The sequence below is a fragment of the Abramis brama genome (genome assembly GCF_963993115.1).
Source record: "Abramis brama genome assembly, chromosome: 2".
In the NCBI taxonomy this organism is placed as follows: Eukaryota; Metazoa; Chordata; class Actinopteri; order Cypriniformes; family Leuciscidae; genus Abramis; species Abramis brama.
In genome coordinates, this window is record NC_139964.1 from 63,205,247 (window position 1) to 63,277,335 (window position 72,089).

Genomic DNA, 72,089 nt, shown 5'->3' on the forward strand with positions numbered 1-72,089 from the left:
GACCCTCAAAAAGGTACATATATGTACCTTGAGGTCCAATAATAAGCCCTATAGGGTACATTAGTGTAGATTGTACCTTGGGGGACAGATATGAACTCCTACTGTATTTCTACCCTATTTCTGACAGCGTACAGTGATTATAATATAGTTTATTAAGTAATATGTGCATTTTATTTCATGTACACACACACACACACACACACACGTCTATATATATATATATAGTATATATATAGTATATATACATAATATGCATTTATATATATATATTATATATATATATATATATATATATATAAAGGGAGAGAGAGAGAGAGAGAGAGAGAGATTAGCAGGAGGCATCTAGAGACGGTGTACGAGAAAAACATGGGGAAAAAAACTGAAAAGCAGAACAAATATTCCGTGGAATCTCCTATTCAGTGGTAAGAAGCTCCAGCTCGGAGCGCCTGGAGTCACGCCAACAGGAACAGGTTCTAGGTGAACTGAATCCCGCCAGCTGTTGCCTGGTCGTGACCATGGCAACTGCTGCACAATATTTGTATTAGGATGTGTGGGGGGACATCTGATACAGACAGTGCAGACCAGCTCGCTGCAGCTGTCCCAAGAAAAACAACTTTCCCTGTCTCTCTTCAATTACTTCTTTCTTACTTCTGGGGATACAAACGCGCTTGGGTCGAGCTGGGTCATCTTTAGGACAAAATAGTAACATAAAATAGTGAAATAAGCCGATAATGGAATAATATTTCAGCCGTGTGTTGTTAAGCGTACATGCCCTAATTATGCCAAGCGAACAGACCGTAACGTCTGTAAACATTTACACTGTTTAGAAGACGCCACCTGGTTAACCTTTGCCACAAACCTCCCACTCGCCAGGCATTGTGGTATTGACAAAGAGGACAAATGAATATTGTTTGACCTCATTGTGTGATGTGTCTAGGGCTGTATAACAACTTAGCGGTGCGGTATATGTTAGCAGAAACAATGAATCATTGGTGGAGGCCAAATCCACAGTCGAAACCACAATCCTGTAGCTCATTCAACATGGTTTCTTTGTTTGTAAGCAGTGTAATGGCTACAGTTTGGTTGGTTCAGCAGATGCGGTATATGCAAAAAGAGTTAATATATGTTTATGCTCTTTTGGTTTTTACCCATTGCACTTTATACGTAAAGTTTACTGTTATTCATTAAAGGTCCCAAATTGAATGGGAAAAGTACCGACTGCACTTTTTGGGGGAATACAATGAGACCTAAATATTCACACTTTCAGGGCATGAACCTTCATATACTTAAATTAATTGAGTAGTTCACTTTGGGGTAAAAACACTGGTATTTGCCTGTATATAACAATGCATTAAATGGCTTCATTAATAATTCTACACACAATTATTATACATTATAATATTTAACACATGAAACCTGTTACTATTTAAATGTAAGGCCTAATCATGAATATGTAATTATTGTAATGCATTAGATAACATATGCATTAAAAATGTCAAATGTATTAGAAGTCATGATGAATTTGTTATAAGCTTTCATATATAATAATACACTTATAAGTCATTATAAATATGTAAGCTATATGAGTCGCATGAAAAATGAATTGCAAAGAATGCAAGTATTAATTATTGATGATTTTCAATGCAGACATCTATAGAGAACATGGTAGCTTATAGTCAGTGATGTGAATGATGAATCAGAAACATTCATTATTTCTTTATTTAATAGCTGCTATGTTGTATTTCAGTGTATGGACCCCTCTTTCTGAGACAGTGCTCCAGTGGTCAGCTTTTTAATGGCCAACATCCACTTTCATTTCCCAGAAAGTTTATGAATTGCTTTTTTATCGGGTGTGATATTTCACAAACACACATGAAAACCCTTCCGTTTACCCCATTTATTGACTCACACTTCACCACAACTCAGTTTGCGACTTTATAGAGAGACAAAAAAGACTGTGTGAGTAGTGTGAAAGTAAATACTGACCAATGGCGGCTTTTTGTGTAGTTATTCTCTTATACTGTCTCAGAAAACCAGGAAATGTTTTCATTTCATTCGGTGTTACAGCACTTGCATCTATTTTCTTATTTTTAATACTCGCTCTGTCTTAGATTGCATGGTGATAATGATCATGCAACTTTAGATGTATAGCGTTATTTCAAATGAAGACTTGATATATCTGTTAAAAAATCCAGTTTTAATAAAACTCTTGAACATAAAGTGCCAACACAAAGTAGCAGTGTTGGGGGTAACGCATTACAAGTAACACAAGTAACTTAATCAGATTTTTTTCAAGTAACTAGTAAAGTAAGCGTTATTTCAAATGAAGACTTGATATCTGTTTAAAAATGTCCAGAGTTTTAATAAAAGTCTTTGGGGTAAAAACGTTACAAGTTACGTAATCAGATAACTTTTTCAAGCAACTAGTGAAGTAACTCATTCCTTTTAAATTTACAACAAAATATCTGAGTTACCTTTTCATATAAGTAACGCAAGGGCCTTTACATTTGCCAAAAATAGAACTATCTATCTATCTATCTATCTATCTATCTATCTATCTATCTATCTATCTATCTATCTATCTATCTATCTATCTATCTATCTATCTATCTATCTATCTGTTATAATAATTCAAATATTGTCTTTGTCTTTGTTTTTTTTATTTTATGAACATCAATCAGTTTTACACTCTTCTGAATTTAACTTATTTTTTAAGGTTTGAAATAACACAGGAAACTTAAAAGTTGCATGCTGATCATTGGCTTGTAACAATATTTATGAGGCAGAACATAACACGAGGCAAAGACTCGCTTGTACCGCCGGTGGTGTTGGTGGCTAAACCCTTCACAACCCACCTCTGTGTTTTCTTAATAAACACGGTCTGAACAGGGGAACTTTTATCTTTACACTTATAGGACCATTAATAATTTGACAAGTAAGGCTATTTTTGTCCTTTCCTGAGCATAATTATGGTACCAAATGAACACCAATTATACAGTGGTGCTAAACTACCCAAAATCAACTTGGGCTTCATTTCCTCAACTCAATTTTCCACTTATCAGAGGGCTAAGGTGAAAGAGCGAGACTCGTTTGGACCAACATTAGAGTCTCCAATCCATACAGTGTGATGTTTAACAGAAGTGTGGCGATGATATGAAGTATGCATAATACTTCCAGGAGAAAACAAGCTGCTTAACATCTCAACACTTTGAGATGCTAGAGATTAGTTAGCATATCTGAGTGGGAAGTGTCTACAAAGGCAGATAGACAGATATAGTAAATATATGTAATAAAGTGGACTGTGATTCAAGAAGAATCAAGAGAACCGAATTACAAAGGTGAAGACACCCTAGAGCTCTGCTGACAAACTTATAGGACCATAAGGAATGGTCCTAAAATATAAGTTTTTATTTGTGCTAAAATTCGCTTTTGACATTTAATGGAAACAGAAATATGTTAAGGTAAGATTTCCTTGCAGGTTAGCTAAGATCATGGTGAAACAACAGTTTAAAGATAATCTTGCAAGTAAGTTAAAGTCGACATATAATTAGCTATATGAAGGCATCCTTTTTAATAGCACACACATTTGAAGTAAAATGATGCATAAATCACTGATTTTTGCAGATAATGAAATGTGATGTGACCAGTATTTCTTTCATATGTTTCGCCTGCAGATATACTGGATGTTATACTCCATTGAATCTTTGAGTGACAGTTTGTATTTACATGTGCTAATAACAGTTGTACCACAAATCTGTTCCGTGTCGTAATAAAATAGCTGCCCTGTGCTGGTAATACAAAGAACATATAGTATCATAGAGGAATTATATGCAAATTATGTAATTATGCAAAGGTGTGCAAACACAGTTGATTATGCTTCCAAACCTGTGAACCATGTGTGCGAGACACGAATGCAAAAGGCAGTTACTTGGGGCCAAGTTTAATCAAATTAATTTAGTAAAATAAATTAAATTTAAATAAATTTATTTATAAATGTAAATGCAACATGTAAGTAAAAAAAATAAATAAATATATATAAAAATAAATAAATATAATAAAATAAAATAATAAGACTGGGCTGATTCCAATCAATGATACATGACTTTTGTTATTGTTCATTTTGTCCAGTTACAGTTCAGCTGAAACACAACTGCATGCTCCAAAACATTTTTGTGCAACTTCCCCTTAGGTCTACTCCACCGCCACATGTTTGAGCCGGGGGGCCAGCGATCCCACAGGTGCTGCTTAAAAACTTGGCGGAGCACAATGTGGCGAGTGTCCCAGTCAAACTGGAAAGACGATGATAAGGACCACCTGCTCTCCAGGCTGACTGGTCATAGAGGGGTCTCTGTGACCCTTCATACACTGAGACACGCACAGCCTGTTGTCATCGAGCTACATACACTCCAGCTTCCTCCAAGAAAATGCATTGTTTGGTAAGAGAGTTGAGCTGGGGCCTGTACCATGATGGTGGTTGAACAAACTCAGGGTTACAGGATTAGTTTTGAGTTGACAAAACCAAACCAATCTAACCAGGCTTTGTTGGTACCATGATGCTGATCATCAACTTTCTCTGTCAACTCCTGAGTTTAGGAGTTTAGGTGTGACATCAGTAGCAAAGAGCCAATCACATGCTGAGAAAGAGTGAAACTGCGATTCATGTGATTTACTTCTCTCTTCTGCAGAATATTACGAGATTGAATAAATATTAAGAATTTAAACAAATTTACACAGCAAGAAGAAAATAGCTGTCTATGAAAGAGGACAACTAAAAGAAAAAGTCTTGCTATATCCAGTGCAAGTTAAAGTTGTGAAGTTAGTTTATAGAGTTGATGAAGGTATAGAGAGAATTTAACATTTAAGCTCATATGTAGGCTAGTCATTTTATAGCTGTATCTATTGATTCTAAAGCGTATTTATATTACCTTTATATATTTATTCATTTAAACTGTGCGTAATAATAATTGATAAACTAAAATTGTACATGTGTGATCGATTAAGGGTGTAACATAAATAACATCTATATCAAACAAAATTATTATTCTTAATAAGCATTACTAAAAACCAGACGATTTTGACTTTAAAAATCAATTGCTATGTAGTGACCTTTAATTTGGAGTAGAAACAGGTGGAGTGACTTTATCGCATCAGACATGTGACACTTTGCTTACAGCTGATTGGTCCAAGTTCGGTTTGCAACATCTAACCTGGAACATTACCTGACCCGGACCAGGTTAGCACTGGAGCACGAGTTACTATGGCGATGAACACGGCTAAAAGCCAAACCACTTTCATGGTGCCTAAAACCCATGGTTGGCGCAAACTAAGTTGAAACATACCTGGCTAGCCACCTAAACCGGCTTCAAGGTACAGGCCCCAGGACCTAAAATGAAATTCCACATATTGATGGGTGGGAATACCTAATCTTGAGTGTTATAAAACCATGTAAATGCTTACTGCAGGGTTGTTTTGAGAAAGAAGTTGTTATTGTTTTATTGTAATATATTATTATTCAAACAATAACATAGACATATATATATATTTATATATATATATATATGTATATATATATATACAGTATATATATATATATATATATATATATATATATATATATATATATATATATATATATATATATATATATATAGAAGAGTTAAGATATGACAATGTTGATGTATTTAGTATTGGTGGAATAGATCTGCTAAGTACAGAGACTTGCTACTACCAGTACATACACCGACACACTGCTGTGAGCAAGTAAGACATACTGGTGCTGTACTTTACCCTTAGTAGATCTATACAGGTGGAGCTGGGGAAGGTGGGAGGGTTTCAGAGGAACTGGAACCAATCAGCTTGTGCCTTGTAGTTACTGTAACAATATAAAATATAATTGCCAGCAGATTGCGTTCAGTGCTCAAAGTTGCCTGGTACGCACCGGTATATATATATATATATATATATATTTCCTTTTTCTTTCACTCTATAGTTTGCATGTTTGTTGAAGCTCCAGGTTCAACCCTACACCCGAGGAATTCCATTCTCAACTTCCTCCCTCTGCCTTCCCGCGGTTTCTGGCCCGTCTTCCTCCCCCATCTACAGCTGCTGTCTGTAATTAAGGCGCATGTGAGATTTTCAAACCTTTTTGATAAAAAAAATTATAAAACAGTAATTTTGTGAAACATTATTACAATTTAAAATAACTGTTTTCTATTTTAATATATTTTAAAATATAATTTATTCCAGTGATGCAAAGCTGAATTTTCAGTATCATTACTCCAGTCTTCAGTGTCACATGATCCTTCAGAAATCATTCTAATATGCCGATTAGCTGCTCAAGAAATATTGCTGATTAATGCTGAAAACAGTTGTGCCGCTTGTTATTTTTGTGGAAACAATGGTAGATTTTCTTTTTTTCAGGATTATTTGATGAATAGAAAGTTCAAAAGAACAGAATTTATTTGGAATCTATATGTTTTGTAACATTATAATCAATTTAATACTGAATAATGCTGAATAAAGGTACTGATTTCTTTAAAAAAACAAGCAAACAAAAAAACACCCCAAACTTTTGAATGTTACCATGTACTTTATTTTTTCAATAAAAAACCCATATAGATCAACTATTCTTGCCTATATTAGTGATTCCCACATTCAATCACTTGTAAGTCTTTGTGGAACACGAGATTATAAACCCTCTAGTTTTGTTGTTTCTTGAGAAACCCAAAGCATTTTAAGAATGGGCTCTGGTACAACATATGCTTTTGGTGAGAAAGGCTTCAGCATATGTAGTGCCGAGGTCAAAAGGTCAATGGCCCTTAATGAAGAAAAGCTTGTAGTGTCTAATTTGAAAACACAACCACATACTTATCAGATGATCAATGGAAGATATTTCACCACGTCAAAGACTTGGGTCAAGCAAGACATCGGTCACAAGTTGTTTCTGATCAAATCTGCCTGTTTAGCTCAAAGGTTAGTTACACACCAGCGATGACCTTAGAGTGCTCATCACACTGGGGTTGGAATAAGGTTAACAGCAGGATTTTTCTTTGTTGTATTCACCTAAACAATGCCATTCCCTTGGGCTACACAAGCCTAGGACAATAGACAAGGGAAATGCCCTAAAAAAGGGCTAAAGGGTTATCAGTTTTATAACAGCATCTCCACCAAAGTCAAGATAAAAGAAGCATATTGTTCAGATTAATTACTTCCAAAGAGATTAATGGCAGGGAAATAGGCTATAAAGTTGAAATAACTTTAAGAGTCTGTAATAACCATTAGATTTAGCAGTTTATTGTATTTATTTATTTTGCCATGAACATTTTTAATGCTTTTTTGACACTCACAGACCCTGGAGGGAAATATTCATCACAGTTATTTTGCTTTTTTACTTTAAAAAAACTCCTTTTAGAAACACAGAATTCCCACTATAATGCTTATTAAAGTGTGATTTTCTCATTCGGAAGTTTCAATTGTAGATTTTCTATAATAAGTGCGGTAACTGCGTGTGTCGTATTCACGCATGTTAAGCACATGTGAATGAGTTCAGTGCAAAAATATGCCAACGGCTGGTTGCAATAAATAATGTGTGAACTGTGATTTGCGTTCAGACTTGCATCTGTCACGTGCTACGCAGAGGGCCTCATCTGTGCAGCAAATGAACATGGAACATATGTGTTAACCAGATGTGCATTTCAGAAAAAAAAAGAAAAAAAAAGTTGTTTGGAATATTACTGTCAAGACTCCATTTGTACATTGTTCGTCCAAGTCAATTTTACGAAAATTGGAGTTCATAAGCCTGCAGATATACCACAAAATAAATGATTTGCACAATAATAATCTCCCAAACCTTTGCTTTATCTCCATGATTACAGCATCTCTGAACAGGGAAAGCCATGGAACAATATTGCATAAAAGCTGGCCATCTTTGGTGCACATTTGGATAGAAATATCATTCCAGCTTTTAAACTCTCTAATATGGATCTCCACTCCCTGAGTAACAATCCCAAGTAAATGATATTGACTCCACGTGGTGAAGCCATTTGCCCCGAACCTAGACACAGCATGTCTTCTGTGTCCAAGGACACAATGTGTTTATACAGAAGGGGTAGCGTAATGTACACACACATACTACAGCCTTGAAGTGACATTTGTTTGTACAGCCTGACTCCGCCGAGTTATTTTCCATAATGCAAATGAATTGGTGTGATAAAGGTACTCTTCTTAGGTTGAGAAAGCAACGTGCAAACATGCGTGCCGCAACAGTTGGTGTGCAGTTTGCATAGGATATGCAAAAACGGCTGGGGTGGTGATAATAATCATCCTGGAAAGATGGAAAAGATGACAGCATACAATAACGGGTTGTAGTTTGCTATCATTTTCAGTCGTCAGAAACCAAAACTGCGGTCTCCATGCATATACCATGCAAATCAAATTATATGTAAACAAGACACATCACTGCATAGTATTTATAGACATAGCACTTGCTTTTTATATATTTTCAATGTATTTCCAAGTGCAAAACTCACAAAAAGTGCAATTCTGGGTAGTTGCCAGGGTGTTGCTCAGTGGTTTCTGGGTGTTCAGAGTGATTGCAATGGCATTATTCTAAGTAGTTGTGGTATTGTTCTAATTAGTTGTCAGGGTGTTGCTATGTCATTTCTAAGGTGTACTAAGTTGTTTTTAGAGTGTTTTGTTATTAGAGCTTTAAAAATATTGTCATGAATTGGTAACTGCGATACTGCCTTAAACGCCACTAACCAGAAATGTACTTTTGATGATTCAAACCATTGCATGTTTTTTTTGTTTTTTTTTCATTTGACTTCTCTCTCTTCTCTGTTAAGCTGGTTCTATAATGCTGCAATGCAGCAACAGACAGCGGGATCCCAAAATGGATTCATCCAGAGAGAAATCAGGGGGAAAAGAGAGAGGTTGCCTTCTGCCAGTACCGGACACAAAGCTAGGATTGTTTGTCCGCTGTCTGTCTGTTGGATCTAACAATGTACCATTCTGTACCATGTTAGAACTTAATTTATTCCAACTCTTTGCCCTGACCTGTAATCTCCCCTCCTTCTCGTCAAACCCGGTTCCTCTCTCAACCCATCTGACCCATCCATGCCTCATTTGCTCACTCTTCAGCATCCTCGAAAAGGTCCCCCAACACACCCTCCCCTGATTGAGGCCCCTGGCTCGATCCCTGGCGGACAGACCCTGGCTCTATTCCCTCTCCGTGCACCGCATCCATTCCCTCCTGAAAAAAACATTGAGAGAAAACAACCATCAAGTGTGTGTGTGTGTGTGTGTGTGTGTATGTGCATTCGGGGGGAGGGGGTTGCAGTGCAGAGGGAGGAAACAGAGCCGGCTTTGTCAACGCCAACGGCAAAAGTTCTGGAAGCACTTTCAATCATTTACACCATACCCAGCACTCCAATGCATTAATGCGATCAACATCAAGTCTGTTGTGGGCATTTTGTCCTCCCTCGCTCTGTCTTTCTCCCACTCTCTCTTGCTTTTTTCCATTCGTTTTCTTTTTTGCTCTACAACACTCCCCTAGAGTGAATAGGACGCTTGCTAACATTCCAAGCATGCACTCCCCCCTCAACCGCCCCTCCTAACCCAAAAAAACACAAGGCAACGACAGTGGGTATTGAAACGGGAAAAGAAGCCAAAGCAGCAGAGGAGAAAAAAGGAGCTTGGCACTGCATGCTGACGCTGGTTCTTAATAAGTAACTTCCTAAGCATGGAGAGGTTTGAACGGCTGCTGGGGAGGGGGGGAGGGCAGGGTGGAAGAGAACAGGGCCTCCGTTTGCATAAGTCCCACTGTACCGCAGGTCTGGGCTTACGCCTTTCAGAACCACTCAGAGGATTTAGATGAGGAATTAGCCTTCGTGTTATGCACCATCGCTGTAATGTACTGTATGAAGGCAGAGTTCTTTAACGTTTGAACCTGATGTTTCTGTTCGCCTAGTTATCTTGCAACTATTTTTTGCAGCCATATGTATATCTTTAAATCAAAAGTGGTTCTTACAAAAATGTATTATAGTATGCATAGTTGGCGTAGTTAATGCAATTATATTTATTAATGAACAACTAAAAAACAAAACAAACAGTAGATTTAAATTTAGCTGATCCCCCCAAAAAACAATGTATGGCAAAACATTTAGAAAGTTTCATTCATTTGTCAAGGCATTTATTTTTTATTTTTTTATTTTTTTAAATCAATTTAAAACTTGCAGCTATGATGCTAAGGTGGTTGCTGACTTGCTGCTAATTAGTTGCTATAGGGTGTTCTGAGTGTTTTTGTGTGCATTTCTAAGTGGATGCTAGGGTGTTCTGGAATATTGCTAAGAGGTTGCTTATTGACAGTCAAAAGAGCTCACCCTTAAGTTCAATACTTAGGGTTAGGAGTTTATTGAAATCCCAGATCCTAATGAATGAGCAATAGAGTGCAACAATGTCCACCCACTTTTTCATTGGTGTTGCTTCCAGAAGAATTTTTTTCCATTCATTTCTCTCATAGGGATTTTAAAAAAAAGTCTTCGTAAAGCGCTGTAAGCCATTAACCAAACCAACCAGCTACGACATGAATCATAACATTACAAACTTTGAAAAGTATTTGAAAATTGGACAAAAATACAAAGGTACAAGACTGTGTACTCAACGGCTTAAGTGAGGGAAAGAACTACAATCCCATGAAGCACTGCAAACAGCATAATCGAGTTAAAAATGGAGAAATATAAATCTATGCATTTAAAAATGTTGATATATATAAATAATATATATAAACAATGTATTTCAAGTTTATTGCAAAATGTTTATGTATTAAAATATTTTGAGAGCGTAGGAAGACCAACTCGATTATGTCATTCGCAGTGCTTCATGGGAGTGGGAGGGTGAGATCTTTTGGCGTGTTGTGCCTCTCTGATATTTGAAATGTTCTGTACTGAATCATGGATAATGTAGTTTTTCACCACAAATTCCGCTGTTATACAGTTATTTTCAAACTAATTTACTTTTACTTACTTACTATTGGGGCTGACGGCTAACAGAAGCAAATACTATCAATTGGCAACCTCGTAGCTCACAGTAAGATTGCCTTTAAAGGTTTAAAATTTATCATTAAAAATCAATTTCCCTATGAAAAAAATTTTTTTTTTACTCCCGGAACCTGACTGTTGCACTCTATAGTAATAGGGATGCTTGCATTAGCAAACACCACTAATTATTTCTATTAGTAACAAATTTCTAATAGCAATGTTGTGGACATTATTATAAGATGCTCCCAAATGCCACCAATGGGCTCTACAGTCCTTCTAAAAATCAGCTTTATTCTCTACATTGCAACATGTCCCCCGCCCACCTTTTGTAACAAGCTCCGCCCATCGCCAGACCAACACTTGGCAGCATTGCCACTTGGCAGAGTCTCATCTCTGCCACCCATCGCTCCCCTCTCCCTATCCCTTTCCTCCTCCTCTGAAGCAATGGGCACCAACAATCTGTGGCATTGTGAGAATGAAGCGGCCGGTTTGTTCCAGCATCTGGTGTCCCCGTTTTAGGGCAGCCGCTTCAGAACGTCCAAAAAAGTGCAGGGAGTTGAAGAGGAGAGAAAAGGTTTGCTCTGGTCCGGTTTCTTAACAATTCTGAATGCCTTTTGTCCTGTAAAGATGGTTCAGCAGACGTTCTGCTTTCTAAGGACCTTGTGTGGGCTCACAGCATCGAGAAATATCAAGTTAACTGCACTGACAGCAATAAACATTTGTCACAAAGAGGTGATTCTCAATAGTCCTCCAGCATTATGTTTTTTTTTATTTATTTTATTTTTTAATCTGATGACAGAGTGATTGGAAATCTTTAAATCAGTTAATTATCTAGGCAAGAATCAATATTATTGTTCATACTATTGGAAAAAAAACAAGACAATACAACATTATTTTATACGTTTTTGACAAACTTGGCTTTTCTTGAATGGATTTCTTTGAATTTTTGTAAATTTGTCATTGTAATTTTGCCTTCTTGCAGTCTAAATTTTTAATTCTGTTTGTTCCATCAATTCAAATTCAATTTAAATTCAGGATTTGACCTGGAACTTTAAAGGCCCTCTCAATTAAATTCTGAATGGTTCATAACCCTGCAAGCAACTGCATGGCAATGCACCCGAAAACCCCCACAGAACATATTAGCAACCATCTAGCAATGTTCTGGCAACTACAACACCCTTGAAACTGCATAGCAAATGCTAAAAACACCTTAGCAACCACCAAGAATGCCTTAGTAACCACTTAGCAAGCCCTGGCAACCACCCCCAACTCTGTTGCATTGACTTTTTCGGGTGACTTTTGCACGGCTAAGCACTGCTTGCAGTTTCTCAATTTAAAAAGATACAGATCTTGTTTTCTTTAAAATATGCAACATAGCAATAATGCCTGCAGAGATTGCTGACTATCACAAATAAAGTTTGCACTGTAACAAGTGAAACAGCAAAACATGGAACCTCTCACACAGAGTAATGTTTCCACCCTGCATAGAAAAACCACAATGAGGTTGGACTTCTGCAAATCGGCGGCCCACTATAGTTTCCTATGTGCCGTATTCATTTTACTTTCATAAAGGCCAATAAGAGCTCAGCCAACAGTCTCTGAGGTGCACATTGCCATGAATAGGCTATTAGTGTGGACAGGAAGGGGAAGCTTTAAACCATGGGGGGCCAACACATGGTTTCCACCCAAGTCTGAATGGGCTTGGATTGTAAATAATTGCATACAGTTTCCATATGAATGCCTGTCCCTCACGGGGCCTGCAAGCATGAGCAGATGATGAAAATGTTGTTCTTTAAGTTTAATCATAGACATTCACTTGCTTTGTGGCAATGCTAAACAGACAGGACCACCAGGCGTTATGATTTCATTCCCAGAGACTGTAAGATGTTGTCTTGGTTGAATCACGCTTTACCCAGCAATACACCATGTCAGTCAACATTCTGCAAACGAAGTAAAAAAAAAGAGAGAAAAAGGGGTTTGTAATGACATGAGGGTGAGTAGATGAGTTTTAATTTTTGGGTGAGCAATTCCTTGAAAATTAATCCTCAAATGGCTCTATATCTTCATTTGGCCAGCTTGTTATTCTAATCTCCACTTGACATACAGTAGTGTGTTTTTTTTTCTTCTGGGAGCTATCCGGCAGTAACACGAGAACTCTTAATATGTTCAAAAACACCTGAAACGGAGAGATAATCACTCCTGGAACAGCTCTTCATTATTTGTCTCTCTACCCCTGTAACTAAAGAAATATTTATCCTCTGAGAAGTAATTAAGTACCAGAGTACCTGGGAGGTTTTCTCTCTCTATCTCTCCATCTCTGACTCTCTCTCTTTGTTCCGCTCTCTCTTCCTTCTCTTTAATTTTCTGTTAAGTCTTCATTCATCCCCCTCACATCCCAGACAGGTGACAACCCAAGGCTGCCTGTGATCCAATTCTTCCCCTTCAGCCGTTTCAGGGAGGAGGAGCGCACTCCAAAGCATGCAGGCTCTGGGATTCCAGGGATGTTATTTACAAAGCCTTCCTCCTTTTCCACGCACCAAATGTCATGTCTTCTCCTCCTTAGGAGCCCTCAGGCAGGCCTCCACTGCTAGGGCCGCTTTCTAAGGAGTCCTTTCTTCTGGGTCATAGTGTCCAGGTGACCACAGGATGTTGTTGAGAGGTTTTCCAGCCTGAGCACATGGGGCTGTCTCGCCACAGGGACTTCCTATTTTGGCTGCAGCTGCCCGTTAGCAGCAGCCACATCATGGAACTCCAGACCATGTGTGTCAATGAGAAGAAACACTGAACACTTACCACTTGTTGGCTGAATTAGCTGCAAGTCTATTGATTGTAGCATAGTGTAAAAACAACAGCAATCAAAGAGAGTCCTGTTAAAAGCCCAAAACTAATGCTGACAGGCACCATTTGTCGGGGAAAGAACCACACTTATGCACTTGAAATAATGTCTTGCCATTTGTGTAACTATATTTGCGCAGTAAACCTTACCGTCTGACCCTACCTTCCATATTAATCAAGCTGGAATGCCAAGCGAAAGGAATTCTGTTTGGATTGGCCTCTCTCCAGAAACGTCCATGCTTCTGTTCCCGATGTGCAGATAATATTGTAAGCCGGGACTTATTTCTTAACAACCAGTGTTAATTGTAGTCTATCACTACCGAGATAATGCAACCATGCTTTTCAAACTAACCATGTTTGTTCTCTAAGATATTACATTTTCTTTCCCAAATTGAAACCCAGTCACAAAACATGATCATGGCTACTCACAAAGAGTCCTTTGTTGTGCGAAACCTTGCACCTGTGCTAATTTCGCAGACGATACCTTTGGCAGGAGAGGGTCCTTTTTTTCCCTTCTTCATGTATACCAGAGCTGGAGAAATCCAAGGCATGTTGGCCATCTTTCATACTATTTGCAAGTTTCTTTTTGCAGGGCCAACCCAATGGGAATTCTCTGCACAGACATTATTACGTGGATTCTGCACCAGTTGAGGTAAGGTTTAAGGGGTTTGGCCAGGTTTTAGGACACTTTGCGAGGAATGTTAACCAGGACAGTCACGCTTCCTCACCTCACTTGCCATTCGTGGCCCCAGTGGTGGGTTTGCACCTGCCTCCGGTAACCTGACTCTTGAGCCCCTGGCCCCTTCATAGTTGTGTGACAGACTTGAGAGATCAATTTCCTCTAGTCGGAGGCATGAGTGCTGTTCTGACACGGCTTTGCCTCCAAGTCTGGGAGGCTGACAAGGTGAGCCTGGGGGGACAAAGGACATAGGGTACCTGCGGTCATATTTAGCACCTCTGACTGCAAATTATTATTAATGGTACTTCCTTAAAGCTACACTGTGTAATTTTTTAAGTTGATTCTTTGCAAAAAACACTTTGTTCTTTCAAAATGATATGTACTCATTAATGTGTAATTACTTATACCAACTAATCAAGCATTCTCGTAAGCGTAGAATCTGCCATTTAGAATACATACGAGCGAGTCGCTCAAATGGCGGCAGCCATGTTGCGCCTCCATCTTGAAAATACATGAGCCAAAGAGGGACATACCTGGAAATTCAAGCTTCGCCTTTCGCGTTTTGACACTCAGTGGCACCGTGACGAATGCGAGGGGGAGATTACTCGCGACTGCCGGCTGATTTGAAATAATACGGCCACTGTAGGAGTTAAAACGCCCTCGGAATGGGAGGGGCTAATAAGTAATATTCAGTTGGTAGTCATAAACAATTTCACCGCTAGATGGGAGAAAATCCTACACAGTGTAGCTTTAAACTTATTTCAACAAACCCACAAGCCCCAAGGATTAAATTTAGGTGCGTAAATTGTTGTGCACCATATGAGCCATGGGGTATGAATGATACCTCAAATCGTGTGGCTTGTCGAGGATTTTTATTATGATTTGATAATGTGGTGGATAATAAAACAAAAACTTTGGCTCGACTCCCAACTTACCTTCAGACCACATATTGATTCCATTATAAAATAAATAAATTGTAGATTAAGACTGTTATACCTGTAATGATAACCAGCAGGAGTGCCCTTGAAAGCCTCTAGAGGGCACTCCACACCAGACTATCATGTATTCACTCACAAACTACAGTTCCCATAACTCACTGCCTGGACTCATCATCACTTATCACTGATCACATTCACCTGTACCTCATTCTCTGATTGCATTCACCTGTCTCATCCTGTTAGTCTGTCTATTTATACCATGTTCATTCATTCACTCACTGCGAAGTCTTGTTGTACTGTTAGTCTGCATTTCCGAGCATTTTCCCTGGTTTCATGTTTCTTGGTTTTCTGGATATCTTGCCTTGTTCCCTGGATTACTCTCTTGCCTCTGGTCCCTGCCTGTTTTGTTTGTTTTATGTAATGATAACCAGCAGGAGTGCCCTTGAAAGCCTCTAGAGGCTTTCAAGGGCACTCCTGCTGGTTATCATTACAATACCGTTCAATTAATTGTTTTACAAAACAGATCAGATTAAAAATTATTACTCAACTAATATTGCCTATAATTGACTATGCGGATGTTGTTTACCAGAACACAGCCAAAACCAACCTCAAACCTTTGGATGTGTTTTATAATAGTCTCTGCAGATTTATTTTAAGGTGTCCATTTAGAACTCATCACTGTCAAATGTATCTGTCACTGAACCTTCTTTCATTAAATGCGAGACGACAGTTTCACTGGTTGCAGTTTGTACATAAATGCATTTTTTCAAACTACCCATCCTATCTGAAACAACACTTGATTCTTTATCAATCATCTTACAGCTTAAGAGACTCTGACCATCTTTTCTTTTCTGTACCACATATATCCAAAGAAATTGGGAGGAGAGCTTTTAAATTTAAAGCACCATCCGACTGGAATAGTTTACCTGGGTCTCTAAGATCTATCTCCTCCTTTCATCACTTCAAGATGTCTCTCCTTAACTACTTGTATACAAGCTGCAACTGTTTTTCTCTTGCCTAATATTTTCTCATATGAGCATGTACAGTATGTGTTTATGTATGTGTTTATGTATATGTGTATGCATATGTATATTTACAGTATATGTGTGTATGTTTATATGGGAACATATATGTATGTCTATACGAAAGTCCTTAACTGTTGAATACCTAGTGGTTGGTAATGGGAGGGTATGGGTGGTTTTGGTGTGAGGGAGAGCTTTTGTACTTTGTATTTTGTATCTTGTCTTTTGTTTGTCTGTATGTATGTATACCTGTTATGTAAGTTTTTCTTTTCTTTTCTGAGGCCCCCTTGAAAACGAGATGTTACATCTCAAGGGGTTTCCTCTTAATAAATTTGAAATTTGAAAAAAAAAAAACAAGCGAAAAGTCTAGCTTTTCTTTGAAGCAGGGACCCAAGGCGTATCTAGGATTAGACTATCACAGTGACCTGAAGGTGGGCTCTTTAGACTTGGACCAGTAAGGAACCACTAAGAGACCACCCAGAACATCCTAGAACTGTGGCGGTGCATTTTGCACAAGCACAAACCACTCTATAAAATGTAGTTATTGTGTCTAAAGAAATTTACTGTTCAGTGCGTTAAACAATCCAACACAAGGCTGTGAAAGGATATTTCATGGGGACGTGGGAATAATAAAGTACTTTACACATTCCAACACGCCAATCCTCTTTTCCCAGTGTCACAAACAAATCTTTCGCTTACTTGTCCCGTAAACTACAGCTTTTTCTGGCTTAGCTGGCTTACTACCAAACGAGCGGAAAGTGACAGAATTCAAATCCCAGAAGAAAAACAGAATAACATTCATTTTCAGAGGGGCCATGCTTCCATGGATTGGGCGCAACCTCTCTCGGTCCCAGCCGACTTGCTCAACGTGGAAATCTGTTTGAGATTAGGTCTAAAAATAAATCAACGGAGGAATGTTTTCATGTGTGCAGATATTGGGACCAGCTTTCCCCGCAGACCATCTTGGCAGGATGGGTTGGACCTCCCTGGTGCCTGAGGACCCAGAGAAGCAGCCCCAAATCCTCTCGGAAATTGCTGGTTTGATATAATAACATCACAGGAAACCACTCGAAACGTCACTTTTTTTGTGCTGCATATGACTGTGTGCTCCATCACAAATTGCACCACTGATGATTATAGAAATTACATTTTCAGGTTTATTTATTTATATAATTCTATATGACACCTGTAAACAAATCTCTATTCTTGCATTGACTTTTGATCAACTGGTGTTTTTTGTGATTGTTAATAAATACATTAAGACAGTTGTCCTAGCAGTTTAACCACAGGTGTAGTTATCTCCTACTAATGTTTGACTACCCCAAAGTGTACAAATACTTTGTTCAATTTGAAATTATTAGCTTGAATGTGCTAGTGTTATTTTAAATATAAATGCCAATTATGCAGTGAAATGTAATACAATTGTTTGACACTATCATTTGAAAAGACAATGCCATACACTTAAGCATGTGCAGTTTTAGCATGCGTGGGTTGTAAGTTTCCTGTGATGAGTTGATGAGGTTTAGCAGATCTACACAGCATCAACATTAAGGGGTTTTTATTACTTGGTTGATTTGTAAAGCCATTGACATACAGTAAATATGCAATATTTGTTTTTATTAAGACTAGATTTCTTCTAGAAGTGTGGAAATATTTGAGCATAAACTACTAAGGGTATATCAGAGAACTTGATGCAGGTTAAATTCAGATCAAAACAGGTCAGAAATGCAGGTAGGAACCTCATTATGTTTTATTTTATTTTACTGTAATATTAATGTCAATCTGTGACTACTCACTTTAGCAAAATGAGGAAATATGTCATGCATTAAAATTTCACATTTAATTAAATGAAAAGGAATTACCATTTCTTCCCTTGACTGTTTCTTTCTCTTTGTCACAGTGTTTACATCTAGAGTTTAAGCTGTACTTTTAATAATCTTTTTGAACATTCAAGCTAACTTACTTAGAAATTGAAAGCACATTAAAGGTAACATGACAAAAGGACAAAGTTGTAAACAATCTCAGTTGGGAAAAAGGCATTTTCATTCAATATCTAAAATTGATAATCACAATAATCAGTTGTATTAAAATGTACTTTTTATCCACTTTTGGTGTGTGCTGTGTTTTTTTTTAAGGGCATACATTTTTATTTAGAATACCTAACAGTGTAGGCACTAATACAGCCACATAAGTGAGTTCATAATAAAAAAAAGACTTTGTTATTATCATTAAGTGTTTTAACTTTTATTTTGAATATAGGGCCTGGTTTTAACTGTCTATTAACCCCCAACCTATCCGTCTCCACCCTGTATCCTCCACCTATTCAATGAGGACATGTTTCCTATCCACTAACAGGTTCTCTCTTGCAGCGAAGGTGAATAGTGTGACACTCGCAAATCCATTGTCCCAGACTGCTGCATCTGTTTTTTGTTACACCCTCCTTATAGACTAGAGAAGCTACGGTGGACGGTGCAAAAAGGGGTTTAACTTATTTTTTCCTGATGATTTATTTTGTATCCACTTTAGGGTGAAATGCTAACACAAATGAGACTCTTAAATGAAAATTATCCCATAATTTAATCACCCTCAAACCATCCTATGTGTCTATGACTTTCTTCTTTCAGCCGAACACAATCAGAGTTATTTTAAATAATATTCTGTCTCTTCCAAGCTTTGTAATGGGATTGAATAGACTCCAGTGGGTTAATAAATGCCTTCTGAAGTGAAGCGATGGGTTTCTGTAAGACAAATATAAATATTTCAAACTTTATATTTTCCTTACAAAAACCCATCACTTCGCTTCAGAAGGCATTTATTAACCCACTGGAGTCATATGGATTGCTGTTATGATGGATGTGCTTTTTGGAGCTTAAAAAATTTGGGCACTATTCAGTGCCGTTATAAAAAGGTGGGAAGAGCCAGGATATTATTTAATATAACTCTGATTGTGTTTGGTTGAAAGAAGAAAGGCATAAACACCTAGGATGGCTTGAGGGTGAGTAAATTATGGGATCATTTTCATTTTTTGGGTGAACTATTCATTTAAAGGACTGTATTGGATCTTTAAAAAACAGCATTAAATTAACAAGATCATTTTATAGTACACTGCTATGCAGTTGCTGGGGTGTTCTGGGTGGTTGCTAGGGTGTTGCAATGTGATTGCTCTGGTGTTCTAATTGTTTTTAGAACATTGCTATGCAGTTGCTAGGGTGTTACTAAGGTGTTCTGACTGATTATTAGTGCAGTGCTATGCAGTTGCTAGCACGACCTGAGAATTAGGGGGTTGCCAGGGTGTTGCTATGCGTTTGATAAAGGTGTTCTGAATGGTTTAAGCATGTTTTGATTGGAACCCACCATCAGATATGAATATTTTTAATTTTTCTACCAGGTGAAGTTCTGATTGTTTATAGAAGTAATAGCACACTCCTCAAAAAAGATTTGCAATATATCATTCATATATTTATCATTCATATCCATTGCATATAATGGTATGGAACGAGTTACAGGTTAAAGTTTAATACGTGGGATTACATAATACTTAGTGGTTTGTTCAAATCCCTGACCCTATGAGCAATAGTAATAGTGATGCTTGCCTTAGCAAACACAATTATTAAACTTTGGCTGACAGAGGGATCCACAGCTGTACGGAGAAACCACTAATAAAACAGGTCCATTAATCATGTGCTTGAGTTTAATCCCAGTTTCCGAGATTTATGGAGCTTTAATTGAATTTAGTTGCAGATCATGGGAAATCCGTTTAAGAAACAAGCGCAGTGCAATACTTTATGGAAAGTAACTTTGTATGGGGAAAAATTTGGAAGAAAGTCTGTGTGTATTACTTGCTGAATGACTGGGTGGCTGTCCGTCTCAGTGTTTGTCAAAGAAATGTGGCCTGACCCATTTTTATTGCCCTTGTGACGAAGGATATTTTCATTATCGCAGCTGCCCAATTCATATTTAACACAACCTGTTTTATACTAAACATACTCCTCCTCTTAGTTTGAGCAACTCACTCAGCATTGCTTTAAAAAGGTAATTTTTTACCTTAGTGGTTATGTGACCGTGTTTGGCTTGTAGGTTTGTGTACCTCGAGTTTATAACTCGTGTCTCAATGGGTCTTTTCAAAGGGGAACTTGTACGCCAGGAGCCATGACTTAAGCACGGTTGGAAGAGATAGAACAGTGATCTCAAAATGAAAGAGTAGTTTTATGTTCTGAGGTTATGTTTGCATATCACATAATGTGTCCTACATCTCTAATGGATTTCACTGCTAGTAGATTTGCATACATGCAAACTTTTTTAGCAAGCTGAGCTTCACGCTTGTAGTTCACCTGAATTATGCTTTGTTCAAATATCATAAATGATTCATATTTCGAGTTACAGTTTATGGTTGGTGGTACGCCACGCGTCATCAAATACTGTTGCTCGTAGTGTTTTATACAAAACATTAAACCATGAAATTCAGTGCCTAACTTGTCCTGCAACCGTTTATGCTATGGACATGAATCCTACTGCAGGTTTTTTGCCTGGTTAACAAAAAAAAAAGAAAAAAAAAAGAGTAATTTATATCAAAGCTTGTTTTCACCACGGAAAAAAAAGAAGATAATTGTGACTTTTATCTGGAAAATCTGACTTTTTTCTCAGAATTGTGATACATGTATATACTCACATATGTTCAGTAGTTCTATTCTGAGGAAAAAAAAGACTGATTTGTTTCTCAGAATTGCAAGTTTACATCTCACAGTTCTAACTTTATAACTCAGAATTGCAAATTTTATAATCACGCAATTCTGAGAAACAAAAGTCGGAATTGTGAGATAAAAAGTCGCAATTACCTTATTAACTCAGATCATTTCGTCTTGGAAGAATGTGGTGAGAAATGTTTGAGTTCATTTTAAGATCTAAGCACAGTTTGAGACAATCGCATGTGTTTTTTCTTTTCTTTTTTCCTATGGCCATCATTACTCCAAAGTCACTGTGTCTCACATAAAGAAGAAATTATTTAGCAACATTTTTTTGTCTGAGATAAAGTGGTCGTTTATGAAGCAGTTGGCGCCCCGGCTCTCGAGACTGAACCTATAAACTTAACAACCTTGTTTAAACATCAGAGCCCCTTTCCCCTTGTGAAGATAAGGACAAACATGAAAAGTTGGTAGAAAGGCCCATGCAAGACTACTTTAACACTTTAAAGTGCCAATAAAAAGTTTAGATGCGACACGCCACCAACAACTGTTCGTCAGTGAGTGAGTCAAATTATGTCTGGCACAAATGAATGTATAAAAAGACACGCATTTAGTTAGGAAATGGGATCAAAAAAACGGTCGCTGCTGCTTAGAAACAGATGGAGACTGTGCTAATCAGTGCCGAGACGTGCACACACTCCAGTGCGGCGTGAGTCAACAACAATCAGCTCCTGGGTTCAAACACCATCATGCTAAACCACTGCTGACCGTCCCGTTTGATGACTTCACATGGCCTGAAATGGGGGAGGGAGAGGGGTAGATAGCGCAGAAGTGTGCGTGCATGCAAAAGAGATCGCTACTGCTTTCAGATTGAGAACATCATAAGAGCCCTGAAGCTGCAGTCCCGGTGTCGCCACGACGGTGGCGGCCTGGTTAATGATTTGCCAAAGCTAAAGCGCTCTGTTCCTGCTTAAGGGTTTATGTTAAATGCTGTTGTTAGTCCTGCTCTTGTGGACACCATTGTGTACCGCTGGCTGGTTGTTGGGAGCGAGTGAATGGGTACGGATGGGAAGTGGTATTTACAGTCAGTCATTAATTATATTATGTGTCAGTCAGGGACTTGTGAGGTTCTGCAATCGGTTCACATCTCATAGGGCAACCCACTGTAATGATCCCTTTCTAGACCTTAATACTCACTCACAGGACTTATATATATCAGTTGTGTGTGGAGGTGTTTTAAAATGAGGAGGCAAAGTCCTCACATTTTTTATAGATATTATATGTATATAAAATATAAATGTATGTCCCTATTACACTTAATCTTCCTGGTTAAATAAACATTACATTAAAAAAGTGAGACAAAATAGGCAAAGATTCTATTTTTTATGTTTACACTAACTATATAATGTTCTATTTATTTAAAACAAGTATAAGTTTCATCAAGTTAGTGTTTTTACATATTTTTACATTTATTCCAAAATAACATCTAAAGGCAGTAACACAAAATATAGCCTGTTTTATTTGTGAATTGATGTTCAGCTGTTATTTTTAATAGTCAACTTACAGTATTTTCAAATCATCAGTCATCAAGTTCGGTAAACACTGGTCAGACACGAAGATGTCTTTCATTTCACCAAACTGATCACAAAAAACAAACAAAAACCCCCCCCCCGCAGTCATCATGTTTTCAGGCCATTTTAAGTTTGATTTTGATGTGACATTAAGCAGTGATATCTTAAATAGGTGAGTTAATCGTTTACTTTTTACAGTTTTCCAACGCCATTATTTTGATCATAGGCCTACTTCATTCAGACCGATTCGAGAACGCGCATGAAACAAGAGGCGGGATTGACTCCGCTCACGTGACTTTCCCGTCACCTGAGAAAAACGAGTGATTTATACACTTTTTAATGTCACACTTTGTAATACTTGTGTTGTTTTATTTTTGTAATATGGATTCTCTTCTCATCCACTTTTTTGAGGAGGCACTGCCTCCCTTGCCTCCTCGGTGGAAACTCCCCATATAATTGTATTTTTTTTTATTGTATTATTTATAACATTGCATTTTATAACAATTATTTAATTATATTTTTTAATTAATGTAATTATAATAATATCATTAATGATCATTATACATTTTTTAAATAATATGAATATTATATATATTTTAATATTTTATAAATTATACAAGAGGCTTATACCGTCCTAATGTTCCTTATAAAACTTAAGAAAAGGTTTTATACATTTTATATATATATATATTAGTTTTATAAGGAACATGATATGAATTTGACACGTACATGAAACACGACTCACGTCTCCTGTGTGATGATAGAGCAACCTCTGGGCATGTTCAGAGAAATGTGTCAATAAAGAGACATTATAATTAGTTGTGACATGTGGAATTGTGTCACGTTGACATGTTGCAGGTCGGTGGGGCTTGTTAACGTTTGTCGTGTTTGTGGTTGAGACAAACATTTGAGTGTTTTTGACTGGAGTCATGTGTAGCTTTTGCCTTTCCTGTTGTGTTGGTGTTGTACTGTGATTACACTTTGGCTGACAACCTCATACATCCAGTAGACGTGTGGGCTACATGCCCAGTTCACTGTTTACATGATCTAGAGGGCCTGGCGATGGGCTTTCCATATAATTTATATGTACTTCTCCTCATTCTGATCTCTAGACAACATAAACTACATTTGTAAACTTTCTGAAGAAAATATGATCAATGTTTTTCAGTGCAAAACTGACCGCAATGATGCTAGACTGTTCTCTGTGAATTTTAGCTATTGCCTGTTGCTATGAGGTTGCTGGGATGTTCTGAGTGGTTACTGACCTGTTTTGAGTGGTTGCTAGGTAGTTGCAAAGGGGATTAGAGTGGTTTTTAGTGTGCATGAGAACATGTCGATATAAGAACAGCTAACAGAATGAATTAACTTTTGGAATAAAACATGCAAAATGTTGAGTATTTTGCAAATCTCTCAAATAAAATACAACTTGACCTCCTTTAAGGGCAACTAAACAGATCCGCAAACACAAATTCCTCGACTCCCTCTTTCCAGAAGTTTCTCAGTTCACGATCCCGCTCTCCAAAAGCCTGCTGGGCTTCCAGCCTCTGTCTGTCTGTGTTCCTCTCTAATTAGTCCTGTACCCCCACCAACCCTAACGACCACGCAGGCCTTTTCCAGGGCTCCTTCGTGTCCTCTAACTCAATTAACCCGAAGGCAAGACCACTGCCCTTCTATCCCTCTTTTCTCCCCCCAACCTCCCCATCCCTCCTTCCTTTTGCCTCCAGGCTGGATTGTTCATTTAGGAAGTTTTCTCCCGTCCTAATGCGCAGTGACGCCTATTACATAAGTTAAAGAGGCTTCTTTCATGTCTTCTCCCGCTGTCCCGGTGTTCACCTTTTTCCCGAACTGGTTCCGCTCTTTTCTCTTTTAAAGAGAGATAATTGATATGCCCTGGATTCACAATGATTCCGGTGCGCGGCCATGTGTCCGTGCATGCTCATTTTGAGGTTTTCTTTGTGAGTGCAAGCTTTTTTTTATGTGCAGAAATATGAATGCATGTAAGTGCATGTGCAATGATGAACCTTCTCGGTTGAAAACAAGATTAAAGCAACATGAAAAATAAATGCATAATCGCTTATTAGCATTTAAGTTATAACATGTCATATGCATGTGCAATTAGTTTGAAAGCAGATTCATCTTTTCTTTCTCAGGGACAATTTAAAAGTTGATTTACAGTAGCCCCCCAAAAAAGTATTTGCACATTTATAAAAATGTGTGAATGGCTTTGCAATGGAATTGCTCAAGCACACTTTTGTCATGTTTCGAATGATTAAACAATAGATACACTATTTGAAATGAAGGCAAAACACATTGTGACACTTTATGGTTGTGACTTAGTTAACAATGAACTTCACCTGTGTGAGCTTGAGGGGAACATAAAATCACCTTGAGACCAAAAATGGCTCAGAATATAAAGTTAGTTTCTTTCGAGATGCATCTTGCTTTGATCTAATGCGATGACATTTTCGAAGAGTGACTTTAGCGCCCAAAGTGTCCACATACGTTCTGGAGCCCCTGTACGTGATGCGATGTGTTGTCTATTTATTGCCGTGTTTGTCTGTGGATGGATTGTGTGGTTAGTTTCCACAGGAAATGGCAGACAAGCTAAAGTTTCTCAGAAACACACTTGTAAGGGTGCTTTCTTGTCGCTGACAGAGAATCATGTCCATATCCTGTGTGTGTGTGTGTGTGTGTGTGAGAATGTGAATATACCTGCATGCCGGTCATGATTTGAAACTGTTTTTAAGCTTGAGGTTAAACTGCACAATTTGAAGCTTGAATTCCCCAGTAGGACTATATATTATGTTAAGTAGTTGACACTTGCGCAAGAAAATGTGATTGCTGCCTGACCATGCAAACGTCTCTGCCAAAATACTGGTTGTTAGGGTTATTCTGAGTCATTGCTTATTGGCACAGGTCAAAAAAGTATTTTTGATATTTTGGGCTCTGGCTCCTGTCCCTCCAAAGTAGGCTATATTGTATGTATATATGTATGTACCTGTATTTATTACACGCATCTCAGTTGCCTATGTCTGTTACACTAAGAAAAGTAATTCAATTCTCCTCAACTGCACAATTTAAAGTATTTCCTCAGCAACCATGACTAAATATGTCTAATTTTTTTTATATAAAAAAGAATAAAACAATGACTTATTCAAATATTTAAATAAAATTCCACATAATGAGATAATGAGAATAAGCTACACAAGTTATTTTCATATGCACATTTTTAAAGTCAAAATATTCATATAGTATAATTGTGGAACAGGGTAACCTTGACATAAAATGGTCCGAACAATGATTGCATTTTTATGATGAATTTATTTCATGTAAGTTGTAGAAAGATCTTTGTTGTTTGTTGCTGAAATAAGAAAGGGTGGGAAAGTGCAGAAGGAGGGTGGAAGAGAAAGGACCATGCAATTATGGAATTTCATCCCTCTTTCTCTCGGAAACTTAATCTTCCCCTGCCTTTGGGTAAAGCCGAAGGCTCATTCAGGCAGGAATGTCAGGACGAGTTTTAGAATGTAGTGAGATTGCTGAGAGAGAGAGAGAGAGAGAGAGAGAGAGAGAGAGAGAGAGAGAGAGAGAGAGAGAGAGAGAGAGAGAGAGAGTCCTGCAGAATTTCACGATGTAACTTTACAATGGGGGAAGAAAATTCGAACACGTAAGATTTTAGCACTCAATTTTTTATTTTATTCATAATTTTACTGCAAATGTCTAATTTTGTCTTTCATTTAACAAGAAGGTCCGAAATATATTTAGTCAGACCACACGTACGCATGGAATTCCCAGCGTTGCCACAGGGGGCACTATAGCAGACATTAGCATAAATTGTCTTCTTTTACAATCAGTTTTTCTTTCAGATCAAAGACTCATGTCGAAAAAGTTTGAAGAGAACCGTAGTAGATTAAAGCAAGACAAACAGTCAATATTTTAGCTTAAAAACACTTCGATTTTGTGCACACTTGATGGCAACTTTAACCAAACCTTCTATCTTGAGAACACATGCAATGTCTGCATACTTGCGTAAAATATGTTTTCATGCTAAAGTTCAAATAAAGAACACAATTATTTAGTTGTGCACAAAGCCAGTGTTGTTTTTAATCAGAAGCAAGTTGCAAAAATCAGAATCAGAATGCATACAGATTGTGACCGTGAAGAAATCGGGAAGCCTCTGACTGCCAGAGAAACAGATAAAAACTTCAGGATGGAACACAGACATGGGCTCTCTTGTTCCCTGCCCCCACCGAGCACCTCATCCTGCTCGCTCTCTCGCTCTCTCGCTCTCTCTTTCTCTCGGCACATTGCTGTTTGATTGCTTAAGCCCGGTGGTCAGACAATGGGCGTATAAAGAATGGGCCGCTTCCTTCCTTCCTGTTGAGTATTCTGCCTTGATGAGCAGACTGAATAGATCTGGGCTTCAGAACGGGGCATGAGCGCCGGGACCCAGCTAAAACCAACAAAGAGACGCTCTGGGGGCTTTTCCAATTGCTCTGCTGCCTACTCTCTCTCTCTTTCTCTCTCTCTCTCTGCACAAATGCACACTTTTTTTCATATTCTCTTGCTTAATAGCGTTTTTTTCTCTCTGGAGCTGAAAATTTTGTTTCAGTTTGGATTTTGCAGTGTTCAACAACAGAATAAATTTGAACAACTTTTAAACTTTTTTTAATTTAGTTTTTTTCCCCCCGTTGTCAGTTTTTTTTTGTGTCGTCTCTAAACGTGAATGAATTATGTTCCATATCATGCAATGTATTTAGACAGTCTGTTGACTGTAATTATGTATTGCACCCGAAAATAATTTACTCACCCTCATTGAAACATTGAAAATAATTTATGAATGTGGATTTGAGGTGCATGAAGATTCTTCAGAAGCCCTCATCAAGATAAGCCAGTTGCTTTTGTGAAAAATGAATGTAAATGAATAAATGATGATAAATGAGAATTTATTTTTGGGTGAACTATTCCTTTAATCAGTATCTTTGTCTTGCAAAATATATTAAGACTAATTTTTAAAGTATCTTGAAAATGTGGATTTTTATCTTGTTCTATTAGATGTTTTTATTTCAGTTATTAACCTCAAGCACCTCAAAAGTTTTTTTTCCTTCATTTTCAAACAGTGCCTTTATTGTTTTGCAGAGTTAAATCTCAAACCCAACATTTAGTCCTGTGGTAATCAGTCAGGGCTATCTCTCTTTGCTTGTGTAGCTTGTCCTCATTGACATTGTTAAATTTAGAATGAGGATGGAAGTAATCAATACCCTTTCAAACCATACCAAACATCAATAGACGGGTACATAACGTCTTGAATGAAAAAATGAAATAACTTCCCGTTAGCCTAATCCACTCCTTTTGACGATAACTAGATGTTCCGGCCTAGGCAAGCACTTAATACTAGTGTTAATTTTTGGGACAAAGTAAGTTCCGTTCCGTCTGTTGTCTGTTTATTGAGGTCAACCCTCCCAGCCTTTATCTGACCCATTTCTCTGCTCAATGGAGAAATCTATATTTCTCCATTTCTCTTGAACTTGGCATGCAATTGCAGCTCTTTCAAAAGGGTGTCATTTTTCCCATCTATCCTTCTTTTGTGCTGCCTGCACCCATAACAACACATTTAGCGGCTGCTAAACACTCGCACGCAAAGTAGGAAACATGCGCGTGCGTGCTGGCACACACACACACACTCTCAAAGTCTGCCCTGTGAGAATACCAAGCAGGTAGTTGAAGAGGCTTAAGAGGCGGTGAAATAACTGAGGGCCATTGAAAAGATGGTGAATACACAAGGGTTCGAATGTGGGGGTAAACTGTTGGCCCATTGTCATTTAAAGTAATGTCTTTAACCCTTTGTGAGGCTTTCTCGAGCAAACCAACCCCCTGTCGCTGCCCTGCCTTTCACAGCTTAAAACAATGGGTGGGAGGCAAGCCGGAAAACGACGCACTCGAGCGATCGGGACGGTTTTGTTTCTCCACCTTTTGCCGCGTAAATGGGGAAGGGGGCTCATCCCTAGCGAGGGGTGAAAGCTGGCTGCCTGTCACTCAAACCCTCGGCAAAATAACAAACATGCGCCAGCACGCTGAACCGACAGTGCGAATGCCAGTAGTGCATATCATGTCACAGGGAAGAAAATGGGAAAAAGGCAGTCTTTTACTTTGTGACTATACAAGAGGCGGCTACATAAATGCGTTCTAATGCATGCATGCATTGCAAGATCGCAATATATTAATTTAGCCTACTTTTTAAAAAATGTAACATCATTGTCATGACCTTGACATTTTTAAGCTGTTTTGGTTTCAAAGTGGCTCTCAATTGATGGATCGTATCCAACCATATCTAATTGATGGATCGTGGATCCACGGATCTAACCATATAATCGCTTATAGTTGTTGTAGACCAATCAATCTCTAAGGGATTTTGGTGCAAATTCATGTCACTTTATTTGGAATGTAAAATCTGGGTCCTAAAGTTGAGAAACACTACTTTAAAATCATGTTTAGTTAAAGCAATTTTGCAATGCAAATTGAGTTATAACTGATGTTGTAGAAATCAAACGTCCCTTTCTGGGTTTCTTAATACAAAAAAAAAAGGGTTAAAGATCGCACGTTACACAACTGCATGCAACATAACTTGCAGAGCCTCTAGGGAGCAAAAACTTCCTCAAAAGCAGAATTGATAAAGCATCTTGCGTATACCATATCAAGTCTTAAAATTCCCACAGGGCAGTTTCCATAACACAAACGAGGATTGGAGGGAGCGTAGCAAACTACGGCTTGCCAACAGAAACAATCTCTGATCCTCCTGATGTCAACTAGTGGTTTGCATACTTCAATGATTAAACCAGTGCCAGATGTTTCCCATGGAAGTAAATGCAGCCAGTATCCGCTGCTGGCAGGGGAGGCTGGAAGTTACCCCTGAAGGTCTGGCCCAAGATCAGGGCTTCTTTGTAAGGAATCTGAGATCAGTTTGTTTGGGTGGTTTTAGAAGACAAACCGTTTGGAGTTGCATGTATTGGTGTTAATTAATTGGCAAATCATAACTCATTTAATCGGTCTTAATTCAGCGTGACTATTTCATAACTAAAGATCTGTTGAGATTCCTGATCACCAGAACACCACAAACTAATACAGTTCTGCACTTTTCCAGTCAAGATTATTTCTCAAATGGTCATGGCCACTGCAAGATCATTCATGAAATAACAGTCAACACCATACAATACTCAATATTGCATTTATAGTGAGCTATATTAAACTTCATTTGATCTCTTTTGTGCAGGAAGATCTCATCGATAGAATCTCTCAGTAACGTACCTATTTTGCTGATCTGCCAACGTACACTATCGCTTTCATCGCCTTATTTTCAGATGACCTCGAAACTGAAGCTCTGCGAACATCGCGGCTGTCATCATAAACGCAAAGTGAAACGGGACCCTGACAGAAGATCCATCGGGTAAACAAAGGCAATTGAAAACACTGTAGATTGCCTGAAATGAGTCTTTGTGCTCAAAGGCTAAAAACAAGGCCAACAGCAGGCCAGAAAGAACACAGAAAATGCATTGTTTAATTTCAAAACGTTAATATATTTTCTATTTTATAGTGAACATATGCATCAGATTTGACACCCTTGTCACCCTTTTTTTTTTGCAGCAACAACAGAGGAGGTTTTGTTTCTCAAAGTTGGGGTGATGCCTATAACGATGCCTCTCAAAATAAATATTACTTTATAAAATAATAAAACTTCAAATAAATATTTTTACACTAAACAATGTGTTGAAATTAGAAAATAAAGTTTTTCTTAGGGTCACTGTACAATTTACAAGTATAGTTGTAGGGATAATTCATGTAAGGTTCCTCTTCTATAAGGCAAAATATCAAAAGAGTGATTGACATACATTCGAAACGAATGTACAACACTATACAAGTTTTGTATATGCATCATATATATGGATCTGTCAAGGTGCCTCTGGTTTGGCACAATGTGTTTCACAGTTGAAATATTATATGTACAAAAATAAAATCTCTCAGAAAAAGAGCTCATTTGCTAATTTACATACTTTGCAGATACTATTCACAAACAGTTAGTTAGGAGAGTCTGTCACCTTTATCAGTCATATTACTGAATGTCAATAAGGCTAACATTCTGGACTTCAGTTTAAAATGAAAAGGACAGGGAAGGTTGTTGATACAAACGTTATCCCCCCTTAAAGAGTGAAAGAGGGAGAGAGAGAGAGAGAAAGTGGATAAGAGAAAAGCAAACAACAAACAAAAAACAAACAAACAAACAAACAAACAAACCACTTCAAACCAGTTTTTGCCAATCCAATGTCACCTCTTGGTCTACAGTGCCAAAACTACAACAATTTGCGAAAATTGTTCCACTGCTCTGGAGATAGTCCCAGATAAGGTTATCTTCCCAGGGCTACTCCAGGAAACAAGCCTCGTCAACTCCTTTGTTCTTGCAGCGGCATCCTGGCCGACTGGTGCAGTCGTAGCATGCCTGGCACAATGCCACGCAGCCCTTCGCCGGGAGGTAGCAAAGCAGGCAGGGCAGGAAAATTGCCAGGACGCTTATGGCCGACCACCGCATGCAGCAATGCGACTGGCTGCAAGAGAAGGGCTTGTCCGCACACACATCCTCATCATCGCTGGAGCAGTGGTAGAAGAGACCTTTGACGCAGCAGACACAGGTGACATAGTCCATCGTCGTCGTCGCCGAGCAAAGGCACCTGCGCCCACACATCCAACAGGAGGGCAGGGTCCGATGGCAGGTGCATCCTTTGCACTTGCAGCGGCCACAGCCCTCGCAGCGAATCGAGTGCTTTCCGTCAGCGGCCTGGCCTCCGGCGGGCACGAAGGGTTTCAGTTCGTCCTGCTTCGGCTCTGGCCGTTTAGGCTGCACTCTCACCACCCGATCGCCAATCACGCCAGTGTTTTCCAAAAGTCTTTGCTCCGATGAAGTGCTGCCTGTGCTGGCCCTGGCGGTACTGTGCGAGCCATCGCTGGGGCCACTGGCGGATCTGCTCAGGTCACTCCTCGGTGACTGAGGGGCTTGTTGAGTAGACTGCTGTCCAGCTCGTTGGGCTCTCGGGGAGTTTCTATGCTCGGAGAGCTCAATGGAGGCGGTCGAATTCAGGCTGGAAGGTTGCGAGTCCACTTTCTGCTGAGAGGCCGGTGGCCGGGGTGCCACCGTAGGGCCCTCGGTGTACTCATTGCTGCTGCGGATGGTCCTGATCTGGTCCAGGGAGAGCACCTGAGCATCCCAAGGCTCCGAGTCCCCAGTTTGGGGTCTGCCACTGTCACGCAAGGCTCGCAGCAAGCCAGAAGAGCCGCTGCCGCCGCCATTTTGAGCTCTCGTGTCCATCTTTACTCTGAAGTGGGAACCCTCCGGCTGGCATTGAACACATCTGAAGTCCTATGGGAAAGGCAGACAGTTAAACGAGAGCATACAGGGAAGTAAAATCCCATAAACTAACCATATGTAAATCATATGAACTAGCAAAAAGAAAAGGCAGATGGCAAGCTCCTTCATGCAAATCTCCCAACTACACCCCACCTCTACACCCCTGGAAGGCTGGCCATCAATGGGACAGGCCTTCAATGGGACAGGCCTTTGCCACCTGCAGCTATCAAGTTCATATGGAACATCTAGTAGACTCAAAACCATATTTGCTCTACAATGTCTCAGGTGCTGCATTTTACCTGATCAAAAATAAATAAGGATTTCTTTGCAGAGTAATCTTTGTAGAAGTTTGTCTTCTGCACAAGCATCGTCCTTATCTATCCTATCATCAACGAGTGATAGAGAGATTGAGACTATTCTAAAATGTGTTCCTATATACCCTATAAATGACAGCCTTTTTCTTAACTTATCTGTACATTTATACAAAATCTCAGGGATTTTTTGCTTGCCGTGATCGTCTTTGGCTAGCTTGTGGGGAGTTGTAAGGCACTATGTGTACTGTGAAAAATGTGCTATACAAATTACTTAACTGAATAATTATTCTTTTGTGTCGATTTTATTTTAACATTGCAAACACCATTATCACTGTTCGTTTCTTGCAGAGCACATTAGAACTTGTTCGTAAAAGGTATTATGGGGAAACAAAGCACACCAACTTCCCTTTGCTTTGTAATTATTTTAATCACAAGGAACCAAAATCATAAACAAATGCACTTGTTTAAAGAGACTGCAAAAGCAAGTTTTATACAACTTTCAGGGGGGAAAAATATAAATGTTGGCCTTGTACTTATATTGTTATTGTTAAAGTAAAAATGAGGATATTATTAATTTCGAATCACAAATTTTAATATCTAGTAGTTGACGTGAACAGGAGCAATAACGTGACGTCCACAAATGCATTATGACGCTGTCAATGGGGGGGCGGAGCTCTTGACCAAATAACTTAGAGAAAAATAAAATATCCACATGTTGAGGTGGAAAAAAAAAAATGAAACCATACATCTCAGTCGGGACCCTCAGCACCAGTTGAGTTCAATCTAAATAACACTACCCCAAATTACCATATCAATGCACAATCTCCCGTTCCACAGAGAGGCCCCATCAGCAAAATGTCTGTTAAACATCTGTTTATCTCCTCAATGCTATTTAAACTTCTGATCTGGTTTATCAGCATGCATACTAACTTTATAACGATACTTATCTTGGTTGGACCTTGCATTGAGTAGAGAAACTTTTTTTCTTTGAAAAAGTTTTTATTTAAACGTTTAGTGGACATTCACATGACTTTTATTTATTTATTTATTTATTAAATATATACATAAAGGTCTATAACGGTAGATGTCATTTATCAACGTCTATTCGCAACTTTAAATGAGGCAAAGTGAATGTGTAAAGGTTTTATTATAATGTTTAGTGGGTCTTTGTGTGTGATTAAATAATAAACGTGCAGCTGTAGGTGACGTTTTACAAAAGCGATTCGCAACTTTAACTAAATGAAAAGTAAGTCAAAGTTTTTACGCAGGGGACAGATCCGTATGGCAACTATTTGCACAGCTGCAAGAATGGCGCGGAGCATGAGCACTGGAAAAAGTCACGAACTATAATAGAAATGAGCGACTAAATAAACCACACGCAAATAAATTCAACTAAACTAAAATCGTGTGTCAAAATCCACTGCAAAAAGTTTATCCAGGTCACTTACCGTGATCTCACCACCTCAACCCCCTATTTGTGTTGTGAAGAGTATATCCTACTAGTAGGAATTTCTCTTTGGTTATTCCTCAGTTCATTGGGAGATTCATTCACAAAAATCCAGATGAACGCAAACACTTGCGCGTCCTCGTATTCGCGTTTTTTTTTTTTTTCGCGCAACTCGCGCGAAACAATAACGTCAGAATTTTACTCCAAGTAGAACGTAATGTAGTTTAACTTGTGTTGTTAAACCGCGAATTATGCCAAAAAGAAAATAAGTTCCAGAATCCAACAAAATGAGCAGAGTTTATAGAGAAATAAGAATTAAAACGCTGAAGACTTTTTCAAGAAGAAGCGTTGCGGTTCCCAAGTTGAATGTTTGGCTGCATGGCACACACTGTGCTGCTTTCAAGTTTTTCAGCTCTTGTTTTTTTCTTCTTTCCGGAGAGGAGGTCGGGTTTATGCTGTAAATGGCGTCATGTGGAAGTGAAGGGGGTGAACAGAGTAGCTGTTGTCCCAGAGGATATATCGTATCCGGTCCCAGCTCATTGGCTCTACAGGACTCAACATTCACTCCCTGTGTGTGTGTGTGTGTGTGTGTGTCTGCGTGTGTGTCAGAACATTAGCACACGGACGTCCGATTCATTTTAGCGACTCGGTTCACTCGAACGTTTTAGTTTAATGAAACAAATCAAAGAGCCGACACACCAATTCCATTGAGTTATTTTTCAAAGATGTTCCTACATGTTATTGTAACATTTACGTGAACTTTTTTTTTTACAGTAAAATAGCTGTTTACGCCACATTTTAGATGTAGATGTACATTTAGTTGTAGACTGTGCCCACTGTTGTGTTGTTTATGCAAATTATCAATGACTTTCGGGTGAGGAGGTTTGGATTGACTTTCTGGGTTTCTGTCAGGTTCGTTTCATGAAATCAAAATTCTAGTTGAGCTAAACGTCAACTGTATTAAAAAGGGTTTAAACAAATAAATATGACATGAATTAAAGTGATAACGACAACAGTAGCCTGTTACCGCCTCAGTCAAACTTCTGCACTTGAAACACTTTTAATCAAATTTTTGTGGTCACTAAAAAAAATGAAAACTGTTGAATCACATAAACAGTTTATGTAACGATACTCATAATAATAATAATAATATAATAGAATCATCAATCATAATAATAATGAGGGGTATATATATATATATATATAAATATATATATATATATATATATATATATATATATATATATAAATATATATATATATATATATAAATATATATATATATATAAATATATATATATATATATATAAATATATATATATATAAATATATATATATATATATAAATATATATATATATATATAAATATATATATATATATATAAATATATATATATATATATAAATATATATATATATATATATATAAATATATATATATATATATATATATATATATATATATATATATATATATATATATATATAAATATAAAAATATAAAGGGGGAGGGAGGGTTCATGGTTCAATAATTCTCACCCTATTTATTGTCCCAACAGTAGTCTTTTAAGTAGCCTAATATTGTTCCAAATAATGTTAATTAATATTGTTTATATTAATTGTTTTTCGACATTAGCTCCCATTCCACAATTTTCCTCCTAAACAAAATCATCCCTTACAGAGTAGAGAGTGCTAATCGGTTCAACAGAATCATTCAAATTAATATATTCATTCAAAAGATTCATTCGTGAATCAGTCTCAATCTTTCACGGCCTAAACATTTGCACAGGAGAAATGATCTGTTGCTCAACCACTGTTATATTACTATGCACACTTATGTTTATAACTTCAACACTTTCTTCTCTTTTTTAAGACTTTTAAAGGTACATTTTCAAGTAAAGCTTAATGTGTTGCAATGGGTTCAACTTTTCCTGTTCAAAACATATAACAGCCTAATTTTCTGCAGTGGTTCACTGGTCACCATGCAGGAGATTCACAGTTTTTAGGCTTGCATTTTCTTACCTTTAAGCAACATTTCAGAGTGCACTTGCTTGATTCTAAGTCACACAAAATGTGTTAACCTAAAATGTAAATAACCATATGGCAGCACACTAGCACTATTTTTATGGTCCCCTTTAGACAATCTGTTGACAATAATAACATTGCACCTACATGTCAACTAACTCTCATTAGAGTATTAGTAAAGTATTAATAGACTATTTAATATCTGCTAACACATTTTCCAACAGACAATTTACTGACTTTGCAAATACATGTCATATAATAAATTTAACTCAATAGAAAAACATATCTTTGGGTCTATTACTGCTCTCTAGTGGCATGAGACACAAAGAACAGCTGGCCTGTTTACATTTAGTGTTTGTTCAGACAATTATCACCAGAATTGCACATAATCAACAATAGCAGCATTATAGTAAATAGAAAAGCATATCCAAATTGCCCTTATGTTAGGCTAGAAACTACAATGAAATATTATTTCATTATTAAATATAACGTAAATACAGTCAAAAGTTTATACACAAAAGAGAAAAAGAAAACACGTCTGATCCACAGTTAAGTCTGATCTAGTAATGATAGTGGATAAAATACACCAATACAACAAGTTTACTTAGCATGGAAATAGCTTCCATACAAAGACACTTTATCATGTATGGACCATTGTTGGCTAATAGGAAGTACTTCAAGTACCCCCCTTGACACATTGTCTGTCTGTCTCTCTAGCAACTTTTCTTTTAACAGGCTGCAAAGCAATAACAGGCAAGGCTGCCTCTGTGTTATCAGAAGGAGGAGGTGAACAAATGCACCTTGAGGTGGCCTCGAATGAACATGGAGAGTCAAAGAGGAAACGAGCAGAGAGTGAGCGAGTTCCCAAACCCATGAGACTCCACCATCTCCAGCTGAGCGGCCCCTATTGTTCGGGGCCTCCTTTTCACCAGCCAAAGGTGAAAAGGTAACTGACAGGGGGCTTTGTGCCTGGTCATGGGGACTCCCATTGCCCAAGAACGCCCAGATTCCCTTGGTCACACATTGTCAATGGGGTCCATGAGGAAATGGGAGAAGGGGGTTGGACGAGGATCCAGGGGAAAAGTCTTTTAGAATTAGACACATAACGAATAGCAGGGTGAATCACATGGAAACTGTCAAGAAATATCGGGGTCGTATATGAAATCACAGAACATTTAAAAGCAGCTAGCTTCAATTTTCATTACCATAACACAAGAAAATATCTCATTCTCATTACCGTAATGCAAAATGTATTAATTATATATTTAAATTATAAAGTTGCATTTGAAAAGTACAATCAACCTATAAAACACTATTATTTGTTGTAATGAATTTTGATTCTCAGTCATGACAATTTTGGGTGAAAAGTTGCTTAACTGTCATGAAAACATTGTTACAGTAAAACAAGTCTTAATGGTTCTGAAAAAGATATATATATATATTTTTTTATTATTACATTATTATTATTATTCTTTATTTTTATCTTCTGATTTTGGAGTAAAAAAATAACCCTTGTGCAAATTACCCAATAATATGAAACAAAACAAAGCATTAATGCAAAAAAAAAACTTTTAATAAAAAATATACTTTTGCCTAACTAAGTCTTCTGGGATTATTTCCAAGTTTACCTCTTCAAGGAACAGCTGTCTTTCTCTTTCTTAGACTTCCTAATCGCCTCCATCCAAAGCACCTCGAACAAAAGCTTAAACACGTCTGTAAAGATAAAGAGGAAGCAATGGACAAAATGCATTCAGACGGTTTAGCTTTGAGCTAAGCTCAATGTGACATGAATTTGTGGGCTTAATAAAGTTGCTTGACGTTTTCCTTTCCTGGTCTTTTTCCTCTTGTTCTGTGAGATAAGCTCCGCTGTCACCTCAGGCTTTAACGTGGTTCAAGACAATTTTGTTGGAAGAGACGCGAAAATAGAGAGATAGAAGTTTCAATTATGACCTGTCATTTATTGTAATGTTTTTTTGTGGTAATGCAGAAAGTCTTAGACTTCATCACAGCATGTCATTTCATTTACTCCTCAAGGCATTTTTCTTTGGAAAATGTAAAACTATCTAGTTTATTTTATGATCATGTTTTGGATAGTGATGTTAAACCAATCTCCTCTTCGCAGTTGCTTAAATATATTTTTACCAACCCCTGTTATTTCCACTGACTTGCTCAATGTTGCTTGAAACAAAACCAAAAACCACAGAGTGTCAGTCTGTGCTCAGAAACACATGTTAGTCACAGTCGGTAACGTCTCTAAAATATTTGACAGATAGTCACGGGAATGTCTGAATGGATTTTGTATAAGTAGCCTACAATTATACGCGTTTGTAAGGAAGCGACACCGTATATCCGTTTGCTCGTGTGTTGGAGTGAACCACAAGGGTCGAGAATGGGTGTTAAAGAAAGAAAAAAAACATGAAGAACGAGCGCAAGGATGCACATGCGAACATGGAGCCAAGTAATAATGACCCCTGGTGAGCTCTAGGCATCGGAAGGAAACACAGAGCGCCCTGTAATTAGGCATTTTATAATGTGCACCAAATTCTTTGATAATGCAACAAGGGGACGGTGGAGGGGGGCCATTTCAAAACCACAACAGTTGACTCTGGAGCCAGTTAGCCCAATTAAAGCAGGTTATGCACAGTCATTATGCTAGGTCGGACAGATCTCATAGGAAGTTTAGGCCTCGTATAAAGAAAAAAAAGTATCTTGGAGCCCGGGGGCCAGGCTGTATGGGCTTCGCCTGGCATCGTTTAGCAGTTCTCGCACTTCCAAGGATGAATGCCAGATTTGAAGTAATGAAATCTTTGCCCTTAATTTGCTTGTGAATAGCATTGGCGATACTTGGTTTTTGCTTTGATAGCAGGGTCACTTCTTTGAATGAAGTCTGAATGCCAAATCTGGAAAGATAATTAGGAAAGACAAAGAACTGCAGAACGGATTCAATAACCTCATCAGCTTTGCTAAAATGTTTCATCATTTCAGATGTAGAACAGACATAAGGTTGTTTCAGCACAGTGTGACATAGTTTGTGACAAAAACTACCTTGGGTAATACCTTTGTATATTAGTATTGCACATACTTAAAGCAAGCAACCACCTAGAAATCACCCAAAACACATTAGCAGCCAAATAAAAATTCCCTAGTAACCACACAGAATGCCCAAGCAACACAATAAACCACATAACCAGCACAAACGTTTTTGAAATTTATGCTAAAATAAAACCACCCATTAAACCCTAATAACGACATAGATCTGCATAGCAACCATCTAGCAATGCAGTGAAGCACTTGAAACACCTTTGTAACAGCATAGCAACACCCTGGCAACCACATAGCTACACACTCAGAACACTTAGCAAGTGCATAGCAACCACCTAGCAATGCAGTGAATCCGCTGTAGCACCTTTGTAACAGCATAGCACCAACCTAGAAACCACAAAGTAACACAGTTGAAATACTCAGAATACTTAGGAACTGCATAGCAACCACAGAGCAACACATTCACAACACTCAGAATACTTAGGAACTGCATAGCAACCACCTAACAATGTAGTGAAGAACTTGAAACTCTTTTGTAACAGCATAGCAACACTCTAGCAACCACATAGCAACACATTCAAAACACAGAATACTAAGGAAGTGCATAACAACCACCAGTGAAGCACTCAGAACACATTTGTAAAAGTATAGCAACCACATAGCAACACACTCAGAACACTTAGGAAGTGTATAGCAACCATCTAACAATGCAGTGAAGTGCTTAAAACACCTTTGTAACAGCATAGCAACACCTTAGAAACCATAGAGCAACGCATTCGAAACACTCAGAATACTTAGGAACGGATTAGCAACCACCTAGCAATGCAGTAAGGCACTCAGAACACCTTTGTAACCGCATAGTAACACCCTAGCAACCACATAACAAAACACTCAGAACACTTAGGAAGTGCATAGCAACCACCTAGCAATGCAGTAAAGCGCATGTGTGTGACATGCTGTTGCTAGGATATTTTAGCACTTGGAACACCTTTTTAACAGCACAGCAACACCCTAGCAACCACATAGCAACACACTCAAAACACTCAGAATACTTAAGAACTTAACTATAAATACATACCTAAAATAACCTAGCAACAGCCTGTCATATAGTCAAAGGAGCCTCCCAATAAATTATGTGACTCTTTCAGTTGAGTCTATTGAACTTTATCATTCATGTCTGTAGAACAAGGTTATGTGCTGAGATTTAACATTTACGGGGTTTGAAGCCTAATATATTCTGTTCTGTGAAAAGCACTAGATATGCAAGAAAATATGGAATACAAACACATTTTGCTGATCCTTTTATAAACATAGTTGAGACATCAAGTGACTCTTGTAGTAAAATTATTCAAAACAATGGACTTCTGTCTCAGATAAGATGAAATCACCAGCATACTGCAAACAATATCAAGACTTATTGCAGCGCATTTGCTTTTAGCCACGAAAAGAAAAAGGTTTTGCTTAAATCATTTTTATAGTTAATAGGTACCTCTTCTTCCTTTTTATTGCCTCTATCTCTTGCACTTCTCAAAACGGCCATGCTCACACACAAATCAAACCCTTCATTTTTAAAAAGAATTTTTTAGGTAAATTGTGCATCCTTTGAACCCTTGATATATCCCTTGGATCCTTGGACAGTTCGTGTCCCCTTTAGACCCCCAAAAACACAACACACTTTTGCTCAAACACAGTGGAGTGTTTAGGGCTCAGATGAAAACCATTACACAAATTTTGCGGTTCCTGTTTTTATATCCTCTTCTCCGGCAGTCGTCTGGGACAAAGAAATGGATACTTGGCAAGCTCTTCTTCCTCCAGAAAAAGAAATGAATAACAATCCCGTCTCCTCAAACTGTGCTTCCGCAAAGAGCTCTTTTCCAGATGGAACTCTTGACATGCAACACACACACACACACACACACACACACACACACACACACACACACACACACACACACACACACACACACACACACACACACACACACAGAAAGAGAGAGAAACCCACTTGAACCCACTTGAGGTAGCAAATCTAATACTGATACCAAACAGCACAAATAAAGAAGAATAAAATTAAAGTTAATGCTGAAGCATTTTTGGTTTAAATTCTGGAGACTTTATACAGTGGGGTCTAAAATTCTGAGGCCACTAGTTGAAATGTTTCTATTTTGCATTTTATATTATATTTTACATATATATATTTTTATATATATATATTTTTATATTTTACATTTTGTTGTATTAGAAATGGTATTATTAGACTAACTATTGCCAGGTTTCCATGCAAATATTTTGGATTATTGGTTAGAATTGCAATAATAAAATACAAATAAATTGCATAAAAATCTTTTGTAGTGGATATAGTAAGACAAAAAAAAAAAAATCATGGAATCTTATCTTTATTCACAAAATGTTTTGGAAAATATATGGATGGATGGTTGGCTGGCTGGATGTATGTATGGAGGATGGATGGGTGGGTGGATGGATAAATGGAGGATGGGTGGATGATGATGGTTGGGTGGATTCATGGATGGATGGATGGGTGAAAAGATGGAAGGATGGGTGGGTGGATGGTTAGATGGATGGATGGGTGGATGGATCGGTGGATGGATGGGTGGATGGTTAGATGGATGGATGGGTGGATTGATGGGTGGATGGATGGGTGAATAGATGGGTGAATGGATGGATTGTGGAAGGATGAATAGATTGGTGGATGGGTGGATGGATAAATGGGTAGGTGGATAGATGGATGGATGGATGGATGGATGGATGGATGGATGGATGGATGGATGGATGGATGGATGGATAAATGGGTAGGTGGATGGATGGTGGATGGATGAATAGATGGGTGGATGGGTGAATGGGTGGATGAATGGGTTGGTGGGTGGGTGGGTGGATGGATGGATGGATGAATGGGTGGGTGGATGGATGAATTAATGAGTGGATGGATGGATGGATGGATGAATGGGTGGGTGGATGGATTGATGGATGGATGAATGAATGGATGAGTGGATGTGTGAATGGGTTGATGATGGATGGATGGATAGATAGACATGTAGATAGATTTTTTTTCATTGTTCCACGTATCCATTATATGCAACACATTCTGAAAAATTAATTAAGTTATATATACATATTTCAACTTAAATTACTTTTCCAGAATGTCTTAGTGTTTGGTTTTGTGTTCTATTCATTTGAAGGCTGTATATCATCTGACTGGGTCATAAGTCACCTTATATTTGTTTTTAAGGTGTAAAAAGCCCCTAAAACGTTGTCCGCTGACGTTGATGTGAAGTAGCTTCTACAGTACAGTCGTTGATAAATGATGATACTCGAGAAGAAATCCGACCTGGATTAGTCTAATTAGCTGGCTGTAAAAGCATCCTGTAACGGTGGCCTTCAGCTTCAGGCTTCTTGTCCAGAGGCATGTAAACCCCCCCACCCCCCACCCCCAAACTACGGTCCATTCATTCCATTTAATATTGCCTTAGATTGACAGAAATAACTCATTTCCTTTTGCACTCAATGTGTTCCTTGCTAGAGCCATCATATTCATCATGTTAATAGGTTCTGATTAAATTGTCCATGCTTCCTAATAGCACAATGATTTCAGAGCACACCCATGCCCCCCCTAAACCAAATAATAAATCAAGAGTGTTTATACATTAAATAAACAAACCTAATCTCCGTTTAAGTGCCTCATTTTACGGTGTAAACATTGCAGGGTTGAAGAACCGCCGTCTTCTTGCTCAACTTTTTTTGGCCGTGCTATGTCGGAATGCAAAATTTCTCGTTAAAATGTATTAAAAGAAAGAACTGTGTATGCAGCTCGGTTTCAGCCGTCGCGCACACGTTCGCACAGGCTCTCCTTGTTTGGCTCGCGACTCAGCCGCTGGTGTACAGCCACATGCGGACACAGCCAAGCTTTGTTCTGCGGGCCACGGTGGTTCATCTAGCCCCTGTATCTTTAACTGAGCAAAAGAAAATTAACAACAATCTCTCATACTCGCAGGCAGTTGGATCATATCGTCAAATCCCAATCCAGGCCATAGGTGATTTGGAACCATCAGAGTTTAATTGAGATTGATGTCCAGCATGAGGTCTGGACTCATTAGGAAACTGCACAGATGGTCGTGGAGAGGGAACATAGCTCCTAATTCAGTTGCAATGTGGAGTAATGCTAAAATGTGTTTTGGAGGTACGTGACGAGACCTGAATCTCTGACTTTGGGGTAAATGTGACAAATTGACATGTCAAAAACACAGACCCGCACTTGGGAATGGGATGGAGATTCGAGGCCACGTAAACAAGCAGGAAATGGGGGGCCACTTTGGGTTGGATTTGGCCTGACTCTACCTTACGTCATGCAATGTTTCTGGAACAATGAACTGCAGCTTTAAGAGAGTTCGCTGACTTTTAGAGACTTGAAAAATGCAGAAACCAGACCAAGCAATTTCAAATGCATTACTAAAATAATTCTCTCGTTATGTGTGATCTTGGCAGTTGACTATAGGGGACGTTATTTCAACATTGTATCTTACTTGCATCTCTTACAGCAAAAGTAACTCAAGTCTGCTCGTGCATTATTAATATTTCGTGGTATTCAAAAAGCACACTCCAGCCTCATGTAAATCTTATACACTAATTACCTCCCCAACAACTACAAGCTGCATATTGCAACAGCTTTAAAACGTACCCAAAAGACCAGTTTAGGCCTTAAGAATGATAGGTAGAGTCTGACTTTTCTGCTTTTATGTGAACTAATTGGTAATATGGAAATCATATCTCTGGACTGAGGAAATGTGACTCAGCCAACTACATAAAGCTGCTTGGGTTTCTGAATTCTCAGGCAGAATTTGTCATAATTCATGTTGAACTCTTGAGCCCACAGTGGTGATAACGTTTGTCATGATGCACGCGGCCAATGCCGTTTTTGAAAAGTTTGGAAAATAATACACTTGTAAAGCTGTTTAAAATATGTTGCGTGGTGCAAATGGCAATATAAATATGGAATTTTTTATTGTTTGACCTGTGCAGAAAATGAATTCAAATACTTGTATGTCAGTCTCTCAACAAGGAATTGGAATCACAAAGAATTTAATGATTCCACATCCTCATAGCTATTCCAGTTTCTTAATGGTTCCAAAAATTATTATTTTAATACTTTTAAGGAATACATATTTGCGCAGACTTCTTAATGACCTTTCATAGTATATTTTTACACACAACAATACAAAATATTTATTGTCATTTATTGTCATGAACTACTTCTTCTGACAAAACACATAATGCATATCTTTAACAGCTCATTGTCATATAAGCACTAGTTATTTGCTGTATGTGTTTGATTCACTAAAAATGAATTGACTGGTTAGAATAATTTGTTCGGGAGTCAGGATACACTGGTTGTGCTGTATGTATATGAATTAATAAAACAAACTGGATCATACGAATCATTTGTTGGGGAACCAGACTGCACTAGTTGCTCTGTATGTTTTTGGTTCGCTAAAAAGAAGTGGCTCATTAGAGTCATTCTTCAGGAATTGGATTACACTGATTGCGCTTCACAAAGAGTCATTCGTTCAGGAATCAGTCTATACTGGTTGGGCTGTATGGTTTCGTTTACTAAAAAAAGTGGCTCGTAGAGTCATTCATTCTGTAATTGAATGGTGTTTAATAATGTTCTCAAAACGCTACCACAAAAAGATTATTAAAACATTGTTAATGGAACATTTTTGTTTCCTGAAACGTTTTAGTTGGACGTTTGTCTTACATGTTTGAAACGTTACCACTTCAGAGAACATGCAAAAGTAACGTTCCCATAATGTTTGCAAAATGTTAAAATGGAATGCTTTCATAACTTAATGGGAACGTTGGTAAAATGTTCTTTGAACATATTATAGCTGGGAGAACGGGTTTGCAAAAATCATTAAGGTAACTAAACGTCATTTGGTTGTGTAATTTTTTTAAACATCTTATATAAAAGTACCATTTACTTCTCTATGTGTATGATGTTATAATGAGGAAAATGTACCTTTAACCCACTGACAGCCCAACTAAAGGCTCAACAGTAGTTGAGTAAGATCTGTAACCTACAGTAACAGTGTCACTTTACTCCTCAAGCACCCTGAGTTATGTTTCTGATCTTCTGTATGATGGCTCTCATATATATAACTTTGAGGCAGTCATGAACAATGTTATTTACAAACAAGGTAGCTGGATGGAAATGATGTAGTTATGGAGCAACTCAGACCCGAGGCCATGCGCGCACTACATTTCTGAGTAAGAGTTACAGTATGTTTCAGGATCTGTTTGGCATTTCAGGCATGGCAGGGTAGACGTGTTAAAGAAAGTGCCTCTTGATCAGCCTCAACAAGCCTCGGATTCTTGGAGAAAACATGGCCCGTAGGCATACTCTCATGCACTCTTTCTGAATAGCAATTTCATCTTGGATATTTGCCACATGAATAGTGCTATCAGTATAATGCCGACATAAATCTAATCCCGTGTCAGCTCAACACAGGCCGCTTTGTGCGTGTCAGCTGTGGTCTTCACCTTAGGGATGGCTCTTCAGGAGAAATCTGTCTGAACGATAGGTGTGAAAGGCTTTTAGTGGGATACACACTACCTAATCCCAAAAGGCTCTCACCTCTTGGCTATCCTTGTGTCTAAATGGCCTTTCAACACATCTCATGCAAAGTGTAAAATACAAGTGATTTAGAGGGCTTGATTCCACACATCTCCTTTATCCCGAACCGTCACTGTGCTTCAAAGCAGAGATAAAGAACTTTCAAGTGCAAATGGTGTTACAATTTCTGCTCTGTTTAGCCAGTTAAAACTGAAAGCCACGCTTGATATGTTTGCCCAAAAAGCATATGACAACTCATTCAATGTTGAACAAAGAGCTTCATTTGATCTACAGCACTCTTCAAAGCCAATATTGTCAATGTCGGTTTCCATTAATGAGCAGTGAAAGGAATGCAATTCTTATTTCAATCCCAGTATTTTGCTGATACTCAGTGGAGAACAAAAAGAGTTTTAACATCTTTGATAGCAGCTCATCCCCACTTAGGTTACAGAGAGTTAGACATATTAAGAAACATCTCTTCAAGATCTCTTCAAAATGTCATTGCTTTTAGAATATATTCCCCTTAAAAAAAAAAAAAAAAAACATAAGACAATCTAAAATTCAAGCATCTTTTCTTTCTGGCAATTTCACAATTCATTTTATTTATCAGTGTTTATTGTTCTTAAGTTGTGCGTATGATTTAAAAATGACAAGTTTTGATTCAAACTTAAAGGACAGGGATGACTATGTGTCTATTGACATTTTTCTTTCTCCATTCACACATTCTAATCCCACATCATATGTCTTCATTGCTGTCCAGTTGTCAGAAACTCTGTAACACTCATGATTGACTCTGTAAATCCCACTGAAGGTGAAACTTACTGTGAAAACCTATAACTTAGAGTGACGTACTAATGCCTTTGAATTAAATAGAGTACATTCCTGTCCATACGTGGACAGTTATACCACCACTGAATGAAAATAAGCTCTTGATCTTACAGTAATACATCATTTGTCATCTAGGATCTTATACAGGACTCTTTCAAAGCTTCAAAATGTCACAAAAAGCACCATAACGGAAATCTATATGACCTTTGCATTACATTCCCAGAGTTATGCAGTCGTTCGGCAGCTTTGTGTGAGGAATACATTTTAATGCAAGACATTATTCGTTATAAAATTCTTGCCTTGCATAAAGCCTTCATGTCGGGTTTGAAGACAGTTTGAATTTCTGCTTCATTTCAGGCAATGGTAATCTCAACAAATTAGTTTTTTCTTCCTCTAATTTCAAAAGAATGGTTTTGTGAGATCATGTTTTAAGTGCTTTCTAACCAAGGACACTGCATGACTCAAAGTAAAGACCTATAAAGATTATAATGGGACACGGTAGTCCTTTCACTTGTCATGGTCATAAATATATAGTGTTATTAAATTAAAATCTTAGACAGCCTCAGTATTGCATTCCACTTGACTTGACAAAAGTGAGAAATTTCATTTGCATTTAGTCACAGAATGAGAACATTTCTTATTGGTAAGGGTGTGTATTGTGCCCCCTAACAAAAATATTGTTATAAAATGCAAAAATTACGTAACTTGAACAAATTATCAGTAAGATATCAACATGTAATATTTTATACACAGAAGTTTAGAGCAATAAATGATCAGAGAAGTCTTAAGAAAATACCAAATACCAAAATCTAACCACATATATATTTAGAGAATTAAAAAAATCACCACCTCAAATGCTATTTCTAACTAATATAACCTGTAAAATTAACCTGTAAAATAACCTTTTTTTTTTTTGATGTTGAATCTTAGTTTTGTAAGCATTATGTGTTAAATTATTTTACTTAATCGACCTCATTAACCAATAACGTAAAACCTAGTGCAGAGCCAAAACGCAGAATATATACGACATAATTCATTCATTCATTCATAAAACATTCGAATGCCGCCAATCCCACCGTGCGAATAAATTTAAATGTCACGCCCATATAAATCCACGGTTTATAAGCCTTGACCCTAGAGTTTACAACATGGAGAAACGTAAACCAAGAAGAGGAGTAAACGAGGGCCTATGCGTATTGTATTGCTGCATGAGGTCGCTTTAGTTTCCTGTCCTGTCTAGAAATAAGATAGCAATTCTTTTAAAACACATTCTGATTCAGAGCTGTGATGAGATCTGTCATTGCCATGACAACCGTCTGCAGAGGAATTGCCCTGCACTGGTGTTATGAAAACCGTGAAACTAATGATGTGCTAAATTTAGTGGGAGCGTGTTGTGTGAAAGGCTCCTATAAACTGTAATTCAGCTGGGAAAGGAAAGGAAACACCCCGGGAAGAGCGCAAAGCGGTTGGAAGATCAGCTGTGCCAATTGTTGACTACTTGCAATATGCCATACATTGTTAAAATGCTGCAGTGTTTTCATTGCACCAGTGTGTGATAAGTGTTGTAAACTCCATATGTCAGGTCACTGCTACAACTGTTGTTCCCGAAACCCTTAAATGGCTGAAATGAATTATCTTAAAGGAATAGCATATCCCAAAATGAAACATTTATATTATTTATCCTCATGTATCAGCATTGTGTGAGGAACAGACCCAATTTAGGTCATTCTTAATGGAAAATCTTTAAATTTGATCCTCCACCTCACATACTTTACCAACAATCAAAGTTTTTTTGTAGCATTTTCTTAATCTGAATGTGAATGAAAATGAGATTAAAAGGCAACAATTAATGAGATTTCAGGGAATAACTTTCATCCTGTTTCTCACACAACGCTATCGTGACATGACCTATTGTATAGGCAACTTTTATAACACTTATCATAAAAGATATGCTGATTTATTATATTTTTATATTGCTTTTATGGTGCCATTATACCCTTATTAAAAATTGAGATTATGAATTGTCATTGTGCATAAAAAAATAATGCTAACACTTTACTTGAAGCCTTTAAATAAGCAGCCCGTTCTCATCCCAAGTCGTCATATACTGACGCTTTCAAAATTTCTTCAATATCCGATGCACAAAGCACCCTTTAGCGTCCATATGAGACGCATAACCCTACCACAGACCTAAACCTACCCATAACCGAAGCGTCTCATATTGACGCTAAGGGTGCTTTGTGCGTCGGATATTGACGAACTTTCGAAAGCGTCAGTTACATGACGCCTAAACCTACCCATAACCGAAGCGTCTCATATGGACGCTAAAGGGTGCTTTGTGCGTCGGATATTGAAGAATGTCTGAAAGTGACGGAAAGTGACGATTTGGGGATGAAAATGTGTTGAAATAAGGTATGTTGTAATGCATTATATATTTTAATAAATAATTGTAACCAAAGTTGAAATTTGAAGATTCCTTGTTACACCTGAAATTGGTTGTTTGCCATGTTTTTAGGCATAATTACAAGGCATAATTACAAGGCATAATTAATGCATTATAATGCATTATATAAATGCTTCAAGTAAAATCGTATTTTGTATTCCATTGGAAAAAATAACAGCTTGCTGGTTTGGAATAACAAAACTGTCCCTTTGTGAAGCTTTAATGCGCACATATGGCATTCAAAAGAAAACTCATTCCTATTCATAACCTAAGTACAAAACCTACAAAAAGTTATCGCATGTGACCTTTAGTAGCCCCTGTGTTTATATGCACACTTACAGATAACCTGATAAAAAGACATCATCTCGTTAAGCCTAAAAATGCCCTTGGTGAACAAAATCAACAGGAAGTCACCCATGTGCATCCACTTCCACATCTCTTCCTCCCCAGAGTTTATAAGCCTGGAGCAAAATTTAATTTCCACCTCATAAGTCTACCATAATGTGATACCGCTTCCACTAAATTACTCGGATAACCTTAATCAGCGCAGAGGTTAAAGACCTGAACCGTAGAAATGGTTTCAACTTGGTGTAGTCAGCACGATAATAGCTCTCTCCCCTCAGGCACAAACACAGACACCTCCATTGCCTTAGCCAGCCCTGTTTTATTGGGAATCTTCCAGGCCACCCGGGGGAATGTTAAGGGAGGACAGAGGCAGAATGATCCCCTTACCGGATGCCTGTCATGGCCCCAGGTTTTTCTTTTACCCCCTTCTCCTCCACAATCAGAGTCCTCTCTAGGCCTCAATAGATCTTTGTTAAGGCACCCAATGAGGACGTATCAGATTTCCCAGGCCTCTTGGCAGCCTGTGTGCTGGTCGGGATACGTGGGCTTTCAATTCTTAAAGGCTGCTTTTCAAAAGGCCTTGTTTTTCTTCCTGAAGGATGGAAACAGGGGAAGGATTCAGTGTCTGATGCTTGCTTCAAATCTCCAGTCTTTTCGGAGGAATTTTATCGAGTCATCATTATTTTCGACTTCCTAAGTGGGCTGATATGGAATCAGTCACAATGCATCATTACTAGAGTGAAATTCTCTCATTCCAAGTACAAAGAATCCATGTTGAGTTTCAATTTTAAAATGGGGGGGAAATGTGACATTTCAACAAACTAGAAGCCACCTGTGTAGCTTATGTGTCATGGTCAGTTCAGGCAAAGAGAGATGAAGTAATATTCAGTAATATTATCAATTTGACTGCACTGACACTATCGGATGAGAACAAAACCTGAGCTGGATAATGACTTTATTGTCTTCTGTAGAGCTGCTTTATGGCTGAATGAAATTCGTTTCGTATTTTGTGAACTTTGCAACTTGACACTATTGAACTGAAATGAATCAACGTTGAACTGACTCGAGCTAAATAATGACACTCTAGTCTTCTGTAGAGCTGTGAGCTTCCCAGATAACTATAAGTTCTCAGAACTTTGGCTAACATTTTGGCAAGGTTCTCTCAAATTTATGAGTAATTAATTTGGTCTTTAATAATTTTTTCAAAAGTTAAACAGAAAAAATTAGAACAAAAATATTTATACGTCATTCATGGAACTTTTTTTAGTTGGACATTAGTCTAACATTTTTATTCAATGTTACTACTTGTATTAGAATGTTTACAAAACATTCAAAAGTAACATTCCCATAATGTTTGCAAAATGATAAAATGGCATGTTCCTTTAACCCCCCCTCCCCAATCCCCTATTAGAACATATTTTTGTTAGCTGGTTTACAGCTGAATTGAACTTGTTTAATAATTGATGAAATTTGCACTATTATTGAACTATATCCACATTGAACCAAACTAAGCTGAATAATGACACTATGCAAAAAGGTTCAATGGGGTTTTATATAGAACCCTAGGGTTCTTGACTAAATGTTATGCCAAAAAGGTTTTATAAGAAGAAAAAAATGATTGAATGATTGCATAATACTTTTATGTTTAACAGATTATTTCATTTTTTTCCCATCTGATAAAGTATGTTTACAAGCTGTTTAAATTCTGAAATTGAATTTTTTTATTTTTTTATTTTTAAATAAAACTAAATTAATTAAAACTAAATCCATAAAATGATCCCATAACTGGAACCACTAAAAGGTTCTATATATGAAGCGTCTTACAGAACCCTTTAAGGTTCCATAAAGGACTTTTTCTTCTAATAGTGTACACGTACACAGATCTGTGTTTTATTCAGTTCAGGAAGACCTACATCCTATCTCCGACATGCCTCCAATCTATCTTTCACCATCTCCCTATAATTCTTATTCTGCCTCCATATCCCCCCTCTCTCTGGTGTCTGGCAGTGGATCAGTGCAGCCCATCTTGAAAGCTACTCTGCTCCGCTCAGGGAATTCGCCCTGGTTCCCCATCATTAACTTGTGCTAGCTCTGGAGAGCACATTCTCAAAGCATAGGTCTCCCTCTCTCTCTGCATCTACAACAGCTCCTCTTCTCCTCCTCCAGCTCCTTCTCGTGTCCCTGTGGAGAACAGACGCTGAAGAGCTGCCCATACGCTCCCTCGTTCATGGATAGTTTGGTGGGGTCTGTAAGGCTCACAGGAAACTGATAAATCTAAAGCCAATGCTTCATGTCCCGGGTGACTTCGGACCCTCAGGGCAGAGGCATGCAAAGACTCTTGGGAGATTCCCCGCCCCTCCTCACTTTTGGGAAGAGGCACACACAGGCTCTGGGGAATCTTGGAGACTTGGAAAAAGAGATTTGTCCTGTGGTCCCACTAATGGCAGTCACATATGTGCAGGAAAGGAGAGATTAACCTCTTCATTTCCACTTTTTCTACCAATTTAGTATAGACCTTATGTAGCCACGCCCCTTTTCAGCGCTGCACTCGTTGTGTTCTGTCTTTCGTTTGGTATTTCCACAGCATGAAGATAAGATCTTATGGATTTATGAATGCACCGCTCATTTTAAAATATTCCTGGTCTACTGACATTTGTTATGACATCTGCTTCAAACATTACAATGCTCATGATGACTTAAAGGGATAGTTCACCCAAAAATGAAAATTAGCCCATGATTTACTCACCCTGAACCCATTCTATGTGTATATGACATTCTTCTTTCAGACGAATACAATCGGGGTTATCCTTGGAAGAGCCAGGACATTTTTTAATATAACTCCTATTGTATTCGTCTGAAAGAAGAATTATACACATAGGATGGGTTCAGGGTGAGTAAATCATTTAATTTTCATTTTCATCAGGCTAATTTTCATTTTTGGGTGAACTATCCCTTTAACTCTACAATAAGTAAATCTACTTCTCCAGCTAATAATTATTCTTCGACAGCGATGCCATAGAAATATGCAAAGTTCAAGCATAAGGTCTATACAATTCAGGATACCATAAGCAAAATCCACCAATCAAGAGCAGTGGATGTTGCATGGAAACACAGATCCAAAAGAACCTAACAGTGACCAACTCTAACATAAAGAATCAACCCAGACAGCAACATAGTGTCAGCCCAGATGCGGGCCACATCTGGTACATGTGGATTCCATGCGTACCAGATGTGGGCCGGATCTGGGCCGACACTATGTTGCTGTCTAGGAAGAAACTAGAACAAAAACTAGTTATACAAAGACTTGGCACTCCTATTACTTATTAGAAACTGCAATGTGCAATATGGCGGATTAAGTCCTTTAATGCTATTTGAGCATAAGAAATAACAATTATGGGACAGTTCATGTCAGATTGTCTTGCTGACTTGAAATATGTTATTTAATTGTGACTTTGGCAAGCAGTTTTTGAGACTTCAGGATCCCCCCATTCAAGTAGATAGGACTTGGTCTTGCCCCAAAATCGCTGGCTGGAGGGTTTACAAATATGGCCGCCGATTTTCTTTCACAGAATTTCTTTGAAAGGGACTTTGGTCAGACTCTCTACAATGTCCAAGTCTCTACTGTCACTTTTGATCAACTTAATGCATCCTTTCTGAATCTTATCACAGCGTTTTTATAAAAGTCCTTTCTATTAAATAGCTTAATGAATTAAAAAAAAGTTTAAATTGCCAGTGAATCTATTTTTGTTCTAACTTCCTACCTAAACCATTTTTTAAAAGTGTAAAGTAATCCCAAACTGAATTTCTGGGCAATCTTGCATGCATTTCAGTATTACTGTCAATCAGAACAACAACATAAAAGAGATACAAGCACATTTCACCCCGTGATACACCCAGTAATGGCAGTCCTGGCAAGGTTAAGAAGTGCATGTATCCTATGGTATCAAGCCCCTGTCAAGTACACAAAGAGCGAGTGTCTGCATTCTTGCTCTCTAAGTACAGCACAAGCGCCAAAACAGAGAAGAGAGAGTGGAGGGGGTGTGTGTGTGTGTGGGGGGGGTGTGTGTTGGGTTTGGGGGGGGGGGGGGGGGGGGGGGGGGTAGATGGCCGCTGAGAGACAAGACAAAAATGCAAATCCAGACAGAGATGATTGGTAACTTCCTCTTTGCGTCTGGCAGCTGCATTGAGGACTGCTGTGCAGAGGGAGGCGAGTTCCAGCCAAGCTACTTTAATGACGATTCAAGACAAAAGTGTTTTCTCCATTCAGCTTCTCATGCATTATAAACAGTGCGGGGACGCTTTGTTTGTGTGTTTAGGATTTTTTGTCCTGCAGCTCTCTTGTCATCTTGATCTTTTTGTTTGTTGTTCCTTCCATCTCTGAGCAAGGTGGGCTGTATGTGTGTGTGTGTGTAATTTAGATTTTTTTTTTTTTGCTTTAGGGTGAACGGAAATGTCTGAAAAAATAACTGGATAATGTGTGGGTAATAAACTGCCATTACTTTTTATTTTATTTTCACAGTGTGTAAAAATATATTTTATAATTCATACATTTCACATATGACAGGATTTTATAATAATCTAAATATTTAAACAGCAATCTTTTTAATTGTTTTTAAAATACGTTCCATTTTAAAATCTATATTTACATATTTACAATCTATAATATACATATTCTAAATTAAAAAGTAAAGGACTTGTTCATTTTTACACATATTTTTGCATGATGGAATCACATTATCAGACACAAAAAAAGCCAAAATAATACATTTTTTAAATCAGCTTAAGTAATAAAATTGAGTAAATAAAACTAATAGTTTTTATATTTTTTTACTTTATTAATATTATAAATGTAAAACGACAACAGCAACAATTATGATAATGATGATGATAATAATAAACAAATTTTAACCAACTTTTTTTATATTGTATATAATTATAATTATATATATATATTCATAATATATATTTTTTTGTATGATGAAATCGTATAACCACAAAAAAAAAGGAAATAAATTAAGAAAAAAAAAATATTATGATATGTAAATTATTATTATTATTCTTGAAGGACGTGATTTCCCTGTACTCAACGTCTATGTCAAAACATCCAAAAAGCAGCCAGAATAAAATATATATCACTTCCAAAATAAATGTTTCTTATTTTTATGATCACTTTGTGAAAGAACGGCACACATTTCCCTACTGCTGATAGATTTATATACAGCTGTGTAATCATCCCACCCTGAACTGTTAGGTAATAAAAAGAACTGATTCGTGTCCATTCATTACTCTTGACATTTAATATGTTCTTGTGATTGTACAGGGAATTTTGCCTATTAAATGCGATGTGCTGTAACCCGGCGTTATGTTGCAACTTGCCCCTCTTCACCTGGCTTTTTCTGGCCTGTTCGAGCGCTGAAAGAAACCCATTCAAGAACTTAAACCAACAGGATCTCCTGTCCAACGTCCTCCCACAAACATATCTCTGTTTGCACGTGTAGAAGTTTATTAAAAAAAAGAAAAGCCAGCTCTCCAGTCTGCATGATACTAGCTGGCTAATTTTGCACAAAGTCAAACTAATTACCAAACAGCATGTGCGGCAATTTGAGGCAGGACCTTTCCCAGGCCCCTCACATGGTTCCCCACTCTTCGTTCTGCCAGCTTTAGGTCCGTAGCCCCGCTAGGCCTCAAACAACAGCTGCAGACCACTGCAAACATCCGGTGTGGAAGGAGGCGACAGCTAGTATAAAGGAGCGATTGATAGCAAAAAAAAAAAAGGGGGCTTGGTGGAACGCTTAGGAATGCCTGCCGGGTTTACAACTTAATTTAACTCCAGAGGCCTGGGCTTCATTCTTCTGCTGGCTACACTTATTGAGGAATGGATACAAAAAAGCCCCAACAACAACAACAACAAAAAAAGTGAGATTCGAATGCAAACCCGTTATTGCCCGGCAACCACGAAAGGCACACAGAACATTTGCATACCGAGAGTTTGGTCTCGCCTGGATTAGCCTTCCATCTTTTTCGCTCACTCTTATTTATAGTTGTAGTGTGTCTTTGGAGGATGCGGTCTTTATTTAGGTACTCATTTTTTTTTAAAATCATATTTGCATAAAATGTTTATCCGTCAGCTTCTGAGAGAAACGTCCTAGAAAATTAAAGCTGCCAAATTTAGAGGCGGTGGGCCGAGCGAGAGCTTCTTTAAATGTCCTCTTTACAGGCTCGAGGTTCTTTCTCTACTCTTTTATTCACTGACTGCATTTGCTCATGTTCAGTCAAGTCACAGATGCTACACGTCTTCTGCTGTTGTTTTTATAAATACCCTCTTTTTACACCGAGAATGGTTGAGTTTTGTTCACAATATTTGATTTCTTCGGCAGCTCTGGAGGAATGCAAAGCAAAGGGTTTCCCATTTTGCTTTTTAATGTCACTACATCATTTGTCTCCTCTCAGAAATAAGTGCTGCTTTAACTTCCATGCACTTTCTTGTATGCTACATGTAAACATAATTTACAGGATTTATATGAAACGCACCACTGAAGAAGGAACACTTACTGTTTGAGTTTGCATTCTGTCATGAAATATTTGTTTAAGAGGCAGTATTCCAACACTACTTATACAACTTTCTCATTTAATAACATAATTTTCCTCAAGATGTGCTCAGAGTGCATGTCAAGCAGGAGGGACTTTTTTTTTTTTTTTTAATAAACTCTTTGAAATATTGGCACGATATATAAATATGTCTATTAAGGGCAATATTCTTTTCCCCTCTTCGGCAGCCTTGGTTCCAGAAGTATTTTCCCAGTTCATTTTCTCCAAAGATAAATCCACAATAACAAGCCTTGAAATAACTAGAGCTGAGATGAATCACAATATTACAAACTTTGATTTGAAGGAAAAAAGTAAATGAAAATCAGTCAAAATATACATTTATATTCCTTCGGAAATGAACGTTTCAACCCATTAAGTAATGAATGACAAGTTTTTTTGTTGTTGTTGGTGTAAACCAGTTTTACTCAGAAATTGCTAATACATTTCACAAACAAAGAATCAGCAAGCAACACACCAAATTAAACATGACATTTTTATGAAAAAGTGAAATAGTATTATTTTTTTTACTGTGTATAAACAATATATTTTAACAATGCACACATACATAAATATAACTTATATAACTAGACAATATATAACCTTCATATATAAAAAGTTTATGGACATGTAACAAGAAACTCAGATTTTAAAAATACTTGTATCTTTTTCATTGCATGTTTTTGAAAAGCATCAGAGAGACCTGTCAAAATATGAAGCATGCTTGACCAGTCATGTCTGACGTGACCACCAGCGCAGGCTCTTTAATGCATTCATTCAAAAGATGTCCTTGTAAATCCATTGTGGGAGGAAGGGAAGAGGAAGGAAGGAAGACTTCCTCCCTGTGGAGTGGATATTAACACTGGCAGCTGGTGGGGTAAAGGAATTCTGCAGGAATGCTGCAAAGACGCCGTTACACAAGCATTGCTGCTACATTCATTTGGCCCACCCCATTGGGTTTCATTGCTTTCTTCTGCACCTCTACAGGGGAATAGCATGCTCTTGACATAGACAAGAGGGTTTACCTTGCACTAGCAGAGCTTAAAATTATATATACAAGTTGAGTCTATAATTTAGATTATATATTCTTGACTCAAAAGCAAACATGAATGTTTTAATTTCATGATGGACTTCCAGCTATTGACCTATTTAGCTACATACTAAATAACGAAATGTATCATGCTGCAGCTGTCATTGTGCTACATATGGTTTCTGGATGATTACTCATGCAAGACCTGAACAGGTTTCTGGAATCACTAATCCTTGAAATACAGTTTCAGTTCTTTGATAAAGATGAAGTATCTACTAACTTCTATCCAAGCAAGCATTTTTGCGTTTAAAAGACTAATAGCCGTCCAAACACAGCCCTGACGTCTAGGCTAAAACAAGGCGAAATTTGGGCTGTCAGTGAAAATGTAATAACCATAGCCCAAGAATAGACGCACAGGTTACGCATAGAACATGTCAAAGAATTGAAACCAAACACCTTGTAATCACTGTGGACTTTGCTTACATGATAGAATGTCATACATCTCGCAAGTTATTTTGGCAAAAATGACATGTAACCAAACTCAAGGTTATTTTGGTTAGAAGTGGATTACTCATAGCCGGAATAAATCGGGTCTATAGTTAACCTTGATGGTGAAATGACAGCTATTGCTTGCTGGGATGCTATATTAGAGTGATTTTGAACTGGTGAGACATGACCTAAAAATGGGGTCTGTCGCAGATGGCAGAAAAAAATTCGGTGCTAAATGGAAATATAATGCACATAACTATATAGTTGTGCGGAATAGTATGGTTATGTCAGCATAATTAAACATGCTTATGAAATATGTGTTCTCATGTTAAAAAATGGCTCGCAATGAAATAGATTACAATGTAGAAATCTAAAGATGTGTTTTGCACTATTTTTTTATTTGACATACGTCAAGTTAACATACAGTTTGAGTGCAAATGGATATACTGGTGAACATGCAAAGTTGATGAAATTTTATGGATACGGTACTAGAGGTTTTACCGTACAAACTGTCTGACAACTTTAGTCATTTTTAATGTTATTAAAGATTTATATTTAAAATAAATGCTATTCTTTTAAAATGTCAAAAAAAAAAAAAAAAAAAGCTGAATAATAGCTAAAAATTCAGCTTTGCATCACAGGAACAAATTGCATTTTAAAATATATTCAAGTAGAATATAGAAAAGTAGAAATTGTAATGATATTTCACAATATTATTTTTGATCAAATAAATGCAGCCTTGGTGAGCATAAAAAAATATATATTTTGAAAACTAACCCTTAACTTCTAAATAGTAGTGTACATATATAATATAACCTCACGAACCAACTACTTCCATATCTCCCAGTATCTGAATGCTCTTAAAAATGCCAAGTCTTTCTCTCATATAAATCCCTCCCTCTTTCCCTTCTGTTGAGTTCAGCGCTGTGTAGAGGATTTCAGCCTCCTTATGCAAGCTGGGACAAACATTGTGAAAGCCATTCCATGTGATGGGAGCCAACAGTGGTAATTTCTCCAGCTGATTTGTGATGTGCAAATGAACAAGTGGTGAAGTTTGTTGAGGCAGATGCTGCCAAAGACATGAATAAACAAATTCTTTCACATCCTCCAGATTAAGGAGTAACAAGGACTCACTTTTCCAAGCGAATAGAGAATTTAAAAGTGTGGCGTCTGAAATAGGATTTACATAGAAGTGAAGGTCAATTGCAAATTATTCATTTTGATAGGTGAATTCACAGGTTTTTTGTGTGTTTGTTTGCATGGTCTCAGTGCAAAAGCAGCATTTTATTCACTAACTGTGAATCAGTAGGCTAAGTGGATATTCACTCATAAAAAAAAGAATTAAAAAAAAAGAGAAGAATGTGGGACTAAAACAACACATACAAACAAACATAGAGTGATTGATTCTAAGTGAATTCTCCCCTCAATGATTTAGAATGCACTTTAATTTACCAGAATATTTGAGCATGATGAATAAAAAAAAAAGGGCATGATGCTAAAAGCAACCCATTGGAGGAAAAATATCAAATAAAATTGTGTCTCAGTAAGCCCTATTTTATTGCTGAGACAGCCTGAGTAAATCTTTGATCAATATAAATAGGACCCTTAGAAGCAAAGGCAGGTCTGACAGAAGATTCCCCCCCGAACATGACAGGCCTTATCTGTTTCAAAGAACTGATAACTTACAGCTGTCTCAGAGCTCTTACGAGCTTCTCAAGACAGATCTTCTCAAGAGGCCACCAAATGATGCTGTCAGGAATATCAATCCTGTCTGCAATAAAGTGATATAATAACAATAAAGAGAGAGAGAGAGCAATAATCATTTAAAGACTAGGAGTTATGATGGAACAAGTATACCTGCAAAGTACACACATATTTACCTCCTAATAATTTGCAATAAAATGAATTGTTTAAAAGACAGTCAAGTTCATTATTTCAGTTCTTGCAGTTTTAAATATTCTCATTTATTTTATTAGTTGTGTTTAACCATAACTATTACTAGGGGGATTTGATCAACAGTTTGAGCTGTTTTGAATCATATCTCAAATTTGACTTGTCGAGGGCAGGTGAACAATGGAAAATCCTTACATTGAAAAGACTTACATTTAAAGAGGGACCCAAGACATATAGGGTATGTTTACACGACATTGATTTACAAAACTGAAAAGTGTTTCCCTAGCTCTTTTTTTTGTGTACAGGCCACAACGTTGTCAAAATGATCCCGTTCACACGGATCTGTCAAAACGACTATTCTGCTGCCAGGCCAGTAGTTGGCGATGTCTCTTTGTAAAGAAACACTACGCGCCTATAGACTGAACACTAATATGCATGCGCAGGACATCACTGTTTTCACAAATTCGCATTTTTGTAGTTTACACTTGAGACAATAACGCTATCGTTTTCAAAAACATGCTCTTTGAAACGTGTTTTCAAAAGTTTGCATTATCAGGCCCCTAAAACGCTGTGTCGTGTAAATGAACAGCTAAAACGCATTCAAAGTTTGACTTGGAGATGAGAAATGGATCACTTTTACAATGGTATTCTTTTCCATACTTAAACTGCTTTTACATAGTAGTCTATGACATTTCTCACTCCTCTAGCACATGTGGAATTTATTTGTTATAGAATGTTTTGTTTATTCCTGAACAAATTATACAATTTTACACAGTTTCAATCCACACCATATTAAAGCACACGGGCAGGATTTATTAAACTATTTATATACACTGGTCAAATTGCTTTCTTCACCTTAAGACTGAAATAATTTCATAGGCTAATGTGATATAAGATTTCAACAATCCAATTAATAAAGAAGCAAAACCGCCAAAAGGCACACACCGCTTCGGCACACATGATAAACATTTCCATTTCCCCTCAGTTGATTTATACATTCAATTACTTTGCCGGTCTCCACATGTATAGAGAAAGAGTTTGAATTAACAGTAAAAGAGATCTATTTGCCATCAAGCAGCCCATCATCACAACGTTAACAACTAGCGGTTTCATTAGCGCCCCAGTAAGAACATCACAGGATTCTGGCATAACAATATAGGTAATTTCCTCTCACAGCAGTTTACAATTAAAAACGATTGTAATTATGATTATTATCATTTGTCAGTAATTTTGCTGGAATAGGCAGTTACTATGTCTTGTCAGCAGAAGCTGTTTCTCGGGATACCACTCCTTTTTTAAACATGAATATGTTGGTCTAAAATGTTAAACTTTTAATTCTTCTGATAAAAACATATTTTCACAAATAATTCGATCAGTATTTTTTTTATTTTGCTATATTATCGAGCATTATTTACTCACTCTCTTATCATCCCTGCATTAATTTGAAATACAAAATGAAACTGCATGTCAGAATGTCCGAGCATCTGTTTTCACTACAACAATGATTTGTATTACCAAGCTCCAAAAGGGACATCATTTATTTATCATATAAATGTTAGTATGTATCATATATGGCTGCAGAACACTTAAAAATTAGTGCACAAGTCATATGGATTTATTTTATGATATTTTTGTCAATTGTGAAGTTTGGCAGTGAAAATCACATTCACTTTCATTGCATGGAAAAGAGCAGCTCGGATATTCTGCATAACGTCTTGTTTTGTGTTTCATGGAATAATAATAATAAAAAAGACTAAATATTCGTTTTTGAGTGAACTATTCAACTAAAGCTCACACATGTCCTAAATTAAGCCATTATAAAGGAACAAGGAAGGTCTTCAGCACGGTTCTCTATTAATAGCCATTTATGCTGGTTTCCAGGTGGACAAAATCAATTCATTTTTGAAGTAGGGGAGTCCCTGAGAAAATAAAGCTCTTTCCTGTTGAATACCTCTTTCAATAGAGAGTATAGCAGGGCTTCCCAATCAGCCTCACAGGTGCAAGAGCCTAGTGGGGTCAAAGGTCATGGGATAGCGGTCTCATTTGGCACACAAGAAGTCGGCGGCCATTATAAAACTGTTGACCCTGCGGTGTCCCTACTAATAATGTTCTGTAAGAAAGTGGAGGTGTCCTGCAGTGGCTTCCTGGCCCTTCCCGCTTGGAAAGGCATTGTAGAATGAAAGGATGGGGAGGTGGCAATGAAGTCTTTCACACATTCTCATAAGAGAATAGTGTGCATGAATACATATATTCTACTCAGCGGCTGACAAGAGAGTCCTTCTGCTGTTCTCGAGGGAGTAAACCTATGTTTCACATTATCCAGTTGCTTATGGACACGCTGTTTCTTATGGCCACTTTTGTCTTATAAACTCTCTTAAATAGTTTATTTAACCAACAAATTTCATGATATATTAACATTCTGTGGTGGGAATGACATACATGACTCGCATTTTATCCCTACAAGGTTCAATGGGGTTCTATATAACCCTTCTTGAATCAATTTTCAAGATCCATTTATGCCAAATGGTTTCATATAAGGAGAAATGTCTTAATGCATAATACTTTCTTGTTTAATGGGTTATTTAAAAAAAAAAGAAAAAAAAAGATATAAAGTATGTTTTACAAGCTGTTTAATTAATCAAATTTAATAAAAATTACAATTAATTAATTAAAAGTAAATCCATAAAATGATCCAATGTCTGGAACCCCTACAGGTTGCCCCACAGAACCCTTTAAGGTTCTATAAAGAGAGGACATGCAATTAATATCTTTTGTTCACACTTTTTGCACAATTTGATAATTACAGATGACAAAATAAAAACAGTAATAACGGTAAAACAGTCTTTGTCACTAACAGCAACAGTACACTAACATTACAAAAAAAAAAAACAAATGATGGGGTGGACAAACATAATTTGCACATAATTTGATTAAAAGTTGATCAGTTTCACAGATTATATAGAAATGTTACTCTTTGTTCAGATTATGATATTTTTTTATTTTGTATATTTTAAGACAGAAAATGGAGCTTACAAAACATAATACATAAAAGTCCTGGTTTTAAATTGACCTTCATATCAGAAAAATCAGCAAAGGAACTTGGTCATAAAAGTTCCTGTAGGCTAGTTGAAGAATCAACCGTTTACAAAACTCCAGGATCAAAGACAACATGGATATTTCTATCCAAACAGGTCTGGTCCATCAGAACCACACATTTGATATCAGAAATAAACATGCAATCTGCAAAGTGATGTACCTGCAGTAGACAAAATGTATGCTTTTTCCAGCGGACATCAGCTCTTCACTTCCATTTGGACACTGTCCAATCCTGTTAAGGCCTTGAATGGTTGTTTTCCTGAGCAATCAGAGAATTGCAGGAAACATTCGGTACAGAAGCACTAAATTCTGCTCCCTGATCTCGGTACTCTGTGATGTCTGTACCTCAAATATACCTCTTATGTTGACAAAGTGGTTAGAAAAGCTCTTGGAATATAATTCTCTATGAGATGTCATAAAATATGTGGATATATTTATAGGCTGTGGGGCAAAATTCATAACAAAATGCCCCAGGTTAGTTTTCTTGACAGCTTTCAGGGGTATCTGGAAATCAGAGATCATATTCTACATTCTTTCCACTATATGATAAAACTTATCTTTATATAATATATTTACTTATCCCCCACTTAAGCTCTTAAAACCTCTTATCTGTCAGTGGTTTATCTGTTTTGCATCCTTCAGAGCACATGTGTGGGATGCATTGCAAGTCACATTGATTTCATCTCGGCCTAAGTCCCGTGACAGAATCAAAAGCTTAGGTTGAAAAACCAGCTCATATGACCTCGGTTCTCAATGAAAGACCACCAGCACTTTAGGAGGAGACCCTTAGCTTTGAAGAAACCCTAGGTTGCCCCCAATTTCCCTCCTGAAAGTCCTTGGCCTTTGTCCTTCCTTGTTAACCAAGGCTCCAAAAGTGGCCCTGACCAATGAAGCACCTCAAAATGTGTTTATAATTCAGAGCTGGAATAAAGGCCTGTGGAAAATAAAAGTGAAGGGCTGAAGGTCTTTGATTGAAGAGGAGATGAGGGCAATCTCTTAAGACCTTGAATTTCAAAACTGGAAAGTGTAAAAATCTTAGTAAAACAGGAGAGAAGGATCAAAATTTGTTCTAAGCGTAGACAGATGAAGCTACTCCTTGTTAAATGATATATGACAAATCCAATAATTTTAAAGAAACATTTAAGTATAAATGAGAATTTCATCATCGTCAGGTTTGTCTTGATTGCTTTTATCAAGTTTTTATTGTGCTTTTGTGTCCTTTTTGTTCTCCTTGGACATTGTTCAGAATTTGTCATTTTATGTTTCACATCATAATAAATTAATATTTTTATTCAGCAAGGATGCATTAAATACATTAAAAAAAAAAAAAAAAAAATGCCGTAAACAAATTTATAATGTTATACAATGTTAATACAATGGTTTCCACAAAAAAAAAAAAAAAAAACTGTTTTAAACATTGAAAATAATGATTCTTGAGCATCAAATCAGCGTATTATGAAGAAAGAGTAATAATGCTGCAATGAATTCTATTTTGAAATATATTAACATTGTGTTACTGACTACTCCGAGACTTGGGTTGAAGATCCAAATGCAGCTTTATTGGGACAATCCAGAATCGTAATCCATATAACAAGCAAAGGGTCAAACACATGGGCAAACAATCCAAATAAGCCACAGGGCAGAAAACACAAGAAAAAGGGTAATCCAGAATACACAATTACCAAGACACAGGAAACCAGAATAACACTCAGAAATGCAGTGTAACAACATACAAGACTTTGCAAAGAGTGAGTGAAAACACAGGGCTTGTATAGGCAGAGAACAAGAACAAATAACAAGGTAAACAAAAGGTGAACGTAATCAAACATAATTATATAATCCAGGCAGTGGGTTATGGGAAATGTAGTCCATAATAAGATAGCACAAGAGTCGGGAGGAGTGCCCTCTAGTGGAGATCATGGGCACTCCAGCTGGTGAATGTGACATAAAACAGTCATTATAAATTATAATAATAATAAATCACAATAGTACTGTTTCTATTGCATTTTTGATCAAAGAAATGAAGCCTTATTTGGTGAGCATAAGAGACTTTTTTCAAAAACATTAAAAATCTTACAGACCCCAAAATCTTTCAGCGGTGATTGTCTACATGTGTCATTTACATATATCAGAGCTGATTAAAACAAAAGAATGGGTTTGTATGCTAGCGGCAATAGCTCTAGCTTGTCTCTGAGCGCTTGTACTAGCACTAACCCCGTGTTTCAACCAGCCGCTGTTCCCTATAGGGTAAGAGAGTGAATGAGATCGGGTTAGACCCAATCCTTTCCCGTAATGGCCACCATATGGCTAATAAAACAGAATTCTCTGTAGCGTGTTATCCTGTGGTTAAAGCAAAGCTCAGGCTTAGTCCTGACCCTCGCTTTGTGCAAACAAATGGTTAAATAACCCTGAAAGGGAACAACGCTGCACAAATGGGCTCCTCAACACAAAGATAGGGCACAGAGCCCTGCGGTTCACATGCAAATGACCAAAAGTCTCCGCTGCAAGCGTACTAGCACAATACAGTGATTATGAGGGGAAGATAAAACAGCAGACAGACTTAGCCTTGAGCTCACAATGAGCCAGTGAACTTAATCGACACCACCCAGCTCTAGCATTCCCCCGGCGAAATTTCTTCCTTATATTTTTGTCTTCATTTTTTTTCATAGCCCTAGGAACACATTGTGAAATCTCATACCGTAGCTTCATATTTTTTTGTATTTTTTTTCCCCTTTCGTCTTGCCGCTAGAATGCATCCCTGAACCATACAATTAGAACAGAGACGAATTTGCTGCCGATTGATGAATTATGCGCCTTGCATACAAGAGAAAGCTATCTGATAATAACGGGAATTTGCATTGTCAAGGGAGTTCCTCATAACTAAAAATCTATTGTGATAACAGAGGAGCTGTCATCACGTAGTCTAAAAACAAAATGAAAATCCATAGTCCACAACATGATCATGTCTTATGTCTTTCTTATTTATTGATATACCCTGACGGGATTATTTTATTTTACCTCTGAAGGTTTAATCTTCCCCATATGTATAATAAGAATAGCTTTCGTCCCCAGAGTGAAATAGTCCTAACATGATTCAGCACAAGCCAAGGGCCAGCACCTCCACCTAGCGACCATCAGGGGGCGCCATCACACTCCTGCCCACTCAGTCTCTCCGGTCTTGAGGAACGTGTTTAGCTTGTAAATGTGCGCGTGGGGCGTGTGTTTTCAAGGGGGAGAGAGAAAATGACTCTGAAAATTACCATGCTGTTTATTTTCCGAGGAAAGTATTCTTACAGTGCCTGGAAAAGACTGAATGGTCTCAGACAAGGGGGGAAAGACTGATCAATATCTAATCAGAGGGAGGAGGAAGAGGTGTTTGTGCGCAGCAGACAAACACATACAACTCTGCCGCCCATCCACAGATTACAAAGCGAGTATGAGGAGAACAACAGAGATATTAGGATTCGATAAACCCAATCCTTACTTCTAAATCCACTCGGTGTGAGAAATCAGAACATGATGTGCAGTTCATGACATTTCAGTTTCACATTATTGACTCTGACCTCCATTTCAAATCAACATTGAAGACAAAATTGACCCCCGTTTACTTTCTAAATGCAGGTTCCTGGTCTTATTGTGAACGATTGATTGGTGCATGTTATTGCAAAAACAACTTTTCTGTAAAGTGTAATCATTTGCTCCATCGCTAAAAAAGACTTTAGTTTTTCCAAGCCCACTTATTTTTCCTTTTTATTTTATTTTATGATACCTAGTTTGATATACACGTCGGTTCAAAAGTTTGAGGTCAGTGAGAAATTAATACTTTTTTTCAGCATTTAATAGATCAGAAGTGACAGTAAAGACATTTAAAATTTCTATTTCAAATAAATGCGGTTCTTTTGAACTTTCTATTCATCAAATAATCCTAAAAAAAAAAATCACGGTTTCCACCAAAATATTAAACAGCACAACTGTTTTCAACATTGATAGTAATAAGAAGTGTTTCTTGAGCATCAAATCAGCGTATTTGAATGATTTCTGAAGGATCATGTGATCATATAGCCTGATGATACTGAAAATTCAGCTTTGAATCCCAGGAATAAATTACATTTTAAAATATATCCAAATGTAAAACACTCAATTTAAATTGCAATAATATTTCACAATAAGTATAACTCTTTTTACTGTAGCCTTTTATTAATCAAAGAAATGGTGCTTTAATTGGTGACACTAAATTACTTCTTTCAAAAATATAAAAAAAATCCAACCCCAAAAATTACCAACCCCAAACTTTTGAATGGTAGTGTATACCATGCATTGAAATATATATATATATATATATATATCTCAATATTAGTTTTGGTGCAGAACTTGCCATCAAAATGCCAGCCAATACAGTTGCTAGGTGACTGCTTTCTGGCAATGCTGTACAGATATGACCTAGGTCTTTCATTCAAATGTAATTTTGTGTAAATCGTTTTTGCCCATTTTATATATATATATAAATAAACTGAGCTAGTTTTGGAAAATTAAAATGCTTGCCACTAATAACTTGTGCTGAAATATTGTCTGTATGCAACCTCAAACTTCTGTTCTGAGCACACTAGCACTTAGTCTTATGATGTACTTTAGTTCAACATAAGCATCAAGATTGTGTGGACCATTTCTCCATCTGCTATCACAGAACACTGACCTAGTTCCCATTCAAACGCGGCGTGTGAAGTCGAGCAGGCTTGATTTCTGTGTCGGATAGGAGATAATGTGGAAATTGAGCCTTGTATCACTCTCCAGCGAGTACAGGACATCAAAAGCTACCCGAGCGACTCTGTGAGCCCTCTGATTCTATCACCATGTGCTACAAAAGTCTCTCTCTCTCTCTCTCTCTCTCATTGGTGCATTCTAGCATTTCATTTAGATTTTACTATTCAAAGTATGTTTTTAGGCTAAACATTTTACACTGCCCACTAACATGTGATGGAAGTCGTAAAATGCACGATATCTCGGCCACCATATCGGTATCGGCTGATATATGTTCATTTTTAATGTCATCGTTATCGCCTGATAAGAAAATTTGGCCGATATTTTTAAAGCAGATCAATAATGGATTATTTCTTTCAGCTGAGACACAGATGTGCTCTGTTCACCATGAAGATTTTGAAGTGCTTGAAATATGATTGGAATAACTTCAAAAAAGGAAAACACAGTTAAGTGCAACGTGCAGTGCAAGTCTGTCATATGTGACCCTGGATCACAGAACCAGTCACATGTCGCATGGGTATATTTGTGGCAATAGGCAATTTTGTATACATTATACAAAATTATCATGAGGATATTAAGTAAAGATCATGTTCCATGAAGATATTTTGTAAATTTCCTAGGGTAAATATATAAAACATGAATGCAGCACAATCGCGAACATAAATGGACAACTTTAAAGGCGATTTTCTCAATGTTTCGATTTTTTTTGCACCCTCAGGTTCCAGATTCCAGAATAGTTGTATCTTGGCCAAATATTGTCCTATCCTAACAAACCATACATCAATGGAAAGCTTATTTATTCACCTTTCAGGTGATGTATAAATCTCAATTTAAAAAAATGTAACCATGTGATCCAGGTTTGTGGTCCAGGGTCACATATAGGCAATTATAATACATGAGAACATTATAATTATGTGCTTGGGACATGGCTTTTAATGATGAGACTTTTGTTTTTGTAATCAGGCTCTCAAAAATTATATAAAAATGTGGGTTTAGATTTATATCGGTTATCGGCTTTCAAATATAAAGAATTATTGGTTATCGATATCGGGCAAAGTTTTCATATCGGTGCATCCCAATTAAATACTTAATTATTACTTGACTTACATATCAAAGTTTTCTTATAAAAAAATACAACGAAATCACACAATAAGATTAAAAGGGCCACATTTTGGTAGTGAATGGAAAAACATCACTAGGAAATTTTTATCTTGGTGTGAGACATATTCATTTGAATACTTGTTTAAGTGACACTTACAAATCCCACAAACTTGAAAAACCCAATAAATCTGTTTGGTCAACCAAATAATGTAAAAGCCAGATGTCTAGACTTTTTAACCAATTTTAACCAGAAACTCACATACATATACAAAAAAATGAACAGTGCACTGTTTTCATCCATATTCATGTTTTGGGTAACATCATGTGTTGAAGCTACCCTGGTAATCCAGAGTTCTCGCGAGAGCACAAGTTGAATTTGCTCAGCGAGTTACTCTGGTGTTGAGTAATGATGCTCATTAAATATGCCCCTCGATCTGAGCTGCACCAATCACATCGGGTTATCTGATATAGGCGGGCCAGAGGCGAGCTAAACAGAAGACGACAGCGCTGTGACGTCAAAGTCATTAGCAAGATGGCTATGGATGAACACCAGTTGTTTGAAACGGCTTTGGCCGCTACAATGAACGAGTTAGACTTGGCTTTTTATCTAAAACAGGAACAGAAGACGCCGCTCGAATCGTTCCTTTGCAAGAAGGACGTTTTTGCTGTTTTGCCAACCGGATACGGTAAGAGTATACTCTACCAGTTAGCTCCGCTGGTAGCTAAGCGTATGAGGCTTGTTGTGATTGGTCGTAGTGTTATCCAATTGCGTGCAGTGAGATTTTCAAATGCATGCTTGGTGCCGCCCGCCTCGAGCTGGCCGATTTTCATTAGTCAACGCCAGACCATTAATCTTTTAGATTTATATCTGGATTTCCAGGCTATGTTCAAGCTGCTTTTCTTCTAAAACCCGAATGGAACAAAATGGCAACAATGAGCCCAGCTAAGAGTATTTTGGGATTTTGACATGACTTGCTAAACTTTTCCAAACAGCTCTAACGAGTCTCACAAATTGACACAAGCTTGTAAACTTTCCCGAAGTGCGCTTTACAGACATCCTTCAAGCGCATAATAAATATTCTGCCTCTTTTGTGTCTTTCTTGCTCCCTGGATCGATTCTAAAACTTCCTTCTATTTATTTCCCTGCTTCATTTCTTTTCTGTTTTTTTCTTCTTCACATTTTCTGTCTATGCGTTCTCCTTCTTTTGCTTCTACTCTTTTGAATTTTGCATTTAGGCAATAATTCTTTCGTCGTGCCTCACATATGGTGGTATGTTAGCAGACAGACGGATCTTTGATTATGGAGCGAGAGTTGTCGGGGGCTGTTGTGACAACATGTTCAGTTACACTCGTCTAAAGAAGGATCAGTTCTCGACAAATCACTTTAGGAGGATTTATGTGCATTCAGAGTTTCTGAATTGAGTGGGAAAAGATCCCTATATTCCTCAATGCATGTTCAACGCACTGAGCATGTGCATCACGGCATGTTATTTCCAAGAAAGAAGTTTTTTTCTTTGTAATCTTTCATCAAATTGTAATAATCTGCTCTACATAAGTGCCTATGTGACTAAGGCTGAATGGGTTTAACCAATAACTACAGAGCCTCATAGACATTATATATTATGCATATATTAGGCAAACTCACATTCAGTTCTCCATTCTGGTATAAAATGCCCAAATTTCATAATTCAATCAATTCATGATGGATAACGTTAAGACCTGCCCTAGATTGTTTCTTGTTAAATACATTGTTTCACTTAGAAATACATTAAATAAGAAAAATGAGTTGCAGTTAAACTTTAGTTTTTTAGTGCAAAAATGGTTTTCAGAGGCTTATTGGTTTTACAAAATGGGGGAACATATTATAAATTATATTATATCTATATTGGTATTATTATTATAAATCATAATCATTTTGCACCACATAGTTCACTGATTCTTGAGAGTCGGGACAAAACATGTCCCACATAGAAAAGTCAAATTTATAGCAAAAATTAAGAAATTCATCATGATTGACATACTTACAAAGTTGAATCGAAAGGAATTGTATATACCTATCTGATTTTTAGAATAAACCTTTTTATCTTTTTGGGGAAAATTTGTTTAAATGTATGGTCTGTGGTTAGAAGGTCCATGTTATTGCACTTGTCTTCAGCAAGAGGTCACAATATTAACCATCCAAAAATAAGGTGTATAAATATAAAAAACAATGCATTAAGTGAGCATCAAACAATATTTTCCATAAAAATCTGCCTATTAAAGTTGTGTCCTCAGTTTCTGTCAACTCCGTCAGATTTTTTCATAAAGCTCTTTAAATCAGGAAATAGCATGGTCAGCTATATCACTGAGGACCCCTTTTCATCTCCCTGCCTGTGGTGAATGCAGCACCACCACACATGCTCTGGTGCGTTTTACATTTTTTTATATTTTAGACAAACAATGTCAATATTCCTATGGTCACAGCTGCATCATGTCAATACCATCTTTCTGTTAAGATACTTTTTTTAAACCATAGTGGATTGAATTTAAGCATTTTAGTGAGGTTATTGGGACAGCTAGCAACTGAGGAAAAACTACCTAGCTGCAGTGTACAATACATGTTTTGGAGGGAAAATACATGCCCTTACGTCAACTCCGTCAGACGTCAACTCCGTCAGGTTCTATGTCTGACTGAGTTGACCTGTAAGCTGACGGAGTTGACAAATCCACCAATAACCACTTAATGTGCGAATATAATATTATTTGTGAATATAGTGAAGGGTTAAACTGTTATTTCAGGGTTTTATTTACACATAAATGCACATACATAGCATGCATTACATTATTTAACCATACGCATCTGACTGGGCAGGCAGTGGTCTTCTTATTATTGTGTAACGTGTAACTTGCCAGCACTTTAATATATATATATTTATATGTAGAGACAGAGATAGAGAAATGAGAAGCCAGTGTAGGGCTGGGCGATATGGGCAAAAAAAATTATCACGATAATTCTTTTTTATATCAGTCGATATAGATAATTATCACGATAAATGTCAAAACTTTATTTCTTTCAAGTTTAAAGGCAGATTTTTGCTCCTAAGTGAAAGCTGTAGAAAACAGAGCGTTAATTGTGGTTTTAAACTACTCTTTATTGTCAGAACATATCATGACAAACAGGTGAACACTTCACAAATCTGAAGTAAAACATTGAAACATTTTTTGTCAACACCGTCAGTTTTTCCGTCAACACCGTCAGTTTTTCGTCAACACCGTCAGATCTTCGTCAACAGCGTTGGATGTATGAATGTTTTTGTTATTTTTTTGGGAAAAAAAAATATTCTTCCTTTAGTTTATGTTGTTTTTGTAATAAAGGACCATCTGATCTACATCCTCTTATGTTTTATTTATTTAAGGAATTTGTTTTTACAATATTGAAATTAAAATCAAAGTTTGAAAAGAATTTTCAGTTTTCAGAATAGTGTGACATCACAACTTAAGTTTATATATTGTAATTTTTTTACATATCAGAGTAACTAAACACTATTACAATATACTTCAGAACTTTAGATTCTTGTTGGATTTGAAGAATTAAAATTGTATACTTTTTTAGTGTGTCTGACGGAGTTGACACAAATCCAGTTCTGAAGGGAAACATGTTTATTTGTTAAAAATGTGTTTTTATTTAGAACCTGTTCCTTTACATGGTTAAATAGCTAAGACCTTTCTCTGCAGAAACATATAACTCTTATTGATATAGTGTGTATTTAAAAAAAAAGTTTTTTAAAACGTGTTTTGTCCCGACTCTCAAGAATCAGTGAGTTAATTAGCATAAATTAGCATGTACTAAAATGATATTGTATCTAAATGGAGCAGATTTCAGCATATTATTCATTTAATTAGTTATTTTGATGGATGGATGGATGGATTCTA

At 37.4% G+C, this 72,089-nt stretch overlaps 1 protein-coding gene across 1 annotated transcript; it reads right to left on the bottom strand.

Annotated features, from left to right (window-relative positions):
• Positions 1-26,064: 26,064 nt before the first annotated feature.
• On the bottom strand, positions 26,065-34,504 carry spry2 (sprouty RTK signaling antagonist 2). The gene is made up of 2 exons (XM_084107113.1): positions 33,917-34,504; positions 26,065-32,166 (listed from the first exon to the last, which is right to left on the bottom strand). Exon 2 carries the CDS (start codon positions 32,113-32,115, stop codon positions 31,174-31,176), a length of 942 nt encoding a protein of 313 aa, XP_083963239.1. The 5' UTR covers positions 32,116-32,166; positions 33,917-34,504; the 3' UTR covers positions 26,065-31,173.
• Positions 34,505-72,089: the final 37,585 nt, after the last annotated feature.

Excerpts from the sequence above, each read along its gene's own strand:
- spry2 (XM_084107113.1), bottom strand. The coding sequence starts at position 32,115 with ATGGACACGAGAGCTCAAAATGGCGGCGGCAGCGGCTCTTCTGGCTTG.